This window comes from Phoenix dactylifera, chromosome 6 (assembly GCF_009389715.1).
Source record: "Phoenix dactylifera cultivar Barhee BC4 chromosome 6, palm_55x_up_171113_PBpolish2nd_filt_p, whole genome shotgun sequence".
Taxonomy (NCBI): domain Eukaryota; kingdom Viridiplantae; phylum Streptophyta; class Magnoliopsida; order Arecales; family Arecaceae; genus Phoenix; species Phoenix dactylifera.
In genome coordinates this window covers 2,622,806-2,688,968 of record NC_052397.1, presented here as the reverse complement: position 1 = coordinate 2,688,968, position 66,163 = coordinate 2,622,806, and the positions used below count along the sequence as shown (strand labels likewise).

General features: G+C 39.5%; 2 protein-coding genes across 2 annotated transcripts; both read right to left on the bottom strand.

Annotated features, from left to right (window-relative positions):
* Window positions 1–7,816: 7,816 nt before the first annotated feature.
* Window positions 7,817–51,627, bottom strand: LOC103713200 (putative 3,4-dihydroxy-2-butanone kinase). Its single transcript, XM_008800034.3, has 20 exons — window positions 51,389–51,627; window positions 50,131–50,204; window positions 49,974–50,037; window positions 40,520–40,632; window positions 40,396–40,443; window positions 40,036–40,107; window positions 39,863–39,952; window positions 36,893–37,066; window positions 36,578–36,661; window positions 25,661–25,716; window positions 20,468–20,598; window positions 20,304–20,396; window positions 19,767–19,831; window positions 10,392–10,535; window positions 10,256–10,299; window positions 9,267–9,350; window positions 9,027–9,094; window positions 8,818–8,930; window positions 8,628–8,723; window positions 7,817–8,202 (listed from the first exon to the last, which is right to left on the bottom strand). The coding sequence occupies exons 1-20, from the start codon at window positions 51,426–51,428 to the stop codon at window positions 8,071–8,073; spliced, it is 1,785 nt and encodes a 594-aa protein (XP_008798256.2). The 5' UTR covers window positions 51,429–51,627; the 3' UTR covers window positions 7,817–8,070.
* Window positions 51,628–57,873: 6,246 nt separating this feature from the next.
* LOC103713205 (type IV inositol polyphosphate 5-phosphatase 9-like) lies at window positions 57,874–61,577 on the bottom strand. Its single transcript, XM_008800046.4, has 8 exons — window positions 60,977–61,577; window positions 60,697–60,866; window positions 60,449–60,556; window positions 60,016–60,355; window positions 59,662–59,849; window positions 58,755–58,863; window positions 58,527–58,678; window positions 57,874–58,435 (listed from the first exon to the last, which is right to left on the bottom strand). The coding sequence occupies exons 1-8, from the start codon at window positions 61,148–61,150 to the stop codon at window positions 58,207–58,209; spliced, it is 1,470 nt and encodes a 489-aa protein (XP_008798268.2). The 5' UTR covers window positions 61,151–61,577; the 3' UTR covers window positions 57,874–58,206.
* Between the last annotated feature and the right edge of the window lie 4,586 nt (window positions 61,578–66,163).

Here is a 66,163-nt window from a genome sequence, read left to right as displayed (position 1 = left end):
ACTAAATGAAAATAAAAAAATCGGAAGTTAATCATGTAGATTGGCAAATAATTAGTTTAATTTTTTTTTTCTACCTCACTGTAACAGAGTGGCAAGGAGAGGAATAGGCCTTGAATATTGAAACAGGTTGAAAACTCGGAAAACAAGAAACAAACAAAAACAATAACTATATGGAGATTTAAAAAATATCCTCTCCTTTCAAGTAGGGAAAAGAAATCAATCCATGTAGCTGCATTAACAGGACATAGCCTTTCTTTTAACTGACATATTTTAACAAAATTTATGTAACTATTTCCATCATATACCAGCCACATGTAATATGGGACCTTTTTTTTTTTGAGAGAGAGAGACAAGCATGTAATATGGATGTGAATACTGCAATTCTGAAATATCCACCAAATTAGATACTCCAGTAGATGATAGAATTATTTATACACATTCTGTGCAAGTTGGACTATGGTATACTATCCATGTGTGTTATCTTAGATAATGCTGGACCAGATCACAGCAGAAAGCAAATTTGGTGAGAATAAAATAACCAAAATTCGGTGTCTAATGTCCTTGATGTCTTGCTGCAAACTTTCATACTCTAGGTTCCATAAAATTTAATAGTTAGCACCAATATTATGTTGACATTTCTCTTCAAACATTCAAGTCATCAATTTTAAAAGACTCTCTACATGTTCAGCAAAAGATAGGCATTCCTTATTAATGTATCCTTATCCACCAGCAAATGATTCCTGAACCTGGTCGGCTGTCACCTGCTCCTAGACATTCAACTATCTCATCATTAAGGATCTTAGATGGTCGATGCATCAGAAAACCAAGACAGCATATTCCATCAGATAACATATTTTGGTGGCCCCAATGCCTCCAATTATTTCGGTCATTATTTGTAAGGTGGGAGGATTCCCATCAGGACCATATTAAGTGTGGGTAATACATAGATACAGATATACATACATCCATATATACAAATTGTATGTGCATAGAGATTTATGTTTCAGTCTATAAAAGAAAAGCATGCTTCTTGCTAGCACTAAACTGATGTACCGCCCTTTGAAGGAACAAAACGAAAAAGAGACCAAAAGATTATGCATCCCTCTATTTCAATGATGCATAATTCATATATATCAAAAATCTAACTAATAAATCACCCAAGAATGGTATCTGATGAAATTTAAGAAGAAAGTTATGGTCATGATGTGCTCAATTATCAATGTGATGCCTGCTCATAAGCAGAGGATTACTAGTCAATAAGATGCAGTAAGACTAGAGAAGAAAATAGTGCACAAGAAATTTAGATAGTCCTTCATCCAGACCATGACTCTCAGTGCAAAGGATTTGTTACGCCGGCCTTTTATCTATGATTTACCAATCACCAAGGGAAGAGACAAATTTCCAACTACAAAATAAATGCATTCAAAAGACAATCAACAATGATCAAATTTCATCATACCATCTAATATCCAGCACTTTTGAGTAGAAAATTACTTGCTCCTTAAGAATAGCATTACCATCTTTTGGAACTCCATACAAATTCATTTTAAGAATTTCTATGGGTAGATAGCGTTCCAATTCTTTAGATAGAGAACATCAGGAGGTTCCTCCAACATTAGATGGATGCTCGAAAAACCAAGACAAAAGATGATGGTTCATTTATACTCTATGATCTATAGAATAACAGGTACATGCAAATGATAACCTGACGCTCACATTTTCTGCTAACCTTGTCTCCTGAGGTCATGTGCAAATTATAAGATTGAAAGCTAACAAAAAGTATAGCACTTAAGATTCGATGGAATAGTACTCTTGGCATCACAATGTTAATTTTACCTATATTCATCCTTACCTCAATATTTTAAATTTCAAAAATACATATAACTTACAAAAAAGAAACAACTTTAAAAGTGTCTTTTTCTATCACAACAGTCATGTTCAAATAAATGTTAGAATTTTTATTTATATTCTTTGGGAGAAATTTATTCTTATTAGTAAAGTTCAAAATGGCAACGAAGTGTTTAGTAGCCAATTTCTGCTAAATTGTGGTTTCAAAGAAAACTGATGCATAAAAACCAAGGAGAGAAGCCCAAGTAACCATTACATTATGGTCTCCTAATTTCTAGCAAGGATCAAGGCTGCATTAAGCAAATCATTTAGCATAAGAAAGGCACGCCAGCTAAATATTTGAAGTAGAACTTGCTATTAAATATGGAAGGTTGAAAAGACTAGGCATAATAATTAAAACAAACTTCATGAAGGACAGCTATGAAAGTTATCCTTCATGAAGGATAGATGCTTCAAGATAATAGGGGGAGGTGAAAAGCATTGAAATGTCTTCAAGATGGCTTCACCCGAGGACAACACTCTTTTTATGGAAGGTGATATGGGACCGCCTTCCGACGAGAGCAGTGCTGAGTGGACGTGGCTTGAAAATTCCCTCCAAGTGCGGGATGTGTGGTGCTGATGAGACGGTGGACCACGTGCTATTTTAGTGCACATGGGCGAGGTTGACGTGGCAGTGGGCAGGAATTCAGCAAGAGGCCTGGAGTCAAAGGGTGCAGTGCCTACAGGTGATTCGCCAGTAGTTGGGCAATCTGCTGACACGTCAGGAGGCTGTTAGCGCGACTTGCACAGCGCTTCAGATTTGGCTAGCAAGAAACGTTCGTACTTTTGAAGAGCACAGGATGTCACCGAGGTTTATGGCGAAGTACGCCCGAGTGCAGGCAGTGGAGATTAGTCTCACCTCTTTTTCAGATGGACCTTTGATGGGGTTTTCCCACTGCTCAGGACATCTAGGGTTTCCCCTCTGCTCGGGCAGCCCCTCAGATGGTGTTCTTCACCTGAGAGCCGCCACCCCCAAGTTTGCTCAAGGCCAACTTCGACGGATCCATCTAAAGTCATGAAAGAACTTTGTTTTTTTCAATCAAAAATAATCATATATATCTCCATGAAGACCAATTCCTTCATAAGGACCAAAATTTGTCGATCCTACATGATCAGAAGAAATCTAAATTGGATTAAAAACTACAATTTTTGGACCTGAAAAATTGTAAGGTTCAGAATTTCAGCGTAAAAGTCATGAAATGCTGAATGCTGATGAGCTTGTCTGCTAAAGCCTGGTACTCTGGATAGGAGTCGGTATCTTTCGCGAGAAAGAAGGTTCACCTTCCTACACGCGAATCCACCGTTGGATCACGCGCCGCACAAACCTCAAAGCGCTCCGAACTCCGTGGTTCATAACGGTGGGTTCTCGCGAAGGTGAATCCTTCTTTCCGCGCGAAGGATACAACATACTCTTCAAAGACAGGGGACGAGAATCATGAATCTGACAAGGAGCATAAGAATAAAAAGAAATCGACGCCAGCGGCAGCGAATAAAAAGGGGAGGAAAGAGACATACGTTACAAGAAATCCATAAGGAGATGAGGGGGCAAAGAGCTTCAAATTGCTCTCTCTTGGTTGCTTCAAGACCATCCCTCTCGCTAAGCAACCACGCCTTCCTCTCACCGCCGAATAAATTGTATATGGAAATCAAGAAACAAAGAAAGAATCAATTAAGATCAAAAGCCAAAGTCGATGTTTTTTTGTGTTTTTATTTTTATTTTATTTTTTATTTTTTATTTTTGCTAAAGAAAAGGGGAAGGGGGAGGAAGGGACAAGCCCACCCCGCGTAGCAGCCCCAACCACTGGGCCCCCACCCCGCCAGGAGAATGTTCGATGCGGGTAGACCGAGTCGTATGTTGGGCATCCCGACCTATTTTACTCATACCCTCCCCACCCGTGGGCCGGCTCAGTTACCCGACCCGACCCTCCGTATGAGTACATCACATCTGGCACCACCCAGGCTACCAGCCGACCAGTAGTGCTTCCAGACCCCGTATCCAGGCGTGGGGCATCTGTGTTTTTATTTGCTGAGATTCTATGGTGAGAGTAGGGAGGAATGTGTCCACGAAGAAGGAGAGAACGATGGGGGGACGTTGGAGTTGCTTTTTCGGGAATTGGAACGGAAGAATTCCGGGATTTAGCATTCAGGGCTTACTCGAAAGGCGTGGACAAGGAATTCCAGCAACCATGGCGCAGGGCAGAAGGTATGGTGACGAAGGACAAAGACGACGACGTCTCCATCTCCATATCTCTCTGTGCGTCTTTTCTTCCATCTTGTTGGCAGAAAAGGTTGGGATGCACGGCCGTGGTAATTGGCAGGCCGATACGGCGAGCAAAACGTGAGCTTGCCTCTGTTCTCTCTTCCATGCCTGTTTACGTTATGGCCCATACTGTTGTGCCGAAGACGATTTTGGTGGGGATAGAGCGGCTTATGCGTGGCTTCCTGTGGGGCTCCTTGGGGAGAGGCCACGGGGTACATCTGGTGGCCTGGGAGAGAGTTTGTTTGCCCCTGGGCGAGGGTGGCTTGGGGGTGTAGTCACTTCTGGCGAGGCGAGAGGCGCTTCTGGCGCGGCGAGCAGTGCAGATTGTTCTGGAGCCCCAGGGACTCTGGAGTCAGGTCATGATAGCGAGATATGGCCGGGCAGGCCCTGCTGGCCTGGCGGTGGGGAGACGAAGGACCTCCTTCATGTGGCGGGAGGTTGGGAGGTATTTGCCTATGGCCCTAGCGCACGCTAGATGGTTGATTGGTGACGGTCGAAGCATTGACGTGATGGAGGACCCATGGGTGGATGCACTTCTGTTGAGTTTGTGGCCGACGATGATCAGCGGTGAGGGGGCGGAGGGGCTACGGGTGTGTGACCTCATTATGCCGGGGGAGGCAGGGTGGGATGAGAACAGACTGGACCAGTTATTTGGGGAGCACTTAGCCAAGCGAGTACGGGCTCTTCCTGTCCCGGGATCAGCAGGGCCAGATGTCAGAGTATGGAGCACCACTTGCAGAGCCAGAGTTAGAGTGGGTGATGTCTCTCGGGTCCTCCAGCAGGGGTCAGAGCTGGGCAGGGAATGTGGCTAGGTCTGGAGATTCGGGCTACACCAGAGGGTTGCACTTTTCCTCTGAAAAGTGGTCTGGGACCGTTTGCCGACAAGCTGGGCACTGAGCCGACGTGGTGTTAGCATCCCCTCTGTGTGCCTGTCTTGTGAGGTGGACGAGTCAGTAGATCATGCACTATTCCAGTGTGTTTGGGCGAGGTGGACTTGAAGGCTGTCCGGGATCCTGGAGAATGCCTGGAGCCGAAGGGACTGCTTTTGGAGGAGGTTCGGCGGTGGTCTAGATCCCCTCATATGCGCTTTGTGGCTATTCGAGCGTCTTGCACAGCGTACCAGGTATGGCTAGCCAGAAACGCCCGAGTTTTTGGCGAGCTCCGTCCATCCCCACGGTTTGTGATGGAGCAGGCACGAACACAAGCAGCAGAGCTCCTTCATGTAGGGTTGGATGATAGATCTTTGATAGCTCGGGACACCTGGGGCCCCCATGCTGCTTTGGCAGCTTCTCACACGGTGTTTTTCACCTGGGAGCCCCCACCCCCGAGTTTCCTCAAGGTCAATTTTGATGGTTCGGTCCTGGATAGAGGCAGGAGAGGAGGGGCAGGTTTTGTTATCAGGGAACCGAGCTCTACCATGGTGGCAGGGGGGGTGTCAGATCTTCGATACCTCGACCCCAGAGGCATAATTGCAAGCGACTTGGCTGGGATTCCGACATGCACGATGAGTGCTTCAGGCGAGCTCTATCCTCCTGGAGGGCGACTCATCCACGGTGATCAGCTGGGCCAGGAGTGCATCCTTTGCTCCGTGATATAGGGTCGATGGTGGGGGAGGGGATCACCTTTCGGGCTATGCATATATATCGGGAGGCCAACGGGGCCGCGGTCTGGGTGGCGGCATATGTTGCTAGCCACTCGGGAGACACCCTATGGGTTGGTGAGGATGACTTGCCCGGTGCATTCCGGGACATTTTGTTTGCAGATTCGTCTGGGTGTATTCGTACCCGCCTTGTATGAAACACCTGTTTTAGCAAAAAAAAAAAAAAACGCGAGCTTGCCAAAGCTAAAGAAACCGCATCCTATCTTATTTATTTATTTAAGAATACCTCAATTTCTTTATTTCACGGCCATTTAGTTTAGTGTTTATATAGTTGGTTTTTAAAACAAATTATATATTTAGTATTTTATTGTTCAGTTCTGCTCCTTGTATAATTCTCCATTGATTTTCATGTATATAAATATATATGTATTTGTGTGTGTGTGTACACACACAAACATATACGTATAAATATATATGTATATATATGCATATACATACGTATAAATATATATGTATAAATGTGCATATACATACGTGTATATATATATACATATTATAATAGTATAATATGTTATATTATTGTGGTAATTATTAATTATAAGATAATATATTGTTATATTTTATTATAAGCATAATATAACATAATATTATGATCATAATTTTATATCATCATCATCATCATCATCATCATAATAATAATAATAATAATAATAATAATAATGATAATAATAATAGTTATATTATGATAATATAAGATATGATTATACTAATAATATTATAATATGCAATTGAAAATATAAAAGATAATATATGAGATTATATTATATTATATTATATTATATGGTTAGATTATTTGATTAGATTATAATATAATAATTATAACATAACATAATAATATAATATAATATTTAATAATAATATAATATAATCTATTATTTGATTAGATTCTAATCCATTATATTATATTATATTATATTATTATGTTATGTTACAATATTATTATATTATATATTATGTTATAATTATAATAATATTATATTTATTATAGTAATATAGTATTATTAATAATTTATTACTATATCATATCATACTATGTTATATTACTATACTATAGTATTCAATATTCTATTGCGCTATATTATAATAATATTATACAAAATAATAATTTTTAATATATAATAATATGTAATATTATATTGTATTATACTTCACTATACAATACTATGCAATATACTTTATTGTCATTTTATTATACTAAAAATATTTTTTTATTTTGATTACCAGAGATATGTTAAAACTTCATGGCACTTTACAAATGTAGTTACCAAACAGCAAATAATTTTTTATAAAAGCTTTTCCCAGAAGTTTTATTTCCAAAAGCTTTTAAAAGCTCTATTACCAACAACAATTTTAAATAAAATCTTATTTGGCTAAACTTGGCAAATATAAGATATTGTTTTACTACTATACCGAGGTTACCGATATATTTGGATGCTACCCAGTCCTGACTTGGAGTGAAAAAGGATGTCTTCCAATCACCATACCAGGACCGTAGATGATTAGACCTCAATCACTACAAGAGAAAAGGGTGCCAACAGATTTGAGTCCGCTCCAATCCCGACTTGGACTAGAGAGAGAGAGAGAGAGAGAGCCTGTCTTCCAATCACAACCACCTACGTTCAAAGGTGCCAACAGACTTGGATGCTCGCTGGTTCCATCATCATTTCCGCAACCATCAAAGAAAGTCCCAACAGATTCGAATCCTCTCCATTCCCAACTTGGACCAGAGAGAACCTGTCCTCCAATTACAAACGCACATCTGCCATGTGAATAGAACCCACAAGATGCTGTCTCACGTGCAACAACAAGCCTTAATCTAAACATGACCACCGTACAAGCCCTTCCAAGTCCAGTCCAAGTCGATAATCGAAACGATCCCAATCCGGCTGAGTTGGCATAGTCTTCAAGGTTATCACCAAGGACCAATGCAATTGGCCAAGTCTTAAAGGTTATCTTAGTTCTCAAAAGAATAAAAAATCCCACCAGGGAAAAAAAATACAACAGTATCATAGTTTTAACAGGATCCTAACAACAATATATTTAATTGCAAACCCCAAATTTAAATCTTTATTATCATATTGGACTATCATAATGGCATCTCACAGTATATTACACTAGCCAGCCACCGGACAAGACAAAAACTCAGCTTTCTCAGCTCATGCATGCACAAGCGGAAAACAAATGATCTGAAAATGGAAAATTTGTGAAGAACCGCACTGTAAGGTATGATATTGATATTCTGAAGTAATGCCCGTAGTTACTGTTAGCTCGGTGACGGCTGCAATTTATCCTTGACAGCAAGCGCTGCTGCTGTATACCATGTTGCTGCAGCCATTGCTCCAGGGTCAGGAACCAAAGCTTGAAGATCAGCAGCTACGTAAGTGGATCGACCAGCCTGCAGTTAACATGTAAGATGAAATGCTTGCGGATGCTCATATAATTCATAGCAAGCACTGTGAGTTTGTAGACTGCCACATGAAGAACTAATTTCATAAACCATTGTTATCTTTGAGTGATGCTTTTGATGAAATGATCTTTAAACTTTGATGGATGCTTCATGTGGTGCACCAAAATCATAGTTCTCACCTCATTATTAAATGCAATGGCCAAATGACTAAAAGCATGGGATCAAAATTCAACGAGAATATGGACCCTTTTTTTCTGTACAAGTATATGGGCCTTGTCATAAAGAGTCTTGATAGATGCTAGCAGAGGTCAAGTTTGCTGGTGTATTCAGTGCATACTGATGTTCGTTCATGATGCACGTTAGTCATGCATAAAATTCAACAAAATCCAAAAACATAAAGAAACTTGAATTACTTGTGCATGCATGTCTTTTGTTGACTCTGCCCCATTCATAGCTGCTTCAGATGACAGGAGAAAAGCTGTCAATGGATCATCCCCTGCATCCAGCTTCTGTTCATGAAAAAGAAAAAAAAGCATTACTTATGTTAGAGAAGAAAGCTAGGGAAAAAAAGAGGAGGGGGGGTTGAAGCGAACTTTTGCTTACCTCCTTTAGAACTGTTAATGCTGGAATTAGAGCATCCAACATTGTGCGGTAGCCTGCACTGGCACCACCATATTTGCTGACTGCGGCAATTGATGCCTCCAGAGCACTGGCCCCTAGAATGAAAGGAAGGATGACAATTCCAACCAGTTACAAAGAAGAATATTTCCCATGATTCCCATCATAAGTATAAACAAAGAGCATCACCATACATTGTTTTGATGTGACAATTGGGCTTCCCTTCAAGCTTGTGTATGCAGCCTTGCAGAATATGTCATATCTGTTGACCCATAAATCAAAGCATTACTCCTACAAGAATATTGAAATCATGATGCTGATGAAACAAGCAGGAAACCGCAAAATTATTTATTTCGACATCATAAATTACTGGGGCTAATAGTAAGCCTATATTTCAAGGTAAGACTGAAAAGGAGATAAGATGGATGAAGTACAAAATCCCACTAGTTCCACCCATCACCCTTCGGATTGAGGCCCCAATCTCATTTACAGTTTCCGCAGCATCATTCAGAGGGTAACTGCAAAGCAGAAACCTCTGCTTAGTGATCAAAAGAAGATTGAAAACTCCGTCGGAGTTATTAGATAATCTAGAAATTAAATCATTTTTACAACCAAATCACCATCATAAATAAGTGGGTTTCACATTACTGTCTCAAGTAGGAATTACAAATGCTTATTAAAGCATGAACCTTTATAATGTGCTCTTTCTGCTGATGACACCAATTTTAAAAAAAAAACCCGATTGATTAAGATCAATAGCTTGACTGCAAGACAGATATCCATATATTTGATGTAATACTCAGACTTGATTGAGAAAGATATTCATTAAAAAATGGTAACTCAGCCAACAGGTTAGGCGGCTGGAGACTGATGTCCTCAGCTTTGTTCGTACAGTGGTTAAAATTGATATCTGAATCTTCGCTTATCATAAAATTTTCAGAAAACAGAATTACCAGCTCAAAAGTCATGCTGCTTATCCAACTTATATTTAACTCAGAATGTCAATGGCTAGGATTATCCTCCTAGGCTTGCCTTCCTCTGGCTGTATGTGTTTTCTCACCTAACAGTTCGGGAAGCCATCTAAATGCATCATATGCTAGTTCAAGTATAAATCTTCCAGAAGTAGATGCTGAAGTTAAATCTACAATTGGAATGAAAAGTTAGTATCATATGATAAAGTTAAATCTTCCAAAACTAAACAATGGATGGCTCAAGAATTAACATATTATCATCAGAACTTGACATCAAAACAAGTTTGCGGGAAAAAAGAGACAACACCATGAAATTTGTGTCGTGGTTGTGACAGGGCTTTGAAATCAACAGAACGAAGCACATGTATTGCACCAGACATGAGTGCATGCATAAAATGAAATTTGGTAAAACCCTACTGTTCATATGAAAATTAATTAGAAGTGATCTTTACCATTTCTTCATGTCTTCAAGAACAGCTGTAGCACCTCTATACATCTGTAAAAGACATACATAGCATAATCACGAGCGATAAGAGACGAACCATAGTTATATGAACTTCAGTGATGTGATTTGAGAAATGAACTCACAGTAGTTCCACAATCACCATCACCCACTTTACTATCCCACTCATTTAACTCGTCCCGAAGATTGATGATTTCATTTGCAGCTGCTTGAATAGCAGCCTCCAGTATGCAGCCTTGTTCATTTAGCTCTTGTGGTCGAGTGAATGCCTGCCGAAGAATAGATAAGTAGGTATAACCAAAAAGGAGCTGTCTGAGCAACATGAAATGGATAATATGACCATAATATGCATAACACAAATATACCTTGATGCGGAAAAGTTTTCTAGTAATGAAAGAAAAGGTTAAGGTTACTTATCAAACAAAGTAGTCACATCAGCGGTATACAAGAACAATAAAAAACAAAGTTTCAGTTTCATAATCTTCATCCTAATCAAAAAAATTTATTAATTTTATAAGTAGGCATTTCTTGGCTACCATTACAATCCTGAAACTATGTGTCTCTGTGTCTGTGTGAGTGAATGAGAGAGAGAGAGAGAGAGAGAGAGAGAGATGAATTTTAATTGTTGATCACTTGATCTTCCTAAGACAAATTTTGGATCCTTTGTTCTTTGCAAGAGCTAATTGCAAGTTCAATTCTAAGAATCTTGAGAATCCCTTATCATCCCACTTAAAGAGTTCAACAAATAATTTGCACTTGATGCAAGAGCAGATCATTTGTTCTTTCTGCATGAGTCCCACCTCGTCACACACAAAAAAAATCAGGTTTGTATATTTAATATGTTTTTAAGAAAATGCTGCCTTGTGATATTATAAGATAAAATCTGAAGTCATATTATATGCAGAGACACCTTCACCACCAACAACAGAATCACTCATCATCTCAGTTTTCATTTAAGAAATTGCCAACTCATTTTCAATGAGAAAGCAATACCACCCACAAAGGAAACTCCTGATTACAAGTCACTGACATCAAGAGTCTAAGCTTCAACTACAAACACAGTATCCCATCTAAAACACAGCCATCACTCTGACTGAAGTTCTTGGTGAATGCTGAAGAAACTTTCCAGAGACCTAAAAACAACTACTCTTATATATGAAAAACATTTACATCTTATGGAGCCACACTACATTTCATGAACTTTTTAACATCTCATTTTTCATTTAGGACTGAGTTCAGTATTACTTAACATATGATAAAGTTGAACCACAGATAGAGGATATCACTCTATGGTTTTCCTCAGTAGACCATTATCAAATGTAATTTTCATACCTTGCTTCAATTTTGAACAGAGTCTCATCCAAAACTTTCCCATTTCCCTGACTGAAGTTTTTGGTGCACACAGCAAGAAATTTACGGACTTGAAAATATATAAATGGGAAAAAAAAAATCTGCATATTCTCGATTTCTTGCACCAGCCTGTCACTGTTAAGCAACATAAAAGACAAAAATACACTATATATCAAGGATTCAAATACTGCAATGCGGGGCTATCCTAGTTTTCTCATTAAACAGTATGCCCCACATGCATTCCTGACACTCGAGATTGAGTGGCATCCCACGCGAGTTCATGGACTGCAAGGGGGTAAAAATGGGCATCAAATCCCTGGATAAACCACATAACCTCATATATGGTGCACAAATGCTAGTTTATATTAGGGGTGGCAATCGGGTCGGGTCAGGCATAAACAGGTCGGGTCAGATACAAATCGGGTCAAAAAATTATAAACCTGAACCCGACCTGTTTATTAAACAGGTCCGGAATTACAACCTGAATCCGACCTGTTTAATAAACAGGTCACTTGATCCGACCCGTTTAAGACCCGTTTAAGGAAAAAAAAAAGAAGATGGGGGCCGGCGGGATGGGAGGGGAAGAGACAAGAGAGAGAGAGATAGAGAGAGAGAGAGAGGAGGAGGAGGAGGAGAGACCGAGAGAGAGAGAGAGAGGAGGAGAGACCGAGAGAGAGAGAGAGGCAGAAGGGTAAGGGAAAAAAAAATATTAATTGCTCATCTTCTTCCCTGATCGGCCTCCCTCGCCACACCGCACCGCCCGAGCCGCCACACCGCACCGCCCGCAGCCTCCGCCTTGCCGCGTCGCCGCCGGAGCTTCACCAGTCGAACCACTGCCTCAAGATCTACTGTGATCGTCGCTGTGCCGCCGTTGCAGCGCCGCACCGAGCCACCACCGTTGAGCACCGCTGCCTCCATCGAGCGCCGCCGCTTCCGTCGAGCGCCGCACTTCTACCGCTCCGCAGCTCAGATCCAACGCCCCCTCGCCTTCCCGATCGGACGATCCACCGCCTTATCCGAGCCGCTCGCCTTTCCGATCGGGATTCGTGATTTCTTTCGACAAGAGAGGGAGAGCCGAAGAGGTGGGAGGCGAGGGGGATTCGACGGAGAGAGAGAGAGAGAGCCAGGTCCATGGAGGGTTCAACGCGACAAAGGGAGAGATGAGGAGGTTCCCTGACGGCCTGACGAAGGGAGAGATGAGGGTTCAACGCGACGAAGAGAGAGATGAGGGTTCAACGCGATGGCCTGACGCCCTGACCCCGTCCCATCTCATTAAATCACGCTGGACCTATGGGCTAAGCAACCTGTGGGCTGTGGAGATAGGTAGTAAACAACAGCTATTGCTTTTCTTTGGGCCGGGGCTTGGGCTGGCCCTGTTTGATCCAATCCAACCCATATATTAAACGGGTTAAACAGGTTAAACGGGTCAGACATTTAAAATATGTATCCGACCCAATTAATAAACAAGTTAAACGGATCAACCTGTTTATGATCCGAACCTGTTTAGGCCAAACCCGACCCTGTTTATGGCGGGTCGGGTTGGCGGGTCGGGTCATATTTTGCCACCCCTAGTTTATATTGGGCTGGGTATTCAAGGGCAAAACCCCAAATCTCCCTCTCCTCCTTTAGCCATTGCCGCTCCCTAGCCCTTCTCTCTCTCTCTCTCTCTCTCTCCCCCCCCCTCTCTCCTCCTTTAGCCATTGCCACTCCCCATCCCTTCTCTCTCTCCCTCGCCCCCTAAAAAAACAAAAGAAAACTCCCCCTCTCCTCATGCACCAATTGCCTGCCCCTTCTTGGCCCGAAGGAGGAAGGCAATGGCAAAGTGGCGCATGTAGCTCCTTAGCCTTTTCCCCCGCAAACGCTACGAATCGGTGCACTAGAGGCCATTACCCCTCCGCCTCCTTCGGCACTGCCCCGCCGCCAACTCCAAAAACTGCCCTCCGCCTATGCTGCATCATTTCAGCATCCAAGTGCCCATACTAGTGCCAATATTTTGTTGTAATGGTATGGTAGCGATAATACTATCTCATTTCAACGATATGTCAACACTTGCAATATATGTTATTAAGTTCCACTACTTATTATGCAACTGGAAGCTTTCTATTGTGGATGACCCAAAATATTTCACTTGGCTTACAAACATCCGTGCAAGACATGCAATGTCTAACAACATACACATGTATTTTTCTTTATCAAGAGTTTGCACAGCAAAGAAAGAACTAAATGGCATATTCCAATCTCCTGGTGCATTCATCATGTATGAAAGGTTCAAAACCTTGGAGGCCCCATTTATATTCCCTGTCAAGCTGCATCCTATATCATACAACATGTCTAACAATTTTCTTATAGTCTTATATTCTAGAATCTGTATAGCCCATTATCAGATCTAGGTGCTAATATGAAAAACATAATCCGGTAGAAGTTTCCATTAGAGTTCGAACCTTGACGTCATTTCACTTGCTGACCAAATCGATGATCAGCGCACCAAGTTCAACCACAAATTTATTTTGCCTATCTTTATGCCAGGTTCTCCAACCATCCAAACTCTAACTGTAAACTGTTATTTTGGGTTTTTTCATGTCTCCAATTGCTTAACAGAATGAGAATAACTTCGGACCAAGGTACGCCATCTCGGTATTGGGCCCCATACTAGTGCTATACCATCACTGTGTCAGTACCATATGGTATGCCCTATACCACCCGGTTCGATACAGTATTGGGCCCCATACTAGTGCTATACTGTCATATACCTATGATCTTCTAGGCATCATCTGGTCCTGATCTGACATCTCCACATGCTTTGACCAATTTGTACTTTGCGACTTGTATGGCAATATACATGCATTACTAATAGGGCAAGTTTTATAAAATTTGAGATACCGGACATCTAAGTGGGTTTAGATATTGAATTTGAAATATTTTAGTTAAAAAATCTATTTGAGGAAATACAAAGGTGATTGAAAATTATCAGTTGATATGTTTGTATTGTATCAGCCCATATCTCAGGATTTTTCAGTTTATATCAACTAAGATAATCGGAGCCAAGATTTTCTATATATTGTATGAAGGGTTGTGAGATACCAATAGAAATCAAGATCTTGGGCAAGATGAAAACTTTGACAGGGTGCAATAGGGCATAAAGTTTTGAACCACAAGCTCCTGGTCCTTCCTATCTATACTTGGTCCAAAAAGGTGCCCTAGGCTGTGATAAAAGGAGTGACTAAAAATTTCCAAACCAAGACTTTTGTAACTTTTACAGACTAGATAATAGATGTAAAAGTGTAATATACATGATATGGAGGATGAAACAAAGCAAGATGACTTCGAATATAAATTTATTTAGTCAATCAGAGATGTTCCAGCACTAAAAGGAATGCTTTTAAAAGATCCACCTAAACTTATCGTAGATCCATGGAACATCATAACACAACGACTTAAATACTCAGGTTACAGTACCAAAATGTATTACAACAGGATAAGATGACCTCCCATTAATCAACAGAACAATAGGCTATAAAAAATAAAGTGAGCTAACTGGAAAAAGGAAAAGGATATAATTATTCCTTCATCAAGGAAGAATCATATATTTTCTTTTTTTCATCTTGAAGGAAATGCAAGATAGCCTAAGCGGAATAGTTAACTTCATATCAGGGGCGGCCCAATACATTTGGGGGCCTTAGGCGAACTCATTAGAAGGGGCCTTTTTTATTATTATTTAAATAATAATTTTTTTAATAAGTATAAAAATATTTTAAAATTTTTATTTAAAAATAATTCGCCTAGCTTTTTGAGAAGCAAAATTACTAATTAAACTTTTATACTCAAGATCCATTAAAATACTATTTTCAATCGATAATATAGCTAATCCATTTAATCTTTCATGTGACATAGTTGATCGCAAATAAGATTTTATCAACTTTAATTTTGAAAAACTTCTTTCAGCAGAAGCAACTGTTACAGGTATTGTTAATAATATCCTATATGCAATGCATGCATTTGGAAAAGAATCTGTTTTTTTTATAAAACTTAAAATATCAATAGGGGTACTAGTTTCTGTTTGTAAAAATTCTTTTAAAATTTTTAACTCTGAAAACAGATCAATACCATCAATATCAGAATATTCACCATGCTTTAAAAAGTTTTCAAGATTAAGACAACACTTTTTCAAATCATCTTCATTCAAAGATTTTAACTTTCTAAAATTAAACAAAAAACCAAAAACATTTTCATATACGGTAAATTGTTCAAACCTATTTTGAATTGAAAAAATAGCTTGATCTACTATATATAAAAAGTAATCAATTCTAAAAGATTCTTCAGCTGATCTTGTTATCTCATCATCATTATTTTCATCAAAATATTTTTTTCTACGGATCACACGTTTTTCACGAAATATAGGTTCTATTTCCATTTCATTTGCAATTTCTTTAGATGAATTCAAAGCATTCATGAATCCATTTTCCCTATAACTTTTCAAATAAGAAAGAAGACCTTTTAATTGATCTATAGCAACATCAATATGCATGTCTTCAGATTGTAAAATCTTACTAACTGAGTTAACAGCAAACAATATATCATACCAAATATTCATGCCCAATAAAAATTCAAAATTTTCAATCTCATATGTAGCTAAACATGTGGCTTCACTCTTTATTTTAGGATCTTCACTAGTTTCCGCTAATTGAACTAAAGCATCTCTTATTTTAGGAGCTTGGTTTTTAATTGCTTTGACACTTTCAATACGACTTTCCCAACGTGTTTGTGATAAGGGTTTAAGAGTTAATGTGGATATATTATCTTGTAAAATTTTCCATCGTTTTGTAGAAGAAGAAAATAAGGTATAAATTCGTTGTATCACTCCAAAAAAAGATATAGCTTTAGGACACGAGTTAGCAGTATCACATAATACTAAATTCAAGTTATGACATCCACATGGTGTGTAAAATGCTCTAGGATTTATATCTAATAATCTTCTTTGTACACCTTGATGTTTTCCTTTCATATTAGATCCATTATCATACCCTTGTCCTCTTATATCATTAACCTCAAGTTTATGTTTTTCTATTATATTTATAAGTTCATTAAAAAGGCCCTTTCCAGAGGTATCATCTATTTCTAAAAATTCTAAAAAATATTCTTCTACTTTTACTGAACTTGTTGAAGTATCTACACATCTTAAAACTAGGGTCATTTGTTCCTGATGGCTTGCATCAGGAGTGCAATCAAGTATTACAGAAAAATATTTTGCTTCTTTAATCTTTTTAAGTATTATAGCTTTAATTTCAGATGCTAACATTTGAATCAATTCATTTTGAATATTATGACCTAAATAATGATTGTAAATTTCACCATGTTGAATGCGTCGAATATGTTCTTGCATTATTGGATCAAATTCTGCAATCGTTTCAATAAAACTTAGAAAATTTCCGTTATTGCTTTGATAGATCTTTTCATTCTTTCCTCGAAATGCTAAATTATTTTTTGCAAGATTTTTTACGACAGCAATAATTCTAAATAGAACTTTTTTCCAATGATCCTTCTCTTGGTTTATTTGTTCTTGGAGATTTTTATCAATTGTATTATTTTTTAGCAATCTCACTTCTAACTCAATCCACCTATTCATGCTAATGATATGTTCATTAGTTGTTTCATGACTTTTAAGCTTGATACCTAGATTTTTCCAATCCCTACTTCCTTCATTGACTAATTGACTCGTGCTAGACTTTGAATCAAATAATTTACAGCAAAAACAATATACTCTATCCAAATCTTTCGAATACACTAACCATTTTCTATCATGTTTTTCACCATTAGGTAACTTACGAATATAATATATCGTAGAAAAGTGTCTATTGTTTTCATCCTTAGGAAAATGAAAATCATAATCCCTAATTGGACCTCTTTCCACTATTAGATCTCTAAATTTTGTATCAATTATTTTCCATTGACCAGGATCATATAAATTTGTAGGAATAGAACTAGTTTCACAATCTTTTTCCTTGTTTATCCTATCTCCATCTGATTCTTCATTGTGTTCTTCACTAGATATTGTTTCACTGGCAATCTCATTTTTTAGCTCTATTTCGGGTGCCTGTTCTATTGCTAATTCTTGAGTTGAATTTGATGTAGTGTTATGTTTGTTTGTAACAACAAATCTATCTAGAGCTCCTTTTTGAGATTGAATGAGTTTATCGATTTTTCTTTTTTTTTTGAGTTTTTCATACCCACAGTCATATTTTCTATTAGACATTTTAATCTATAAATAATATTATCAAACTAAGCAATTAAAAAACCACCACAAACAAATCAAAATATAAATAAGTTAAAAATGATAAAATTTAATTGTGTCAAGAAAAACAAACTCGGGTCCCGACAAGTAGTGCCGAACTTAATTGTGTCGAGAAGAGGTGGAATAGTTCCGAACTCGACAGCGAGAAGAGGCCGAATAGTGCCGAACCGCTGAAGTAGTGAAGTCAGTAGACTCACAACCAATCTACAATTGAACCAAAAAATAACAAATTTTAAATTAATTACTTAACTAAATATAATTTAATTAAACCAAAAAATAATTAATAAAATCTCACCTCAGTGGGATTGGGGAATCGGGATCACTGGACTGTAGACAATGCCACAGTGGGAACCGGGATTTGGGAACAGCCGAACCTCGGGAGGTGGCCCGGTGGGACCGTGGGACTGGGAGCCTGGGGCTGGGAGGAGGTCGGGTGTCGCCTGTCGGGTCCGTCGGCCGTCGGGACTTGGGATTTGGGAACCGGGAACCCCGAGGCCCGAGGAGGCCGCCGGCCGGAGCGGCGGAGGAGCTGAGGTCTGACGAGAGGACGGGGCCACCGCCGGCGCCGGTCACAGCCTCACGGGAGGCCGAGGACGGCGAGTCGGCGACGTCGGCGAGAAGAGGATGGGACTGAGGCCTCACCGCCTCGGCCCTCGGTCGCTCGCCGCGGAGTCGGATGTCGGAGGAGCCGAGGACGGCGACTCGGAGACGGAGTCGGCGAGCCGGCGAGGACGCTGGACGCCGAGGAGAGGACGGAAGTCACGGGACTCTGCACGGACGCACAGTGGACCGGACGTCGGCGAGGAGAGCTAGAGAGGGTTTTGCAAGCCGAATAGCCGATCTGCCCTGCCGAGTGCCGAGACCGAGTGCCGAGAACCGGAGAAGGTTCCGGCATTAAAAAGGCAGAGAAGGGGAGACTGGAGAGTCGGACTGTCGGAGAGAAGGGGGGAGCCGGGGAGGAAGAAGCCGTTGCCCACTTGCCCGTTGCTTGTCGAGTGTCGACGACTCGACCGCTCGACCACCGACCACGCCATCGCCCGTCGCCCATCGCCAGTCGCCGCAGTCGGCCTCAGCCTTTCACCGTTTTACGTCGCGTCGCCGCCGCCCAAACCCGCTGCCCACTCCGCTAGTGATAGCCCATAGGCATAGCGCCATAGCCAGTCCCCTCCCAGTCTCCCAGATAGGCGATAGCCTTGAGCTGGAATAAAAAAAAAAAAAAAACAACTGGGCGGTGGGGGCCTTCCCTGGGCCGGGGGCCTTAGGCGACCGCCTCGGTCGCCTAAGGCTCGAGCCGGCACTGCTTCATATGCTCTATAAAAAAAATATCCATGCTATTCTCCACTAGTTTGAACCCTAATAGCACTTGCAGCAAAAAAATTGAAGAGCTATTAGAAACTGTTTATCTCAACAACTAATCATGACATGATACCAGTTCCTCAGTTTCAACAACCAATCATGACATGATACTAGTTCCTCAGTTTCAACAACCGATCAAGAAAATTCATCAATTGGACAAACATCCTTGGTCCATTTAGATTGAAAGTCCAGAGGTTGTCTGAGCCTACAGAAATTTCTAATTTCAGTATATTTAGTCTATGGAAAGTTCGACAAACTAAAACTTTTACGTTTCTTAATAATGTCAGGGATCAAAATCAGACAACTTCAACAGCATCTAATGCATTACACCATCAAGTTAAGTATCTTCCCCTGAAATTATTATAGAATACTCGATACAATTGTTATCGAATAATTAAAGACTTAAGGAAAATGTAGAAACCAAAGCAAGTACCATCCAATGACAGAAAATGTTACTCATTCTATGATGTGGAAATCAGCAGTGCAAAATGGATTTACTTCTAACCTCATTATTCCTTGATGAAGAAGATGGTGGCACTGGAACAGGAATTTTAGCTGGTGGGCGATCACCTACAGGTTAAAAAGTACATGAATCATCAACAACTCTTACAAAAAAACAAAAAACCAAATTAATATATTTCAGGTTTCGAAATTCGTATGAGCGGGTAGAATGATTTAATGCAAAAGAACTGAATGTTTTATGGTTATGATGTCTCAATCACATTTATCTCAAAGCAAGGATTTTGTAAAAATAAAATTATATCGATCAAGATAGTTAGGACAACTTGACCATACCACCAAGCTAAAAGCACAAATAAAACATGCAAGGGCTAAAAGCACTATAAAAGCATGCAAAACAAAGCGTATCCAAGCATAATTTAAGCCCTTTATCTAAAAGAACAACATGCCATGCATTGTACAAACACGTACGCATAGAGACATACACAGACATACAGACACACAGAAAGAGAGAGAGAGAGAGAAAGAGAGATAGAGATATATATATAGAGAGAGAGAGAGTTTCCTTATTGATATTTGTTACCTTCAGCAGCAACAGGCCAGTATGGAGCTTTAGTTGGGGCATCCAGACGCTGCAAAATTGCTGGTTCTGCCTTCATAACAGTTATGGAGAAACCTGCATAAACAGTTTATGATTCAGCCAGCATGACTAATGTAAGTGCACCAAAGCCTCTTGCATGAACCGACCAGCCATATCTAGAGAAGTCATGAAAGATCCAGTATAAACTCTGTCAACAGCCAGTCCATACTCCAGTTGTAGCTCTGGAACTGCCTTTCTTGCTGCAATCATCAGCTCCATTATCGGAGTGGCACCCAATCTGTATTATAACAAATTAAATCAAGCAATATTTTCATGGGGTTAATCAAAGATGTTAAGATGCCCACCTAGTCAATAAGCAATAGATAAGGTCAAGGAATGAGTTATTACTTTTTATACTTGTTAGAGAGTGTCCTTACTCCTTGAAGCATGAAGGAGTGAGAATTGAAAGAGATTCATTTTTATTATATAGAAAGGGTTTGCATGATGCACTGATACTCTATTTCATCACTACCATGAAAAATTTTATTTCAACTTTTCAAATGCCATTGTTTTATCAACAAACTTTGAGAAAATATAAATAACTTGACAAGGTTTAGTAGATTTATAAATGAAATACATATTTTTAAACAAGCATCTTCACACTGTGCATATTATACTTATTCAAACAAAATCGTGAATAAAGATAACAATGCAAGGATGCGTCAACATATTAATCAAGTATCCAAAAAGCTGGACCAAGATCTGCCGAACCAGGCCAAACCACCCAGTTCAGGCAATACCGAACCGACCCGGTTGTAAACCAAGTCGGTTCGCTAATAGAAAACGGTTCTGGCCCATACGGGTCGGAACCGTAATGAGACCGACCGAAACCGGTCTTTTTCAAGCCGAAACCAGATGGTTCCGACCGGTTCGACGCCGATGCTAGTAAAATTCGCACCGAGTCAAGTATATTGCCACAGTGCGAATGTTGTGGCAATCATGCCACAGTGGCCTACTGGGGGTTTTAAAAGCTCCTTCAACAACATTGGAAGGGCCCGAGAAGGCCTTCCCAACGGTGAGTTGCCATAGTGCCAGAGCTTCCTCTGTCCAAAAAATTCATAAACAACACCGATTCAGGCTATTAGAAGGAAGAACCGAGACTAAATAATGTGTGCTTTCTCTCTCCTATCTCCTTACTTTTTCGGGAGCTTAAAAAAATAGATCAAATATTGCAAAATAAAATAAGATCATGCCAATTTTTTGAATTTGGGCTTGATTTTTTATATGTTGTAAATCTATGGACGATGTACCCACTGACATAAAAATTTTATTTTTTAAATTTTATATAATTTTTAAAAATTAAAATTATATTTTTGGATTAAAAAAATAAAATTTTTAAAATAAAAAAGGTAAAATCAAAAACGTATTTAGGAGCATGCAAGCTACTCTATATAAAAACTTGGTACCCATTCATTCAAGTTTTGATGTGATCATGCGCATAGTAGTCTAGGCCTAAATTTGGAACAAATTGATAAATAAGTAGCCTTTTATGTATGCCCGAGGGCCTAAAAAATTATATGTAGCATCCATTGTTAGATTCTACATGAATATGAGCTAAAATTATTTTTAAAAATATCAATATTTAAAAATTTTACATATAAAAATAATTTAAAATATAAATTTAATACAAAAAATTATGAAAAATTAGTAGTACATATTACATAATTCAAAAGTAATTTCTAAGGTAGAAATCATAATTTTTTAAATTTATGATATATATAAATATTTTTTTAAATAAAAATTATTAAAAATATATAAATAAATAAATAAATTAGGGTTATATATTAGATAAATCAGATGTATTTTCTAAGATAAAAAAAATTATCATCGTTGTATTAATATTTTGCTAATTTTAAATAATTAATAAACTGACGTACTTAATCGATCCGGTGTAGGAATGGAACCATTAAGAAAAAAGGATCCAAAGCGTGATATTGGCTGGGAGCATGGGCAAATGCTCTCGAGCCGCCACTATTGGTAGTGCAACTGGTGCAACATAGAGTTCAGGAAATGAGCCTGATCCGAAAGTTACGGCCCTATATCTAGAAAAGGTAACTTAACTTAAGTGACGTGTAAGTTAACTGGTATTTTCTATTACTAACATGGTACATTACGGTTCTTTTTCATAGACCAAATTATTTAGAGAAGGCAGTGACAGCTTTGGACAGTGAACAACTGTCGTGAGTAAAACGAGTATGAATCCAGATATGTTACACATCAGGTGGACATTCATATGGCGTTAGATGGTTACTAATATAGTACTATCTTATGTCTATATTTCTTCAATGTTTTTGCACCTGAATGGTATATTTATTTTGAGCTGTTCACGAAAAATCTTAAGAGGGTAGCTATCCGGATCCTTTCTTAGACGGTCTCCTCGAGTGGCAAGTAAAGAAACTATTTGACACAAAAATGCCTCAACGACATTGTATATGTCCATTACAATCTGAGGTTAAGGCTAAAATATTCAGAAGAAAGTGGAGCTCAAGTATACAGATCTGATCCATAATGCTTTCGTTAATGATGAGGATGATCCTATGATCGAATGGCTTATGGGCAGGCAATAGGAGCCGGAGCTTGACGAGCCCAGATCGCCTCCACGACCAGCCAGCTTCGTAGCTCGCGAGGCTAAGGTCGATGCAGGGCAATGGGTTAAGCGCAATATTCCACGCATTCATACAACTGATCAGCCATAACCATAGGGGAGCCAGTCACCACATGACTCGTCCGAAACATTCTCTCAGAGATATTATCGAGAGATGCTCAAACAAGGCCACTACACTACTCGATCGACTTGGTCAGAAGGGCGAGGCCAGGTAGAGGGGCACGAAGGATAAGCACCAAAAAGAAAAACAAAAGGCACCTGCACCCCCAATGAAAAGTGTCGAGTCCTCGAGCAGCAGTGATGATGACAATTTTGGTGGTCATGGATCTAATGGCCATGGAGAAAGTGGAGAACAGAAGATCCCTATTTATAAGACAGTCGGGTGGTCTTCGACATACTGTTGAGTTCTAATTTACACATTACATAGGATAGGGACCACGATGCACGATCTAGTAGAGCCCGCGAGGATACGATTGTATATAGGAGACGAGCTCCTCGAGATCATTCAAGAGCACAATACAACTGCAGATGACCTCACATATGGAGTACAATCCATAGACGTATTATGTTCGAAGTTGTATACTGGATTCTATTATCCACAGCCACATGCAGCCTATGACCTATACGGATATGGATATGAATATGGTGCGTTTAAGGCATTTTTCGATGACTACTACGCAGCCGTATAATCAGCCGTCTTGCAGCCCGGAGCATCTCACGGATCGTATTTTGTTACCGGCATATTCGGATGGACCCCTCCACAGCTGTATAATCAGCCGTCTTGGAGCCAGAGCTTCAGCAAAAAATCCGAGTGCTTATAACCCGACGCATGTTCCTTATGGGATGAACGTACAAGACTACAACACCACTTGGTTAGAGAAGTGGATTGATGTGCCTCCTAACTATACTTATGATTCGGATATCTACGAAAGCCATCGCCACTCAACCCGATTTTAGATATCGCCATGTATATTGTACTTTAAATGTATATAACTGATTGTATTATTTTATATTTTTCACGTCACTACTTAAATTGAGAATATTTTATGTTGTTCATTTTATGATTTGCATCATTTTAAAGCAATAAAATGCATCATGCAGGTTAAACCAAAATCATAAAAATATTAAAAAATATTAAAAAAATAAAAAACAAATAATTTAGACTTAAATTCATAAAAAAAGTTTGAAAAGAGCGATTATCAATTAATTTTTTTGAGAACTGCAAAAAAATAGAGCATGCCAGCTCACGTGCCGGTCCGTGAACCAGCACGCCCTACTAGTTCGATTCGATACCGAACCGGTACCGAACCATACTGGGCGCCGACCGGTACGGATTTCAGTAAAATTGATGTTACTAGAGATGCTATTGATTAGTCTTATGCATGACTATGTTTTTAACTGCAATAATAGGTTATCAACAATTATCAAAGCACTGGTCACGTAACCTCTTTCTGTAACTAGATGTTATAATCATTACATCATGGCTGTCGTTGGTTAACATAATGATGACAACCTATTATTGCAGGTCAAGGGAGTCGATTACGACAAAGTGTTTGTCATTATACATTTGCTTGCCCAGTTAGAAGATTCCAGCTACTACGTTTCCACCTAATGCTCTTGAAATTTCTTTTTAGTTATAAAAAGGGAACATTACTTAAACACTCCCTCCCCTTAAGTTTAAAAACTTTCAAAGTGGTCACTGAAGTTAGTTAAATGGTTCAATATAGTCCCAAAACCTATCCAACATCCAACACCATTAAGACGCCATTTTAAAGAACAATTTTGCCCTTAGAAGAATGGTTTCTTTACCAAAAGATACCCTCTCTTATCCTCTTCTCATCTCTCCTTGCTCCCACCACCTTCTCTTCTGACACTTCTCTCTAAACTCCACTGTCCTCACCCCTCCTCTCTAACATGGTGCTACCCGAGCCCCATCCACTCCCACCACCTCCTCTTCCACCACGCCCTCCTCTTTAAATCCCATAGTCATCCTCATCCCTCCTCTCCATCAAACCTGGTCTCGAGCCCCTCCCATCACCTCCTCCTCTCCATCTAACGATTCTAACCTAGTCCCGAGCCCCTTCCATCACCTCCTCTTCCAACACCTCCTCCCCCACCTCTCAAAATCTTGATGGCGTCCTTATCCCTCCTCTCCATCTAACCAAGTCCCAAGCCTCACCCAGTCCCACCACCTCCTCTTTCACGACCTCCACCTCCTCCTCTCTGTCCCTCCTCATCCCTCTCCATCTAAACCATTCCTCACAAAGGTATTTTAGTCCTAAAAATCTCACATGACCATCACATGATGGAATCCTGTGAGCCCAGGTAAATAAATATGGATGGCAGGACCACATTGAACCGCTTAACTAACTTGAATGACCACTCTGAAACTTTTAAACTCAAAGGATACTAAAACTGGCCCTAAGTTGAGGGGGTGTCTGATTATTTTTTTCTCAGACCATGCTCTCCTTGTAGCAATAAGAATTTATATTACAAAACTTGATATTAGTAAAAACATGTCTCACTTTGTAAGGTGCTAGGCAAAGTAGTAGTAAAGTTTCATGGTGGCTGCACCAAAGAATCTTGCCCTAAGTAGCCCAATTTTTTTTTAAAAAAAGAAATAAAAAGTTGACCAAGGCATAAAACTAATCAAAAAGTAAATCTAGAAAGATAAGAGTCATAAAACAGTACTTACCCATTAATCATGAGAACCACTCTGCTCCCCCGTGTGATAGGAACATATTGAGTTTCCTGCAAGCAATTGAACAATTGCATGTAGAAGATGATATAGTTTTTGTGAATGTAGAAAAATCATTTCTATTAATGCATAGCATTCTGATAATAGGAATTGTAGACATATGTTGCCACTCTCTATTTGAACATATAAATTAAATATGCAGTGTGACTATAAAGAAACTCTACTGTTCATAATAACAAGTAGAGCAATCCAATTTTCGATAGAAATTTCCTGCCTAGAAGTTCCCACGAGCCGTGGTAATTGCCATAGAAGCACATTTCATTGACGTTGTGGCTGCAGGACAGCATCTTGAAACAGTGCTTTGATCCTGATGCCGGAAGGTGTCAAATTTCGCTAACAATTTGGAGGAAGGGCATGCTGATGCAACCGACTGTGACGAGAGAGATCCCACTACGACACGTACAACACATGGTGCTACAACGGGCAGGTGGTTGTTAGAAAAGGAGCATGATGGGTTACTCTCTTCCAAGGTTAAAAACACTACCTTAACCTATCACCCAAAGGATACAACTCTCACATGCTAGCTCGCAAAACAGAAATCCACTAGAAAGAGAGAGAATAGAGAGAAGGGAATAATAATTCCCATAATAAAATTTTCACTAATCAATAATTCAAGTATCTCAAGTATGATTATAACAGGAGCCCTGAAAGCGTATTTATAAGTAATACAAGAGAAACCTATTTTTTCTACTTTTCAATGTGAGATTTCAAATCCTATTCTAACTCGAAGAATTCTAACAATTAACTTTTCTAATAACATCAAAAGTTCTCAAAAAAATAAAATAAATCAAAACTCCTTAGAATTAACTAACATCAAACTTTCCAAACGAGACAAAACTAGCTTGGGTTCCGAGACCCATGCATTCCAGTCTCGCGCATCAGTATTGGCTCAAACCCACTTGCCTAGCAAGCCCTAAGCGCGCCGGCATCATACTCCCCTGGTTGGAGAAGACTCGCCATCGAATCTAGGTCTTCCTGGCCTTCCTGATCTTCATACTAAGGCGATCGGTTAGCTATGTTGAATGTTGCAGATACTCCATAGTCTCCAAAAAGTTTAATTTTATTATAAGCATTGTCATTAATACACTTCAAAATCTTGAAAAGACCATCTACATGACGAGATGACATTCTTAAAAGAGAATTGCTCTTGCCTCAAGTGCATCCAAACAAGATCACTTTCTTTGAAGACACAGGCTTCCCATGCTTGTTAGCATAACACTGCTATTTCACTATTTGTCAAAGAATTCTATCGCGTACCTCTTCATGTAGCTCCATGATCTCCTTTACTTGTGCCCAAGAGGGTAGATTGCTAATAAATGTCGGGCATAAATGATGCTTCAGCCTTGAACCGGCAGACCTTTCTGCAAAACAAGCTTGGTGAGAGTAATTGTGTGTATAAGGATCACTGCTGAGTGTCGCGGCATGCTACATTTTCAAAATGCTTTATTTTCTTCAGCTAACACGTACTTGGACCTAAACTGTGGCCAACCATTATTGCCCTTCTGGCTGCTGGTATCGAAAGATCGTTGAAAAAATCGCATGTTCTGTTTTCCCCTTTGTGATGGTTCAGATCCCTGATCTCTCAAGTCAGGCATACCAAGAAATGTATCAAGCTGATTACTTATATGTGGAGAACTAGAGTTCAATAAGGGAGACTGCAAGCGAGAAAGTTGGGGCAGAGATGGCTACAACTATTGCAGTATGCTGTTGCGAAAGTAGCTGATGTAGAACATTGTGTGTCATGTTACGTGAAATATTTTGTGATTGAGGATTGATTATCCATTGTTCACATGCTTGCTGGATGATTTGCTGCTGCAATAATGGGCTGGTACTGTAGAACTACTGAGGTAATATATAAGGATGCTGGAGGTGAAATTATTGCTTTAGATAATCACTACCTTTGACATCTACCAGCAGCGTAGAATGCATTCCCTGTTGAACCCATGGGCCCATGCTAGGTCACTAAAAGTTTAAAGACTGAAGGCTTCGAACACCAGTACCTTCTGGGATAACAAGACCACCATTGATATCTTTTTGATGCTACAATAGATCATCATTTTGTGAAGAATGCTGAATATGCTTTTGGCTCCTGCTTGAATATTCAAATGATACATAAGAAGTCTATGTCAAGAATTCTTCTAGCTGAGGGCTCTACATCATCATATAATCAATGGCTGAGGATGAAATTATAACAAAGGTCGAGAGATGTAGGAGTGCAGTAGAACGTTTATTGTAACTCTCAACAGATACTGGAGGAGGGATTGGAGGAAACAGTGCCAATGCTTCATCACATGTATTGTCAATCCATCGCCATAGCAGTTTATGTCCATCGTCAGGCTTTAAGCTGAATACTTCAGCAGCTCTTTCAACTTGTTGCGGTGTCCAAGAAGATGAAATAGAAAAAGAAGTCATATTCCACATACTTCACCTTGATATATTAACTCCTCTGTGCTTGGGCCTTCCTCGTCCTACTTGTTTGACTGGTCTTCTTCCTCCTCTTCTGTGCATGATTCTTCCTCCACCAAAGAGATTAGGTTTAGATTTGGGCTATCGGCAGCAATATGCCCAAACCCTTTATACTTGAAACACTTGCGGAGATTGGAGGCGATAGAACCTAAAAATGGGCGATTTATCTCTCTTCCTTTCCACTCTTAGCAAGCTGGGGTATATCCCGTCTGAAACCCACACTTGCAACGTTGTCATCTGGGGCGATTCATCAACAGGATCAGTCGGCTAGAGAGCGGCACTATTCTTCTTCCGGGGAGGCAAAGTCGTCCCCTCTACTGACCAAACCCTTAGTTCGGAGGTCTTGGCGTCCATACAAGATCAGCGGTTGATTGGCACTGGGAAACATTCGACTTCGTCTAGGAGGGATCCCATTCACTCCATCTTTCTTCCCAACGAGCCTATGTTTCTTGATTTGGAAGATGGGCGGGTTTGAAAGGAAGTCAGACATAAAGTTTTGGTCTCCTGTCTCGGCTACAAGCTCAGGATTTCAGTCTTCAGCTACGACGGCTATGGATCGGCCGGCTAAAGAACAAAGACCAGGAGCATAAAAGAGAAGGTACTCGTGTACGGGAATCGAAGTGATTAGAACAAAACCGAGCTTGCCGGCCAAGAATGAAGAAGCAACGGACGCTATTTGTGGACATCTAAAGTCTTATGGCCGAGGCTAGCAAAAGGTGGCTTGTTCATACCCTCCATGATGGAGACATCAGAGCCCTTCATTCAGATGATCCTGAGCCCCCAGATTGAGTCAGACTTGGATTGGGTCCATCTGAGTCCGAGTCATTTTCTTTTATTGCATTATTTACTTTTGAGTCATTTTCTTTTATTGCATTATTTACTTTTGTCTTAGTCAAGTTAATTTGGTCCGTTATTTTATTATTAGACTGATTGATTGGGTTATGTAATTAGGTCAATGTGTAAGGTCTATATAAAGACCACCCCTCTAATGTATGAGGAACTGATGATGGAATGAAAAAACCCTAGCTTCTTTCTTGTTCTTCTTCCTCCTCCTCCCCTTCTATTCTTCCTGCGTCCCTATAACATCTTCTTCCGTCTCCCTCTCTTGTTCTTCCTTCTTCTCCTCTTTCCCCGCAGTTGTGCTACATCAACTTGGTATCAGAGCCTCGGCTTTGCCCCTGTGCCAAAGCCCTGAATCCCTACACAGCATCTTTCTCCGATGCTGCCACTTGAATCGTCACCCCACGCCCGCTGCACAACCTCACCCCACCGCCTCCACCTCCGTCTTTCTCCTTTGACTTCCCACTGCCCGCTACCACACGCCTCCTTTATCAGGCCTTCCCCCCCTCCAAAAAAAAAGAAATCCTTTCTTCCTTCTCTCGATTCTCACATATGGAACAGGGGAAAGCACCTTTGCCAGGTCCACCCCACCTGTCGTCACACCCGTGCCCACCGCCGCCACCAATCACCGCCAGCAGTGCCGAGCCACTGTCGGGCATCCTCGCCGCCGCCGCCGCCCAGTGAAGGCCCGAGCCTGCCATTGGAGGAGCCATATCCCCCCGGGTTCCCGTGCCTGTCGACGCCGCCCGTGGCTGCTGTGGTCGGCCGCCTCCTGTCGCCGCAAGCTCCGTCGCCGCCGCCAAGACCTCCACCCCGCCCCGCAAGCGCCGCCGCGAAGAGCAGCATGCCCTCCCGAATCCGTCGGGAGGTTGAAGAAAACCAACCTAACGGGTAAGATCCAAACCCGTTACCCGTTTCTCTGTTAGCCCGGATCCATCCAAAAAAAACAAAGAAGCTACGCATGTGACTTGCACGTGATGGACCCTTAATGGGTTTTCGGAGCGGGTCACGCCTGATAACCTGGATCCTAACGGGTCTAAGTTGAAAAAAAAAGACAAAAAAACTTACCTCTGTTCATCTTCCCCAACCGCATACTGCGCCGCCGCCCTCATAGCGCCACTCCGTCCTCCGCCGCCGTCTTCGCCGAACCGTCGAGGTGCCGCCGCTCCCTCATGGTGCCTCCCCGTCGCCGAGCGCTATCGCCTCCGAGCCCCTCCTCCGTCGTCCGAGCCCGCGCCGTTCCGCCACGCCGTCCCCCATTGTCGCCGAGCCGCACCTCCTGCGTCGACCACGTCCATACGCCGTTGCCGAACCACGACGCCACCGATCGAGGCGCCTCCTCCCCGCGGCCAACCACAGCGCCGCCCGAACCAGCCGCGACGCCGCCGAGCAGCAGGCAGACCACCCGAGCGCTGCCCGCTTCCTCCGAGCATCGCCTTCTCGTTCCCCCGAGCACACCGCCCCTGCCCCCGCCATCTCCTTTTCCATCTCTTCTCCCCTGTTCTCCCTTCCTTCGGCCGCATCTTCCCCATTCACCCCATCGGAACCCCCTTCCCCCTCTTTGACCCGCAGACAAAGGCCCTCGGGACCATCAGGCAGCAGGCCCCTTCGGGCCCAACCCCAATCCCCTCTACCCGCGGGCCGCAACAGGCTTCAAAGCCCTTCCCCACATCAAACCCCAGCAGGCTCTTCATCAACCTGTGCGCCAGTAGCATCTCCTCTCCACAGCTTCAATCTCCAGCCAGTCATCTCTCCTCGGCGTCCACTTCAATCGTGCAACAGTTCGAGTTTAGCAATCTACACTACTGAGTTTTTGCGCTGCGTCCGACGACGTCTCCACTACTTGAGAAGCCATGAGCGAACGACTCTAGCCGACTACTTCACGACAGGTGATAGGTTTCTACTTTTTCTGGCTTGTTCATTTAATTATGTTCTAGTTCTCTTGCATGATAGCCACATTTTGAAAACTTATATTGCTGTCACAATTCAGAACATTGAACCTTTCACTTCCGAACCCGCCCTATTACCCATTAAATCTTGATATTAAATTAGCACACCTTAGTAACAGGACGTTTATCAATATTATTCGATCAGATTACTTTAGGATCAGAACAACTGTACTACTTGATTGCAATCTAATTTCTTAAATTGAATAATCTTAATCCTTAATTTTGAATAACCGAAGTAAAAATCAGCAACATTTAAACTTTAAGTTATTCTTGTGAAGACTTGCTGATCTCTAAAATCATAATAGATTGCATTACTAGGTTGTCCTGCATCAAATCTGGTCCTGCATCATATTTATTAGGGTTTCATTAGTGACACTGCATTTCACATCATTACCCAGTGTCATCATTGCATGCCAACCTGTAGTGATATGGAGTGCTATCTCAATCAACTGAAAACCCTTATAGCTACCATGAATTCCGATATTTTGAGGTCTCTCATAGAACAGATCGATGCCATGCGGGCTGGATACAAGAAATTCAAACAAGAGATCCGTGAGCTCATGCAAAATTCTAGGACCCCTACACCGCCAACCCCTATTGCAGCCCAACCTAAAATCGGTTTGGTTGCATCACCTGTAATCCTTCCCTATTTTCTTGGGCACCAAACTCAATGCTCAAGGTGTCAACAATTCGACCCCATAGCATCCCAATGTTCCATTAAAACCTACCTGATTACTGAACCAGAAGTTAGGAGCCAAGAGGTCGAATATGTCGAAGAAGTCTATGAACCAAATGTAGAAGACTATGAAGAAGACTTTGAAGACGAACCTACAGAATTAGACTTTGTCCAAAATGATTCCCAAAGGAAGACTATTGATCTAAGTACAACCAAGCCACTTCACATCACTATTGTGGAAGAGATAGTGACAGATATTGAGAGCCAGTCACCTGAATTGGCACTTGTAGCTAAAGATACCCATGTGGCGTCCAATCTTGAACATTTCCCTATAGTAGTTTTTCTTCTAGAGAAATTTCATGATGTAGTCCCTGATGATCTTCCGGATGCACTTTCTCCAATGCGTGATATCCAACACGCAATTGATCTAGTTTTCGGAGCATCTCTGCCCAACCTTCCATATCATAGGCTCAGACCGAATGCATATGCTAGGACCTGGAATTTAATGTTACCGACAGTTGAGTTTGCATGTAATAGTTCGGTTAACAAGTCCATAGGTATGAGTCCATTCGAAATGGTGCATGATTACAAACCTAAGCAACCCATAGACCTGTTTTTCATGTCTCATCAGTATAGAGTCTTTGAGTTGGCACAATCAATTGCATCACATCCACATTCATTGCATTAAGAAATCAGCAATTGTAGTCACTTTAATAACTTAAAATATAAATCCCTTGCTGATTTACACAGACGTTATAAAAAGTTAAGTGAACGAGATTACGTCATGATAAGAATTAGGCTTGAACGACTTTCTTCGGAAACGTTTACTAAATTGCAAACTTGTAGTGCAGAATCGTTCAAAATCTTAAAGAAAATCAGTTCGAATGCATATGTTGTGGATCTTCCTGATGACTATGAGATTAGTGCGATATTTAATATTGAAGATTTAGTCCCATACAAAAAGACAATATTCATGCCTTCTGACCTCTTTATTGTATTCATGCCTGCTGTTGAGCCACCACTTCCCAAATTTCATGCACGTAGAGAACAAATAGAACATATATTGGATGAGCAGGTTATTTCAACCAGGAACGATGATTACCAACGTTACCTTGTTCGGTGGAAAGGTCGACCAAAGTCTGACGTGACATGAATTTCCAGAGTCCAGTTGCAGCGCCTTGACGCCGATCTTTTAGAGCAGTACAACAGCCGGCCAGACCTGTACTCGACAGGATCGAGTTTTTCTGATCCGGGAGGAGTTGATGGGGACATCAGAGCCCTTCATCCAGATGATCCTGAGCCCCCAGATTGAGTCAGACTTGGATTGGGTCCATATGAGTCAGAGTCATTTTTTTTAATTGCATTATTTACTTTTGAGTCATTTTCTTTTATTGCATTATTTACTTTTGTCTTAGTCAAGTTAATTTGGTCCGCTATTTTATTATTAAACTGATCGATTGGGTTATGTAATTGGGTCAATGTGTAAGGTCTATATAAAGACCACCCCTCTAATGTATGAGGAACTGATGATGGAATGAAAAAATCCTAGCTTCTTTCTTGTTCTTCTTCTTCCTCCTCCTCCCCTTCTCTTCTTCCTACGTCCCTATAACCTCTTCCTCCTCCCTCTCTTGTTCTTCCTTCTCCTCTTTCCCCGCAGTTGTGCTACATCACTCCAGTAGCAGAGATGCAAGTTGCCTTTGGAACTTGCCTACCGAGGTGGGAGATCCATCATATCAAATTCACAAAGCAGCATAGGTAACAGTGGTTGACATTTTTTATTGGCTCAACTGGTGTGTGTATACCAGTATATAATAGTACATACTTTCTATCTATCTATGGATAGATAAGTATTTATCCGGGGAAGGCTCGGCAGGCCAAGACATGATCAACTTCTTGTTGTCCAATCAAAAAATTCAATGGTATTGGATGAGTCAAGAAAAGATATCGAACCATCTATTTAACCTCAAGACTTCTTTTCTCCAAGGAAAAATGGAACCGATCAAGCTATAATTATTCCTATTTTGTTTTTGAGAGATGATCTGGATTTGACCTTCTTCCTTATCTAAATCCAGTAGGTTCTTAAGTATTTGCATGCAAGAGAATGAGAAGTGGGTCCATGTAAATGATCGAGACCTCGCAAACAACAACATTGAGCAGCCATTCGAGCTTATCCAATGAAAAGGAAGAGACTTCCTCAGACTGAGTTGCAAGCAAGAGATTGTGATTGGCTAGATAGGAGGTTTCCATTTTCATTTTTTTTCTGGGTGCCCAAGAGAAGAGCGCCATGTGCTTTACAAGTGGTCTTTCGACATCAAATCTCCTCCAGCTTGGGTGCAGATACCAAAGCTTAAAAATAATGGCCTATACATTCTAAAGCTTGCCAACTAGCGTCTGAAATAGGTCTCTTCAAAATTTTGGATCAAAAACGGCAGGGGTTGCTGAGGCCGCCCTTATCCTTCTTCTGGGATGGCTAGGAGGCATCGACTTTGGAGTATGCCGATATCTTTGACATGAAACTCCCCAATTGGACGCTCCATCTCTATACCTTGAAAAGTACAAATTGCTTGTTCTTAGTTGCTACTTCTTAACTTTTGTTGTAAATCAAATCACAACATTCAACAGCCAATAGGTTTGGAGTTGCACAACTAGCTCAATTTCAGGCTTCAGTCCTTCAAGATATCGCGCTATAGTTTGCTCTTCAAGCTCCTTGATGTCACATATCATGGGGAGTTGCTCGAATTCTATCTTGTACTCTTTTATAGTTCGTGTTGCCGAATGTTGTGGAGCTTAAGAAACTTTTCTTGATGGTAATCTTCAAAGAGGAACTTTTGCTTGAGTTCATGGCACATCTTATCCCACGTTCGGATCTTGCCATGTCCTTCATGCTCACATCATTGCTTCAAATTTTCCTACCAAATTGATGCACACTTCTTGGGCTTGATGGCGACTAACTCGACACGTCGATCATCGGGAACTTCATTGAGCTCAAAGACTCGTTCAATAGTGTGGAGCCCAATCAATAAATTCATCGAGTTGCAGGCATCTTTCAAAATCGAGGATATCTATTTTGATGTTTAAGTCGCAATGGTAGCAATGTAGTCTTCATTTGCATTGGCGACAGGTCGATGAAGATGCTCTCTTATTGTAGAGTGGATTGAAATCTTCTACTTCTTCATCGAAGTGTTCACTTTCATCATCAAAGAGCTTTCTGTCGGAGTAGTGATTGGAACCCTAATGATGTCAATGTTCACATTGCCTTGCCATTGACGAAGCCACTAATTTTCTTCTTGAAGTTGTTCAAGTTGGCGATGCAATTCATCTAATTCAATGTCTCACAGATCTTGCTCACTTTAAACATGCTCTTCGACATTGTGGCTGCATGACATCCTGAAACCATTCTCAGATATGGTATGTGTCAAACTTGGGCAAAAAATTTGAAGGGCATGTCGACGCGACTATGGCGTAGTAGAAACCCCACAAGGGTACATACAACGCATAGTGCTAGAATGGGCAGACAGTTGATGGAAGAGGAGAAAGGATGGGCTACTCTCTTCCAAGGCCAAAAACACTATCTTGACCAGCCACTCCAAGGATACAGTTCTCACACACTTACAACCCTAGAAATCCACCAAAAGGAAGGAGAGAAAACAGAAAGAAGGCAAAGGAAGAATACTTCCCACAATAGAGTTTTCATTAACCAATAACTCGAGTATCTCAAGTATGACTATAATAGGAGCCCCAAGGGGTATTTATAAGTAATACAAAAGAAGCATATTTCTCCTACTTTTTATTCTGAGATTCCAAATCCTATTTTAACTCGAAGAACTCTAACTATTAACTTTTCTATTAACATCAAAATTTGTCAAAAAGAAAAGTTTAAAAAAAATCAAAACTTCCTAAAATTACCTAACATCAAACAATCCTAAAGAGACAAAAGTAGCTTAGGTTCCGAGACTCGTGCGTTCCAGTTTCGCGTCCAATGTTGGCTCAAACCCACTCGCCTAGCAAGTGAACCTTAGGCGCTCCAGCATCAAAAAGTCTAGGGTTTTAGTAACACACTGCTAGGTGGCTAGGCTCACCTAGCAACCTAGATGGCCACCCATTACAATGCGCTATCAAACACCACTAATAATCTTCTCCTTGATTCAAATTTTTCAGCATCATGGTGTCCAATAATGTTAGTTGTGGATGATATCATGAGAAACTTGTCAAACTCCACAGATTCGTAGGCTCCTCAAATTCAGATATGCCATAACAAATCATGAGATGATCAAAATATTTGTACACTCCTTGAAATAAGCACCTAGTTGAAGATGGATTTTAAGGAAACAATCTCAATTATAGTTTGCGTAGACCAAATAAATATACAGCCCTGCCAATCTTCAAAGTACTCAACAAATAAATAAAAAAAGAAATTCTAAATTGTGAAAGTAAAATCAAGGTATTAAATCATAAAGATTTTCCAACATATTGGTTCAGATTTTATGCAAACAAAACCATTTTTATACTACTCTAGGCACCCTAATTGATGTCTCATGCAATTCAATATCTCTAGCAATACAAGGATTCAGAATTTATACTTGAAATGAAAGGTGGCCTGAGTCTTTTACATTCTCCACATATGGACTAGAAAACTAACACCACCCTATACTCCTATGTTGTTCTGAAATGTCCCTTTCTGGGAACCATACCAATTTAGGATGATCTGATGAAAAAAGATCAAGAACACAACTTATGCTGGCAAGTAGTTGATGAAAATAAACTTGGTTAGTTTGCATCAACGGCTTTAGCAGGTAGGTAAGGACTTGCATTTGACTAATAAATAAAAGATCTTACCCAAAAAAAGGGGAAAAAAGAATCTGGCACATGAAGGAAAATAATGAACTGGAGAGTAAACTTAAATATTAGTCAAACAAAGTATACCGTTGACAAAATCTGCTTAAGAACATGAGATACTACTACATCAACAGGCTGGATGTCAGCAACAGCAGCCCCAGGCTCCCCATGCTGAAAAAATGAGCAGCAAACTAGGCCTTTTAGTTCTGGAATAAAAAAAAATACAAGGATGCCTATATAATTTTGATCCACATTTCCAGCTGACATGCAGTGCATTGACAAATAAAGTAATGCAACATCATATACCAAGTCAGAAAAACAAGATACGCATACAAGTGATGGTGTAATGAAGGCTTGTAATTGAAGTCAATTTGTCAACAAAATATGTTTAAGTTAACTTACTATTCCAAGACCAAGCTCCATCAGTCCTGGACCTAAACGATCAGATGTGACCTGGCCAGGCAGTGTACATATGGACAAGGCAACTCCCATTGTTCCCACCATTTCAGATGCACGCTTTGCTTCTGCAGCAACATCAGCTAGGGACAGACCAGCATCTGCAGCTGCCCCAGCAACCTATCAATTACAGAAGCATTATAAGTTTGAAAGTATACGCAAAAAAGACCAACAAAGTATACTCTTCAAAGGATTTCCAAAATATCTAACACTAAGCTCTGACACTAGAAATGTATATTTGTAACTGGGTTGAGAATGTGAAAATCACAACTTTAATCATAGACCTGGCTAAATAGTCCTCTAAGGGGTCACACTTTTTTCCAGTAGCAGATTCTGAACATCCTTACTCCTTGGACTCGATATTGTCCAAATGACAAAGCGTCAAACTAATGTACAGTCATGACCAGACTATCTCCATGTAGAATGGCACATCTTATCATCTATGTTGGGTAGAAGCAGGATGAATTGACTATGAATCTAACATCTAAAAAACAAAGATGCATCTGGTAGAACTGGTTCAATGCAGCCATAATGTTATTAGTATGTATTATGGCAGCTAGCAAGTTGCGAGGCCTTAACAGAATATAAAGGACACAATTATTAAGACCAACATAATTATTTTTTTCCAAGCAACCCCAAATGATTTCATCATTAACTAGTAGAGAATGATGGCTGGCAACAATAAAAGAAAATAAGGTGGTTCACTTATCCGGAGTGTCCATGCACTTCCCCATCACTTCTCCTTCTGTCTTGTCTTCTTTCCATTCTCTTGCTTAAGCATTTGTTTCAGCTATTCTATTTCTGTTTTCTCCAGATTTAAGGTTGAACTGCATCCATATACTAGTTCTAAGCCTTTAAGGCTGACATACAAGGAGTGTGATATTCAAATTTGAGTTTCATGAATCTTCATTACTCCTCCTTTTGTTCAAGATATGCTGCGAATGTGACTGCTGTCCCCTCTACCAAGGAATGTTAAAGAAAAATTCAAGATCTGTCATCTCTTTTGCCATCTTTCTCAACCTCAAAGAAAACAGCATTTATTGCTAACCCTACACCAAGCTCTACATAACCTAACCAAAAACCCATCACCTTCTCCATATAATCACAGCAAGTGAGAATGAGAATAAGAGAAATGGTTCTTATTCTTTTAGAACCAAAACTCCATCATATAACCTAACCAAAACCCCATCACATTCTCCATATAATCGCAGCAAGTGAGAATGAGAATAAGAGAAATGGTTCTTATTCTTTTAGAACCAAAACCCCATCACATTTTCCATATAATTGCGCTACCAAAAAGCAATGGTTCCTTCAGAAAATGATAAGTGGGAGAGCCCAGGATGTGTTCTCATGACATAGGATTATACCAACCGGTGGAAAAGTAGCTTTCCTATGTCCCTCATGGATTTTTCTTTCTCGTGAAACATGGAAATGCTACTTTCCTATCTCTCTCCTTTGAAAACTCCAACCAAATAAGAGGTCTTTCTTTATTTTCCCATTGACTACACTTTTCCCGTTCTTTTCCCATGAACCAAACGAGTCCTAAGATCTTTATTCAAAATTTGGAACATGTGCAATCTAAAATGTGCAAAAATATGCATTAAATCAGAGAAATGGCAGTGAGTATTCAAGAGGTGAGAAATGCCCAGTACTAAGAGCCACTACAACATTGCAGAATACAAAAGCTGAAACCAGACTTTTTTCATGCCTTTTGACTAGAGTGACTGATTCACACCAAATAGCAAATTGGCTTTGATATTTTCCCATCAGGATCACCATAGTCTAACTGGTGCTCCAAACTTCATGCCTAGGAACTTATAGACATGGAATAGGTATTCCATCACCATCTGCCTCTCTCACTTTTTATCACCCTAAATGCCATCATGCCGCTATTACACAATCTTGAATCAACAATTGTATTAGCTGATAAGGATGTGCTCATTAATCAACGTACTGGATCTCAACCGGTCCAGCGATAATAGGCATAAAGAAGAGCATTAGTTGCTTGATTTGGGGTTGGCTTATATTTTTCTTTTTCTATTTAATTGTTCAGGACTATGGCTTAGATCCGGGGTCAGAGGATCGTAATCTATGTGGAGACTTGATCTGTTTTAACCAAAAATAACCACTATTGATAATGTCCTCTATTTTCATCACGGCGCACGGCCTGCTGCTTGCATCAAAGGCAAAAGTGATGACACTTATTTCCAAGAGACGATCCAAACTACATCTTTATTCTTTGAATTCTTGCAACACTGAAACCAGAATTAATCATGTGTGGCTATATAAAAGAAGTGATTATCCATCATGATGGTGCAAACGAAGGCAGATTATTATTAGTTCTGCTTTCCAACTCAAGTCTGGACTGCATAGAAGCAGATCCTTAGAAAGCAAAACTTATTATGAACATGAGCCCCCCTAAGCACACATGCCTATACATAAAAACATACAAGTATGTCATTTCACAAGGAAATAGCTTAAAACCAATTTTTCTTTTCTTTTCTCACATCATTTCTGCATGTAAAATTGATAACATAAAGCATTCACTGATATAAAAAAAAAATACCATGATAAATTTAGGGAGAAATGCATATTAAAAAATTCTTATAATTACTCTAAAAAAATTGTCATGGTCGTGCAGCTGAGGCCAGCAAGCTGTATAAGATCTACATTGCCAGATGCACTATTTTAATCTCTTTATGTGATTGTCTGGTACACATATTTGAGCAAGCTTTCAGGCTTCCCGGATAGGAAATATAAAAATTTGGATAATATTTAAATAAGAACCAATTTTGGTGCCGGTAAGCAATAAGGATAGCATATATTTGTTTAGAATCAACACATGTTATTCAACATAAAACAACTGCCGTAGCTCATACACATGAGATGGGAAAAAAAGAACCTAAGGGAAACTACCTTGTTAACTAGAATGGTCCCCGCCAAACCTCTTCGCCCAGCTACGCCTCTAGGTGGTGGGAGTGCACAGTCATCTCCAACAATAACCATCTGCAGAAATAAAAACGTCTGGAATTTGCAAACCCATCCCTATGATTATGTAGGATTTCTGGAAATAGTAGATAGTTTAATACCTCTACTTTATAGCCTTCAGATTTAGCTTGCTCAGCTGCCAGACCAAAATTAAGTCGATCACCAGTATAATTCTGTCAATGTGCAAAACACTGTCCTCTCAGAAAAAACACCATGGCAAAGAAAAAGTACAATATTTACTAAGGCAGTGAAGATGAGAGTAATCACTTAGTATTCTTCTTTAATTCAAACAATTAATTAAAGAAATGTTGAAATTTCACATGATGTGCAGAAATCCAAATAAATGACAAATCAAACAACTGAGAGGTAACAAGATACAAAAGGATAAAAAGTTCTAATGTGCGGATATGTTACTATGGTAACATTTCTTGTGATTTATAATCAAGGAAATACTACAATACCGTGACTATTAGAAGGCATCCTTTAGGACCTGTGACAGCTCGAATGCCCTGTAAGATTAGATCAAGTAAGTCTGACTTACAGCAAAGAGTGAAAAAGAGGTAATTTATGCCAAAGAAATCATACAGCTAAGATAGAATTAACAGGTGGAGAAGTGAAAACATCTCCACAAATGGCAGCTGTCAGCATCCCTGCTCCAACATATCCAGACTGAGCAGGTTCATGGCCACTTCCACCCCCTGTACAGAAGGCAATAGCATTGAAAGAAATAGAAAGCTACCTATCAAATGATGTCACTAATCATCATTACACCAGAACTAGGTGAACTGACAACTAGATGGATTAAAATATTAGACTTGGAAGTATATGAAGTTCAATGGTATCATACATATATACTACAAAACATTGGTGCAGACATACACATTTTGAAACAAGGGCCAACATCAAGCTAATGGCTAAAAGACCCCTTGAAATTAATGTCATTCATTATCATCAATCTACAGCATAATATGAAATGCTCGACATCTTTTGTGGAGTTAAAGGTTTGAGGCAAGGTTGATGAGGTTGAGAAGCTTTTAGTGTGTTGAATGGTAATCACACTCCAGGTAGATTATACAGATAATTTCACTGAACAATACTAGGGGTGGCACTAAATTATATGTAGACACAGAAGACAGCTATTAGAGAGATGAAATATGGAAGCAGGGAATGCTATAACCAAGATAGGCAATAGTAGAACTTTTTTACAAATAATGCAGCCTAGACGCAACCAATTAAGATGATCTAGTCATGTGCAACAAATAGCAGAATAGATCAAGATTGCTAAATAATGGCATTAGACCAAGGATTTAGGCCCCGCCAAAACAAGCCAGTATCCCCAATGCAATATTGTTCAGTAGGAACGAGATCAGGATAGGTGTGGGATAGAAGTTCTCTCTTGGATTAGGACATCTCAACTATCCTGATCCATCCAAATCATCCCAGTTATGCTCCGACACTTCGAAAGCACCAAGACAATCGAGAGCTACCAGGATGCAATATTTTTTCATATTATTTTTATTGTTAGTCACAGTTTCATCATCCAATACCATCTTAGGAGCAAACCATGACATAGCTGACACCAAGATTTACACCCTTACATTAGATCATTTCAAGTGCAGAGATTCACCCTACAGCTCTTGTTCCTCATGCCACAGTAAACAATGTAAAACATGCCATTCATGCAACCCTTCTTGCTTTTACTGTTCATACCAGGACAGGACAGTATGGATGGGATAGATCAAAACAGTCATTAACAACAGCAAAAAAGAAAACTAAAAATTGTTGTGTTCGAACTATTCTGGCCATCCCGGTGCATTCCAAGTGTTGGGATGCAACCGGAACAATCAAGACGAACTAGGATGGTCAGGACATCCCAGTTCAAGAGAGAGCAGGTGTCCCGCACACATTTTGGTTTCTTTTTCCTGTCGAAATGGTATAATATCGAGGATCTTGATAGAATCAAATTCTTAAAGTTTCAAGTTGCTGGAATTTTATTTTATTTCTCAGTTTTTCCATCATTATTTTCTGTTTTATTGGGTCGATAACTTGTAAGGTATTCTTCACGGGTACTATTCATGCTACGATACCATAAACTGTAATTGTGTCTATTTTGGGGTGCTTTAAGCAGTTTTTAGTCTCTTTTCTCGGTTATGAGTCCTAATGGGAGTCAAATATGTCCATATTTAGTAGGATGTTTAAGATTATATTTCCTTTTATGGGCCTATTTGGATATTCCTACAAGACTAGGCTAAAAATCTTGCAGAAATCAGGCCTGTTGGTCCATCCAGCTCACATTTTCTAAGGACCTACCCAAATCCTAGCTTTTGGAGTGCAGAAAGAAAAAGAGATCCATGAAGGTCTTTTTTTCTTCCCACAGGATATGGACCGAGAGGTGTTTGGTTGATAGAGCCATGCTTAAATGGGTGGAGGACTTTAAGCTCAATTATGTAGGAATATCCAGACAAGCCCTAAAAGAGTCCAACTAGAGTTGGGTAAGTTGGCTTCTTGAGGCTACTAAAATGGTATATACGATGATTTCAAAAAAAAAAACATGTGGATTTATTTTGAGATTAAGAAGTGAAGGCCTTCTTCCCCCGTCTTCTTCTTTTTTGTTATTTCTGTTCTTCTTACACTACTTTCCTACTCTCTTTCATACTCTACTCCCTGGTTTCTGTTCTTTCTTTATAAAAAGAATCCAAGAGATTGCTTCTCTTTTTAGAGCCTTCAGATCTGAATCTATATAATTTGTTGTTAGTCTTTTGATCCCTAATTCCACCTGGGGGTTACTCAAATAATATTCCATTCCGGTAGGACCTAAGTCCTTGCTCTAAAACTTTTTTTGGTCCTTCATGTTTCCCTTTTTGTCAATTTATATATAAGATGTGCTTTTTTGTAAATTTACAACACCCATGCTTAAGTGACATATATCATCACAAACAGCTCAATGCCTTTAGTAAGAATGAATAGCTGAATTGGAACAAAACATGGATAAAGGCATGTTATATACTGTCACAATTATAGTCATATACTCTAATAACTTTAGAAGATTTTAGTCAAGATGCTCAACATGATTTAACATAATTCTAGATCTCATAGTTCATTAATTAGATCACATCTATGATCAATTATGACCTTTTGGAAGAATCAAAAGAAAAAAGAGAACTAGAGGAAAAGGAGAAAAAAAATATGCCCCAGCAATATATTTTGAAAAGTTAACTCCAACATAGTTGATCTCTTTTGGACTCTAAAATCCAACACAGCCAAGGCTCGTCCCAATCCTAAATAAGAAAAGTGGAGATTTGATATTAGGTTGATAGCCAATTGTAGAAAACTACTATGGGATCTGTTGCATAAAATAATGAAGAGATAGATGAAGATCTAAGTAATAGAATTAGAGTTGGTTGGATGAAGTGGAGAGGTGCCTCTGGGGTGAGATCAATGCATACTTTGGAGACTTAAGGAAAAATTATATAAAACTATAAGAATTGCAATGTTGTATAGCATAGAATCTTGGGCAATTAAGAGGGTTCAAGGAATCGAGGTAGGTATGGAAGAATTAATAATATTAAGATGGATGTGCGGTACCACCAGAAAGGATAAATTGCGAAATGAATAAACCAAAGATGCAGGAGTTGCACAAATTAAGGACAAAAAGATAGAAATTTGAGTGAGATGATATGGGAATATGCAACGAATAGCCAAGGGTACTGCAACAAAGATGTACTAATCTGTGCGAAAAGGTTACAAGGAAAATGAAGGAAAAACATAAGTTACATTGATGGAGGTCCTAAGTAAAAGGATGGAAAGCTTGGAATAATACTAGACATGGCCTTAAACAAGAATACATGGCAAACGAAGATACATAAAGCCAACCTAAATAGCTGGAAAAAGGCTGGATAGCTATGGTGATGCAGCACAAGGTGCAGCTAGCAAGTATTACGACCAACCGGACCATGCCAAGCTTCACAAGGGCCAACAGATTCATGGGCAAAGACTTCATATTGAGACAACATCTAATTTTAATAAAATTTCTATATTTGTGGTTGAATAATCCCAAATGTTTTCTTATTATTGAGTCCTATTTCGAGTATAATTTTGCCAGATTAGAGTCAATAGTCTTGTCCGATATATAATTCTAATATACTGTATGAAAGTGGCCTTTTGGCATATTAATAATTTTTTGTCAAAAAGAACTTCCTTTTCCAAATGAAGGGTTCTTCAATCCAATTTGTTTCAATTGTTTGTTGATCTTTGAAGTGTAATCCCGGCGATCAAATTGTTCTTCATCCGACACCCTGTCTCATATGGTTATGGTTGAACTGTAAACTCCCCTCGAAATCTCTCTATCTCTAATAGATCATGATTTTCCTAAGTTCCCTATAAAAGCAGAAGCAAGAAAAGAACAAATCCATCATACAACAAGCAAAAAGGAAGTTTGTCTTTGTCTATGTTCGGGAGTGGGAGGTCAACTTTTTGCACCTTCCAACAACTGATCCCCTTCTAAATATTATCAAACCCTCATGATTCTGATCTCACGTTGTCCTCCTCCTTTCTCTCTTGTAATCAAAATGTAGGGACCTCATTTATAGTGATCAAATATATTAGGTACCTCCCCAAGTTGCAGGCTCTCACAATTTACAAGGGGCTACAACGTAAGCCTAGGATTCACATAACTTGAACAATGAACTTTCAGACCCAGGTTAGAAAAGCTGACCTATTACGGAACTTCCACCAACTCATGAATCAAGCTTGTAAATGATCCCATAAACCACAAAACTTGACTTAGACCCCTCCATTGAAAAAAAAAACACAGCAAAATCTCAGACTAAGGCCTTCTTAACCCATTTTTGTCCTCTTGGCAAGACATTAGGTACGCATAAGATGTTTAATTCACATAGTGACTAGTGTTGGGCAACGGGCCGTGCCAGGCCGGCCCGGCCCAGGCCCACCGGGCCAAAGGACTAAACGGGCCGTGCCTGGCACGGCCCGTCCAGCACGGAACGCCAGCCCGGCCCGGCCCCAGGCCCGTCTATTGGCGGGCCGGGCCGGGCACGGCACGCCACGGGCCGTGCCAGGCACGGCCCGTAACGAGCGCAAACGGGCCGTGCCTGGCACGGCCCGCAACGGCTCCAGACGGGCCGTGCCGGCACGGCCCGTCTGGAGAGGGGGGAGGAAAATAGCCGTTTCCAACGGCTATTTTCGGGAAAAAGTCCATTTTACCCCTCCCAACAGTCCAATAACGGCTGAATTGAGGGGTATTTTGGGGAAAAAAATTTTGGGGCTTCTATAAATAGCCCATTCCTCCCTCATTCTCACCACACCAAACCTCTCATTCTCTCCTTCTCTACTGCTATTATTTCTCTCTTCTAAAGTGCTCTTCTAGCAATTTAATTTTTAGTTTGTTCAAGTGCTACACAAGAGGAGGTTCCTGTTGAGAAGAGAAGGTCGCTTCTGTTGAGAGCACAAGAGGAAGCTCGGAATCTCGGCTCTGCCTCTGCCCTCCGACCCTCTACTCAATTCCTCCTTGCGGTTAGTTTTTATTTTTTGAATTAATCATAGATATGTCATCTTTTGAGGAAAGTCAGTTTGGCATTCCTATTTCTGAGGGAGAAGAAACTAATCCCCAACCCCATGTTCCTAGTTCCTCTAGAACTGGTGAACCGAGTGAAGATCAAACCTCTTCTCGTAAGAGGACTAGTGCTGTATGGAATGAATTTGATAGAGTTATGGTTGATGGAGTCTGGAAAGCTAGATGTAAAAAATGTGCCAAACTTTATAGTTGTAGTAGTAGTGGGGAAACAGGACATTTAAAAAGACATCAAGAGAGTCATAGGATGCATGATTCTCATGCTCAAACTCAAAGTACCCTTAATATACAAGGGGGATTACTTGTAGGTAATTTTGCATAAAATCATGAAAATCAAAGAAAAGCACTTGTAAAATGGATAGTTAAGGATGAATTACCTTTTAGTTTATGTGAATCTTTTAATTTTGAAGAATATGTTCAATTAAACCTACAACCTGCTTACAAAAGAACTAGTAGGCGTACATTTAGAAGAGTAGCTATGACCAACTTTTTAGCAATGAAACAAAATTTAATTAAAACACTTTCTACTTTAAATGTAAAAATTTCATTAACTTCTGATATTTGGTCAGCATCTGTAGGTAGTAATTGTTTTATTGCCATTACTGCTCATTATATTGATAATGATTGGTGTTACGGGGGAACTTAGCCACCATGCCCCACGTGACCGGCACGCGCGCCCAGGAAGACTACGGCTGCCCCTTGATCCAGCAATCCGACCTCGGGTCGGATATCTTCGGCTCCGCAGCCCGACCCCGAGTCGGCTGCCCCTTGATCCAGCAATCCGACCTCGGGTCGGATATCTTCGGCTCCGCAGTCCGACCCCGAGTCGGCTGCCCCTTGATCCAGCAATCCGACCTCGGGTCGGATATCTTCGGCTCCGCAGCCCGACCCCGAGTCGGCTGCCCCTTGATCCAGCAATCCGACCTCGGGTCGGATATCTTCGGCTCCGCAGCCCGACCCCGAGTCGGCTGCCCCTTGATCCAGCAATCCGACCTCGGGTCGGATATCTTCAGCTCCGCAGCCCGACCCCGAGTCGGTTGCCCCTTGATCCAGCAATCCGACCTCGGGTCGGCAATCTCTTGACAACAACAGACTGTTCCCCTGAGGCACGCCGCGGCCCCCTGCTCCACTACTTCCTGCAACGGCCGTACCCAGCGCTGCCCCACGACGCCCTGTAACGGCCACGTCAGTGGCAACCCCATCGTGCCACACGATGACCAATCCCCAGAAAAACCCCCCAGCCTGATATATATGGGGCGGGGGGGAGGGGGAGGGTAAGAAAGATTTTCCAGAGTATCATCTTACCTGCTACCTCTCCTTCTCCTTCTCCTTCGATCTCCCCTGACTTGATCGTCGGAGGGCCCCCACTACCCTGGTGGTGGTGCGAGGCTTGCTTGCAGGTTTCACGGCGGAGGGCGGAGCGCAACCAAAGCAACTCAAAGGGAACCCCGTTCACACCGCTGTGCCAATCGTTCTCGGTTTGGACCCCCAGCAACAATTGGCAATTAAATAAACGTATTCTTGCTTTTCGTGCTTTTGATTTTCCACATTCTGGACAACAAATTTCAAATATTATTTATCAAACTGCATGTTCATATAATATTAATGATAAAATTATGTCTATTACTTTTGATAATGCATCTAATAATAATTCTGCTGTTGCATTATTAAAAGACTCATTGCATCCCATATTAGATGAAAATTTACTGCATATTAGATGTGCATGTCATATCTTAAATCTTTCTGTTCAAGCTGGCATAGGCATGATTCAAGATGTGATTTCAAAAATTAGAAATGCAATTTCTTTTATTCATGCTTCAAGATCAAGACTTCAAGAATTTAAGGAATTATGCATAAATCATGGTAAACGTTTTAAAAAATTTAAACTTGATGTAATTACTCGTTGGAACTCCACATATAGCATGATACATGATGCATACCCATATAAAAACTTATTAAGTGCATATATTAATGATCGTGGATTAGGCTTTACATTGTCTGAAACTGATTGGAATAAAGAAAAAATTTTGGAAGATTTTTTGCTTAGTTTTTATAATGCTACCAATGTTCTTTCTGGTATTTATTACCCTACTTCATGTTCATTTTTACAACAAGCATATATAATTAGTCAAAAATTTGCAGAACATAGATATGATGATGTTTTAATGCCTATTATTGACCTAATGGAATCTAAATGGAATGAGTATTGGGACAAGATATGTCCTATGCATAACTTAGCTGCTGTATTTGATCCTAGAGTTAAATTAAATGGCGTGCTAATTTTACTTGATGCATATTCTGAAAATATGAATCAAGATTCTGAATCTGCTAAAGATGAGGTAAAACAACTTCTTTATGATATTTATGCTATATATGATGAAAAAATTCGTGGATCTAGAACACAAATACAAACCTCTATTTCTTCTTCTAGTAGTTCTCGTTCGTCATCTATTTTTTCATTCATTGCACAGAGAAGACACACACATGCTTCAAGTTCCTCTTCATCTTCTTCATCTTTAAGTAGTGAACTAGAATTTTATTTACGAAATGATCTTCAGTCTGCATATGATGAAAATCAAATAGAGAATCTAGATGTATTATCTTGGTGAAAGAGTGTTAGAAATCAATATCCTGTTATGTCTGCAATTGCACGCGATATTTTAGCTGTGCCGATGTCCACGGTAGCATCGGAATCCGCTTTTAGTGCAGGTCGGCGTGTTCTTGACGAAAAGAGAAGTAGGATGACGGGCGAAACGGTGGAGATGCTTCTCTGCTTCAAGGATTGGTTGGATGCTGAGGCAAGACTTCAAGATAAAGGTGGACATAATACAACATCCTCTGATGATGATGATACAAACACTACTGAAGACTGAAGACTGAAGAGTGAATACTGATTCACTGAATCACTGATGATTAGTAAGATTTCTTAATTTTTTATAATTGTACATTTTTATTGTATTCTGGAGGTCAGACCAAGGTCCAAACCTCGGCCCTTTCTTAGTTTCTTATTGTATTCTAGAGGTCAGACCAAGGTCCAAACCTCCCTTCATGTACCATTTTGATTTAAATTAATAAACTGGTAGGGGTCTATGCCAAACCCCCCACCATTAAGGTGGCTTTATATTCATAAATCCTTAATTTTCAATATTTATTAATTTTTTTAGAAAATTTATGAAGCATTAATTTTTATCGGGCCGGGCCGGGCCCAGGCCCGGACCGTGCCAGGCCCGCAGGCCAGCCCGGCCCAGGCCCTTATGGGCCGTGCCGGGCTGGCCCGCGGGCCTAGAGCGGGCCGTGCCGGGCTTGGCCCGCGGGCCAGTACCCTGTGACCCAGCACGGCCCTCTCAAATGGGCCGTGCCAGGCACGGCCCGGCACTGTAGCAAGCGGACCGTGCCGGGCCGTGGGCGGCCCGGCCCAGTGCCCAACTCTAATAGTGACAAGAAGAATTCAATTATCCATATAAGAGTTGACAGGGACAAACTTCTTGGATGGATACATATCCTAAGGCATGACACACAAGGACCTATATCATTTTTCTATAAGAAATGGTGGTCTAAGAGTGATGCTTCTAGGAAACTGATGAAAGAATTAGGATGTGTCTTCTGATATTAAAGATAGCATTGATTAACAGCCAGCAAAGCTGCCTGTTGGGGCAAAGCTGACTGTTGGGGCAAACTGAAGTGTGTGTTTGTGTGTTGCAATGTGGACAAAGGGCAATATCTAAACTGGTAATCAATTATGTCTAGTCGGTGACTGTTAGTAAGTGTTGTATTTGATGCTTGGCAATAAGAACAAGAAAGTTGAGCCGCATTTAAAATTTTTAGGCTTGTTATACTACACATGAGATGTGTAAAGTAAGAAACAAAAACATACACTGCAAATTGGAAGTTTTCTTCTATTATAAAGATAGAAACAAGTGTTACTGCACAAGTTGCCACTTACATAGTCACTATATGCTGCCCTCTGCTAGGAAAGCATAAGATCAACGCATGTAGAGGTAAAGGAATAGGTTACAAGGATAAGGAAGTAAAAAGAGGCAAAGGGAACATTTCCAGAGGCATATATAGCATGGAAGAAATCATGTAATGGGGAATGACTATTATAATATATTTCTCAAGATTGTTTCTTGTGTTTTGTACCAATTATTTTATTCAAAGGTTATCCTTTTCCGTAGATTTTAAGGGTTATCATTTTGTTTATTCTTTGTAGTTAACAAAGGAAAGATGCCCATATCCGTACCACAAACGATAATAGATTTTAAGGAGTCCAATATCGTTACTCTTCTGCATGATAAAACATCTCAAAGCTTTCGAAAACATAAGTATGCAACTATGCTCAATATATATAAATATCAGGCATGAGATAAGCTTCATACAAAATCTATTATAGGAGATGAATAAAGAGGAGGGAATTGCCAGAAAGAAAGAAAGCCTGATTTCAAATCCACGCACCAGATATAACTGCAACCTTGTCGTTAGCTGTTCTCAAGACATCAGCACGCAATACAACCTTAATCTGCCACCAATACAAAAATTTCCCTTCAAAATCAAGACTATATGCTCATAAGATAATCACTCAAAATTAGCAAATATCTCATATAACTGTCACCTGCGGGAAGCCATCTAAGAATTGCAAACCAGGATAAGTTTCAACAAGGCCCTCAATGAACTCAGTCACCACATCTGCACCCACAGCAGTCAAAATTTTGCTCCTTCATCCCAACCAAAATTGTATATCTTATGAAAGATGTATGCAATTAAAATGGCAACAAAAAATAGAGAGAGATAGATCACCCAATCTCCACATGACATGCTCCTAAAATTTAATCCATCAGCATATTCAAATTAATCCACATTTAAGTAAGTATTTGACGGTAAGATAGGAAGCAACGAATGCATTAGAACAATAGATATAGGAAGCTAATCTTTGAAAAAAAAAAAGAGAGAGAGCCAAAATAAAGCAAAATTTCCAGAACAAAGAAAAGAAAAACAAATCTAAAGAACGTTTCAGAGATAAATACCAATGCAAAATCTCCAAAAAAAGAATCAAAATAAAAAAAAAAAAATCAGAAAGGGTTGAGGATAACCAATCTCCACTCAGTATTATCCATAATCTAACATCATAAGAAAGATTTCCAAGAAGAGTATACAGTAAAAGAAAAGCAAAATTAATGAGCATTTGAGAGCATGCAATAATCTTTACAAAATTATGATCACTCAGGTGATGGATGCTTTCAAGAAGAGGTTGGAGAATGACATATCTCCACACAGCACCATTCACAATATAGAGTTGTGGGAAAGACTTCCGAGAAAACATATGCAATAAAAGAAAGAAAATAGCAAAATCTTCGGAAAAGAATTATAGTTCGAGAGATGACTACAACATGCTTCCAGAAAATCAAAATAGAGCGAAATTTCAAGAAAATTGTTGGAGAACAACCAATCTCTACTCGATATCATCCGCAATCTAACATCATGGGAAAGAATTCCGAGAAACAATTATATAGCACGAGAAAAGAACATAAAAAATTCCACCGAGCATTTCATAGATGGACCCAGTACACAAAAATCTCCCAAAAAAAAAAAAATCAAATCCAAGAAAACATGGAGGGATAACGCATTTCCGGCCCAACATTATCCACAAAATGAAGACTTCCAAGAACCATTACATAACAAAGAAATGGAACGAACCTCCCTATAGTTGCATACTTCCAGAAAGAAATAACCACAAATCCAACCCTTACGGGCCCTAGAATCAGATCAGACACGCAACCAACGCAAGAAATCGCCAAGAACCATAAGAAGATACTGATCAAGATCGAAAAAATCAAGAAAGTAGGGTTGATCAAGAAAGAATCGGGACAGACCGTTGGGATCGTTGATGAGCTTCTTCCCCTGGTACGACATGGTGGAGAATCCGATGCGAATCGCGGCGCTCCACTTCGATCAGGCGAGGCCTCCGACCACTCCACCGCGGCGTATTGGAGAATCCGAGGGATTTCTCCACTTCGATCGCTCGGCGAGAAGAAACCCTAGACTTCGAGAAAGAGCGAGAGGAAGAAGATGAGGAGAAGGAGAGAGAGAGAGAGAGAGAGAGAGAGAGAGAGAGAGAGAGAGAGAGAGAGGTGGGTGGTTGCCTTCCGGCCTTCGGTCCTCTACCGCTGAGCTCCGCTTCCCTATTTAAACGATATTCTTATCTATTTAGAAGATATTTAAGAGAAAGAGCGCTGTTAGCCACCTTCCTTGTCCGAAGTAACAAAATAAAGTTACGGAAATACCCGTCGTTTCTTCTGAATCTACGTTTCTGCTCGTACTTGGCGGCAACCAACACTGTAAATAACGCCGTCCTACGAACATAACGGCAGCCATTATAGTGCCGTATATGGCGGATAAATTGTAAATATTATATTTTCTAATAAGATGACAATTTAAATTTTATTTTTTTCTCCTCTCCTTGCACTAATAGTCGTTCGTAATGGGTTTTCGGCTATGGCATAACTGCCGTTAAGCTACCGTCAGATGGAAGATTAGATATTTAGTGGCATCCTACGTAATTAAGTTTGAAATTAGTGGTTAACAATATTGGATGGTAGCTTTCTCCCTTCCGGAAACGAGCGGCATTTATGGGGAGAGGATTTTGCTGTTCCACTTAGGACAGGGAAATTCCGTGATGGACAGATCTTGGCCGTTCACCATGCGATATGTGGCTAGGGCCTCGCCCAGCTAGTGGATATATATATATATATATATATATATATATATATATATATATATATTTGTTTTGAAAGAGCCAGCTGGTGGATAAGTGACGAGAGACTAATGCATGATCGATGGAAACAGCGGACGGTGCTCGAGCCAGTGGGCTGCGAATAGAAACCCGCAGGCCCCGCTGTACTTATACTCTTGGATGTTGCCGGGTATGCCGAGTTTTTTTTTTGTTTTTTTTTTTTGCTGAAAAGCGGATGCCGAGTTTCGTCAAACTAGTTTTGATGTGGGACCTGCTTCAACGTGCAACTCCAGTCGGTGACTGAACGGCAAAAGGGAGGAGCTTTCGAAGTCCTGTGCATTTGGCGTGACATAGTTGTTAGCCATGCGGCATGCGAATGTCTTAACGGATCCGGGTCGCGGGGAAGAAAGACTGGCTTTCCTTCGCACGAATCCACCATTGGCACCCGCAACATGGCTTTTGAAGCCCTCCGAAACTCGTCATCCATCCACCTGCATAGTTCTTAAAATGACCAATTTAGAAGAGAGAACTCCAAACCCATCTTATATTTGGATTGCAGCTTAAAAGTAGTTGTTAGTTTAAGTTTCATTACTAGTTAAATGGTGAATAAGATGAGGTTATTAAAAAAAAAAAAAGGATGAAAAAGCCATTTAACTTTAGTAAGTTTATTTTATTAGAGATAGTAAAATAAAGTTAACCATCTAAATGCTTTTTTTAAAAAAAAACTTTTTATCTTTTTACAACAATGCCTCACTAATCGGAGAACAACCAAACAAGAATAGGTTATATAGCAAAAAAATAATAAATGATTTTAGTCGCTGGTAAAAAAAATGATTATTTTATTCAATCTTGATTATAGCTATTTAGCATGCAACTATTTTTTCAACTATGTGCGGGCTACATTAAGAGAATTTTGAAGTCCTAGCTTAAAGTGTATTGGTGACTAAACCAACAAATCAGGATGTTTGAAAATCTAATGGCTTTCAGAATTGTGATGCCATCTCCAATCCATGAGCCGATTTTGGATTAAGCAACATGGTTGTATCTTATTGTGTCTTCAAAGTTTTTTTTGCTAGTGGACTCTATGCGCCTTTGACATGCAATAAGTAGGGTTGCTGCCCCAACTCATGGCACATAGCTTTTTCCCTAGTTGTATGCTGAAGTCGGTGGGCTACACAAAAAAAAAAAAAAAAAAAAATCTTGGAGGCCATTTGAAAAATATCACAATCTACGCTTGCTGTGTGTCTCTAAGATTTATCATCCTGTGCATGGCATAGGATCCACTTGAAAGCAAGCCTTGAGTTGGCCAATGAGCAGCAAATCCAGACTATGGAAGTTGTTTTGGCTTGTAATTAATTATTTTTGGTTTATGATAATTGAGGAGCGTGCTTTAGTTTGGCAAGAAAATATAAAATATATAAATAAATCTAACTCATTCTATAAGCTTAAGCTTTTAGGACAAGTGGTGATTTCGACTTGGTATTAGAGCAAGGTCCTGAGTTCGAATACAAACAACCATAAAATCGACGTGAAATAGTGAGCAAAGCAACAAAGGTGGCATGGAATCTACCTTCTTCTTTTTTTATCTACTCCTGCACTATTTTCCTTTTGAGAGAGATTTGGCTTCCAGGGATCTCATGATGGCGAGCAATGTGAAGCAAGTGCCTTCCTTTTGCTCTCTTCTGGCCTTTATAATCCGGGATGTTGACTTTCCAATTCCTTGTGTGCATGGTAAGCAATTCAAGGATATCCCATCCATATAAATTTAGCCCTAGTACTATTTGTTATGTGAATATCCAAAATCTTGCCGTGGAATCCATTACCCATAGAACTTATTAACACACAGTATACAAAAAAAAAAAAAAAAGTTTTCCGTATCCAATCTATTTAGAGTGGTGGTTAGGTTAATTTTGAGCAGGACTTGGACATTCAAGATTTAATTTAATTTTAGTTATTTACATAAGCGTATCGGAGCTTGCAACTTTTATGTTACACGGGAAAACACCTTAAATTGCTGTTGCTCGTCTCAATTCACTAATCCAACCATTTATCAATGCATGATTAAAGATCAGGCTTGCAAGCAAAAAGATGTTATTGACCACGAGCATCGTGTGGGTCTCTTTCAATGTAAGCCTATATATTTGGGCCCCCATTTACCCAAAAAAAAAAGAAAAAGAAAAGGAAAACTGATTTTTAGATAAAGTTCATAATAAGTCTTCATGCTGGTGATAAATGATGGACTTAAGAGTTAATATGAGCATGACTTTCAAGCTAGGATAGTGCAAATGTCAAGCTTGGGTTGGGTCATCATATACGAACCCAAATGCCACATGCAGTGATATCCCATTCTGCAATCTATAGATGTATTCTAAGTATGATTCATTTAGTTTTCAGATATAATTTGTTAAAATCACCACTTGCCACAAAAGCTTAAGCTAATAGAATGATATAGATTTATTTATATATTTTATATTTTCTTACACTCTCTCTCACATATGGGCCAAACTTCTCTCCGTTCTAAGACTATGTTAAAATCATCATTTGTCCCAAAAACTTAAACTAATAGAATGAGGTAGACTTATTTATATATTTTATATTTTTTTACATAATTTAACTTTGGAAAAATTATTGGGATGGATTACCAGAGTAATGACATCCATGTCAAGCTCTAGTGCTGCCGGGGCCATCTATATCATCATCCCTTAATCTGGGTAAAGCCCAATGAAATTTGGTCAAGCTTAAAAGGCCATCCTTGCTCTTCAGCCCTCATTAGAACAACTGGAACACGAAAGATGCAAATAACCAACCTACTGGGATGAAAAAAATTGTGCATAAAATTTTATAATCTTGGATTTGTTCATTCTATTACAGTATGGCCTATGCCAACCCTATAAGATAATTTAATACCCAGTTTTCCTGAAAATAAATAATAAAAACAAGTTCATTCTATTACAGTATGCCCCCCCCCCCCCCCCCCCCTCCTCTCTCTCTCTCTCTCTCTCCGCTTTTTCTCTCTGTCTCTCATGTCATGTCCTCATTTCCACTCTCTTTCTATTGTTGCAATCTTATCTCCCTCGCCCTCTCAAGCCAAATGTCATGGTATCTGATATTATTTATTTTCTTGTGGGGCTGAAGATGATGAAATATGCTACCGTTTCCCATGCGTCCAGCTTCTGCATGCAGTTGGTTGGGGGCGTGACAGATGAGTGTTTTTCTCATATGTCTAGCTGCTGAAGTGTAAAAAGACACATCACCTTTATGAAATCACATTATAGTCTGTTTCCAGACTAGAATTTTTTTGACCACTGACATATATGCCTTGCACTTTAGTTCTAATAAAACATCATTCCGAGTTATTTCCTATGTACGTAGTTCTAAGGTGTGAATCCTACAAAGCTAAATGATTCTCCTTCCCTTATTTTGGCTTCAACAAATACCCTATGACCAAGACATCGAACAGACTCATTGTGGAGGATAACCAAACTTATCTCCCATTTTTTTTGGTACATAACATGAAGGGAGTTCAAATTATTTGGATTTGCTATCATGATACATATGTCAAGTGTCAACACCTCTTGATCTCCCTTTCATGTAGCTATAACTAGCAAAATAATCTGTTTCAACAAAAAAAGTCGCCGCTTCTGCTTCGTCTTGGCCCATATGAGTCCCAGCCACAAGTTGTGTCACTGGGTCCACCAAGTTGCTTCTTTTGGCCCCATATGATGGCTCGTCTGCTTTGTAATGTTTGACCAAGCAAAATATGGTGTCAATACTCTAACTAGTTGCAATCATTTGATAGAAGCTAATGTTTGTTAGTTTGTGGTTTCATTTGTTGATAAATTATGACAGCTTGTGTTGAGGGGAAGTTGTTGGGATAAACGTTCAAGCACTTCTATATATGTACAAATCACTATCTTAATTTCACCTAATCTAGAAACTAAGAGAGTGTTTGGTTGCAAAATAAATTTTAGAAGGGATATCCCTGGCATTGCTGTAGGACCTATTTCATGGAATAAAGCCTCTTTGGCACTTTGCTGGATGGATAAATAGAGGGAATATATATATATAAGTATAGGGAATAAGGGACATTTGGTGTATATTGAGTGTTCGTAAAGTGCAAAGGTCAAATTACCTTCTTATTTTTTTGAGTGTGCAGAGTGGATAAGGGCAAAATATATATACTAATCGAAGGGAATAGATGAAAACCTATTCCATAATATAAGTCTATTTTATTATTTTAGTGGAATAGATTTGTACTGTGTGGATTAGGCGTCCCACATGATATATATAAGCCCCTATTCCATAATCTTTTAGTGTTTTTTTTTTTTTTGTTACAATGACTATCTAGTGTTTAACGAATACATCCATCCTCCCTCCGTTCCACTTATTCTACATCCAAACACCCCTTAATTATCAAGTTCTTGAATATGCTTTACCAAAGATGAAGTTACTGTTATGAATGCAAGAAATATGACCACCATGTTTTCCTTAATTCCGTTAATAATCAAGTCAGCATGTATGGTTTGACGAGGTATAATAGGTAAAAGGAAAAAGAAAAAGAGAGGTTATAATTAAGCATTTTATAATGCCTAATATGTAGGGTGTGACTACTTCAGATTGATCAGAATAAATATGATTAAATTTCATACTATTCTACGTGGAACCACAATGAAAAACTAGGGGTTAAAAACATTCTTATGAGAGTTCTTTTGCGGATAAAATCTTTGGTGTAAAAATTTAAACATGGTATGCTATACTCAAGCCGGAATAGAGAGGCCAAATTTTGATCATCCGAGGCAATATAGAATGAAAAAAGTTATTAGGAACAAATGCATGTCAGGCAATCTTACATAATAATATACCATGCATCAAAACTAATAAAAATATGTTGAAATTTTTAAGAGATTAATATCATAGGATTGAAACCTTAAAACAAAATAAGATCTAATGATTCATGCAGCCCTTATCAAATTGGAGAGGTAAACTTGTATTCTTTATTATGCTGTATGAGAACTTCATGATCGTATGTTTGGATTTAAGTCTATCAAGATCTTAGTGGGCTATACTAAGAAGCAAACATTTGCAAAACTGGTCTTCCTAACATCCAATTAAAGCATACTCCTTCTTTGAACTTAATAATTAGCTCTTTGTGAAAAGATCAGATTTTTTCAAAAGACCATAGAGATGGTGTCAAAGAAAAGCAAACTATGAGACCAGAAGTTGCTTGAATTATATTTTGTTAAGCAGTAAAATAATTATGCCCAAATATATAATGAGATATTGCATTGATGTATATGCTTGGTCTAACAAGCATGGAACCACCACATAGGGGGAGAGAGTGATTGGCAACCAGTCCACCAAATTGGACAAGGACAACGGATGGGGACAAAAGTGCCTTCAAATAGAAAAAAAAGTAAGCCCTGCGAGTTGTAATTCTTTAAGGTCACATCCACCTCGAGTCCAATCCCCCCAACATCCAAATTCTGGAACATAATTAGCGTGCGTTGCGAGATAACTTGTCCTCTTCCCATCCACCCACCAACTTTCAAGGCCCACATCAAACATGCACACATACAACGCAAGGCTCTGAAATCCATGCAACATTTTCTCGAACGAACACCAATATTCTTTTATTCTTTAAGCAAACTTATCAGTAATAAACTTTCGATCTCTTTTTCTCGTCCATACAAAACGTACAGCATCACGACGCACTCTTATGTGATGCTTTTTCCCTCCCCTTTTTTTCTGAGTAAGAGATTAGACGGGCCTAATCACTAACACTATATAATCTCTGCTATAAACAAATTATAAAACCTGGATATAGGATTATTTACTGGGTTGTGGTCTCTCTCTCTAAATATATATGCGAGGAGAGACCAGAAAGTTAATTGCACTAAAAATAGCTTCCCAAGCTCTCTGGAGGCTTGACGAAAGGGTCGCCCATATGATAGCTAAAGCTCACAATGAACTCCAAAATACGGTCTCCATTGGATAACAATCAAAATCGCTAGCGATTTGATCCAATCTGTCCGATAAGAAAAAACTTCTTAAGGAGTTCTTAGTTCTCGGGACGTCAACCACTGCGGTGAAAATTGCTCTCACAGGCCGGTGATCGGATAATCTAGACTCGCATCGATCATATAGGTTTTGCTTCAAGCCCTTCCCACGCCACAGAATCCGGTCACACCTGTGGATCCATAGGTCACATATCTTAATCCCTGGTTATCAGCAATAAAAACTAATTGGTTCTAAGGAGACCGGGATGTTACTGAACCTACCATGCTGGAGCTCGTCTTTTCTCGCCTTTTTTGCGTTGAATGCACCCATGATATGCATCTGAGTTTGGGTAGTATTTGTACGTGGGAGAGAACGCGATCGCACCCTCATGCCAACCTTCAAATGCCCGACCCTCCGAGACCTCTCCCCTCAACTGCATGTTTCGGGAGTTTAGCGACTGGTTCTCAAAAAAAAAGTATAGGGTTTTGGAGAGTGATGTTGTTCATTACCTGATCTTTCTCTAACAGAATGTTCCACTCCTTTTGTTCCACCAGTGTTCGTGTTTTGTCCTCCGGCAAGGAGATTCGGTAGTTCAAGTCTCCAAGCATGATTATCCGACTGCACGGAATGGAAAAATAAATAATCTTGGTGACCAATTGTCTCTCTGAAAGAAGTTGTGCGTATTTCTTAAAGTATGCAGTAGGTAGAGGTCATTAGTATAAATGCAGGCTATAGTTTTTCTTAAAGAAGGAATACATTTGGTAAGTTATCTTTCTCAAATGAATATTAAAGTAGAGATCATAGTCGTAGTTAATGTTATAACTCATATCAAATGCTTTTGATATCATCATCGCTTGATAAATATATCCAAGTGGCACAATTCTACCCTCATAAGCAAGAGCTTGCGGTTCAATCTGAATCACTCGCGGTAGGGGGTTGATTTGGTCTACCTAAATGACCGACCATCCATTTTTTGGCGGTTTAACTTATCTCATGTCATGACGTGGGATCCATCTGTTTTCCTTAATTAAATCACGTACTTAAAATATCTTTTCGAAGAAATTCACGTACTCATAATAAGACCGTATTATAAGAGACATGATTAATTGTGAACATGGTTTTGGCTGTTCCAACTTTCCACTGCCAAATTTGATATTACAAGAAGCCTGCATACTGTGATCTTTTTTTCGAAATTTGGATTAACAGGCTGAGAGTAATTGAAAACAATAAATCAGCTTTGTATTACATCTGATGGAGAGATATCTAGAGAGAGAGTTTATGAAAATTAAAATAAGATAAACTCTCAGCTCAAACTGCCCCAAATTCTTTATGACCTTTTTTTTCTGCAAGAGAATAAACATGATATCGATTGCTATATATGTAGAATTAATATTCCAATTCATTCATTTTACTCACTCGTGATCCAGAATCTTTTGTGGCAAATCAAGAGAAGGGCGCCGACGAGGAAAGCTTGTCCTCGTGAATATCTGCATGGCGTCTGAATTCCTGTGCATCGCATCCTCTTCTTTTCCTCCTGAAGCCAAATGACAGCATACAAAGCAGAAGCTCGTCTCATGCAGGCAAAACCTAACCGACACTGCACCCTGCATGGCGAATGCACGAATATAAGTTTTTAAAGAAATAAAAGAATTATATATTCTGACACTTTTGATGGTCTATATATACAAAATTTGTCATATTATTTTGATTTAAAAATGCATACATATATCACTAATATTCTAAAGCCAATGAAGAAACAGCAGGAAATACCTTGTTCCCTAGCAAGCCCATAACGCCACAACCAGTAGAGGAGACGCTAGGGTGGCGAATGTATCGTCGGAGATCACCTCTCACCCACACGGAGACTAGAATACCTACCATCTGCTTGCTTATGATGCATCGAATGTCTTGCATAATGCTTTTCTCGGAAGTGCCTTGCTTGACTGGATGCAACTTCTGCTTCTCCCCTTGCTTGGATTCCCGGCCTCTTTGTGTGCTGGATTGGGAGTTGTTTAATGTTGCCGTAATGAGTGAGTTCCACTTCTTGGCTACTGTACTCTTTTCCGGGCCTAGGATGTTTCTGGCACTAAGCGGCACAATTTCCTGGAACCTGTGGTTAAGTTCCATTTTTATGGATATTTCCACTCATCTTAAATACCAAATCTAGCTAAATCTGAAATAAGAAATTAATTAATGAAAGTACCCAAGAACATAGATGTCATAGGAGTTATTCTTCGTGTCTAACCAATCTTCCAAATTTAGATCATCGGGCGGTGGGATACCACCAATATTCCATGTACTAACAAACAGCCTAAGGAGAAAACAAGAGAAAAAAGCACCCGTGCGTGTTAGGATAAATCCCAGCTAATATGATTCGTTGTCAATGAATGCTGTGGTGAAGGAAGGGCATACGGTGAAAAAGTGTTAAGAGGTAGCGGTTTTAGAGCTCACTTGTACTTTTGTGCGTCCATTTGATCATTAGATCGTCTGTTCAGGCTGATGGGATCATCTAAACTGGCTACTTCGAGCTGCATCTCGGTGCTCGGGAAGTCCGCGATGAAGGAATAGCTGCCCCGAGGCCGTCGAAGCAGCTTGTTGAACACCAATCTAGGCCACATGACCTGATAAGTTGAATTTTTCATCATTTAGATCTTACACAACACACACAGAGACACACACACACACAGAGAGAGAGGGAGAGAGAGAGAGAGAGAGAGAGAGAGGAGCTCACCTCTCCTTGGTTTTGGTTTTCAGGCATGGTGATGGTTAGGATAGGATTTAGGGTGCTAGGGGGAGGGGTTGCTTTTGGGGGTTGGAGGAGAAGAAAGCAAATGGAACAAAGGGGTGGAAAGAGGAGAATGAAGAGATAAAAAGGAGGTGGGATGGGGATGGTGGGCAGGGCCATGGCTGGGACTCCCTACAGGGCCTTTCTACGCACTAAAATATATTGAATATTGGCAAGTTGGAAGAGAGAAGGCAATAAGCTTCTTCTGACGACGAAGATGATGCATGTTAAAGCTTGCAATTGGTGGGAAATGGGAATATCTTCACGCTGGAAATTAGTCTTATAGAGAAGGACAAGAGAAAGGAGAAGTGAAACCGGGGACCAGGACTCAACAACCCAGATCGAGCGTTCCTACTTGGGTCTTCCTTTCCTTGCATCCGGAGGGTTTGTTATGAGGGACAATAGGGCGTATTTTAATCTGAACTCTGAAGTTAACGCGGAATGGAAGAATAGGGCGGCAGAAGGGATCAGGTCCGAAAAGCCCTCATCATGCTTGCCAACTTGCATTACCCACTTGCGTATTTAATTTGCTCACGTGAGCAAGACCTTCCCATTCCTGTCAATCTCGTGTTTCATGCAAGAACAGCTAGATTTGAGTTGGGTTCGAGTTGGTGATGATAAAAAGGCCAGAATCAGCGGAGACGGAAGCACTTGCAAGAACAAGACTAAATTCGTGTTGCTGCTTGTTCATTTCTGAATACCTTCAACACTATACATAATCAATTCAGTGATTTTTTTCTTTTAATCTGGCGTCGGTAGAACTTGTTTAGTTAGCGTTATGTACTCAACTGAGAAGATTTACAGATGACCAAGTTGCATGGAGGCGACCATGACCAATAATGCGAGGAGGCATTTACAAAGAAGAGGGTGATGAAGGTGGAGAGTGAAGTCCATGAACTTTGGACCCACACCAGGATATATATATATATATATATATATATATATATATATATATATATGCTATTTGATGTGCTTGTCTTATTCTTTGTATCACAACCGCCCAAAGGACGGAAAACTTTATGAATAGGCAACATCGATCCGTTCCAAACCATCACATTTTTATAGCCAATTATTGAATAAAAGCAGTTGCTAGTTATAGCTAAAGGATCAAATAATCTTTGTCACGGTTCAGTGGACTGCCAAACTCACAAGGGCCACGTTTCTTTTCTAATGATTAGTCTACTTTAGCTGGGTTAAGAGGGAGAAGCACTTCATACATTAATTGTCAGAGTGTAAATCTGGTTTAGTACCGGCCAGAGAGTAACAAAGAAATGTGTCGGCTCTGTAACTTACTTCCTCTTGAATTTTTCATGACTGCTGCATTTCATCTATCGGTAGGCTGTTATATATTCAGATGATGAAATTCTTATCATGGTTGCTATTAAGAAGCCAGAGTATTTAATGTCTAGGTAGAGATCTCATAGGTTTTTATTTCGTATAGTTCATTCATGACATTTTGGATTAACCAATAATTGGAATGCATAAAAATAGTTTTTATCTCTTAAACTAAGGGCTGTATTTACCTGATTTAGAAGGATAATTAGTTCTGAATCTCTCGTATAATTACATTACCATTTTCTTTTGGCTAATATGTCAGAAATCTTCCATTCAAGTAAGCTTCAATTTAACACCAAAATTTCGACCCGTGTATGTTTCCTTTCATATTTTTTTTTCATGCAACATTTAAAATTTCTCTGCATCCATAGATATTTGCCAACATCGTCACCAGATTCTTCATGATCCCTTCAAATCCGACATTGCATGTTGAATGCCTCAGACTCAACTGATGTACGTCATTTCTTGGAAGCTACCTTCTCCACAAGAGCGAACACCGTTCACCTCTATAGTAATACCATCCAATAGGAATTCTCATGTAACTCCAAAAAGGTCAAGGTGCAACATGATTATATTAGTGGTTATAAGTTAATCATTAAAAAAAAAAAAACTAGGATGACCAAAGACAGTCCAATACTTCCAACTTCGTTCTCATCTGCTGTAGTTATTAAAGAACTCAAAGATTTCTTTAATCTGAATTGCCAGTTAGTCAATCAACTTGTTTCATTAGGACCTCTAGTCTCTTACAATTCTTTTTCCCAATATTTTCCTCTTAAACTATGTAAGATATCAAATATTTCTTAAACAAGACAAAAAGAAGTATGGAATCATACAAATATTCATATGTTCTCTGGGACATCTCACATGTTAAGCATATGGAGAGCTCTCATGACCCAACATTTTTTCTTTTTCTTTTCTTTTCTAAATAAATGGAACGTCATAGAAGCCTATTTTTTGTGAGAACTCGCACATTGAGAAGATTTTGGATATTTATATAAGACTCAAGAATGCAAATAATACTTTCTATTCAGTTATTTTTGAGTGAGGCCCCGAGAGTCATCGTAAATGGTATCAGAAAGGACCCAATTCATAGACCATATGTAACTAGGATTCTAGAAAAAATTGCAGCATGTACCATTTTGGTTCTGACCATAAACTTATTGTGGAGTTTTTAATTGGATTTGACTAGATTTAGACCTTTAGCCCATTTGAGATGTTAGAGGTTTAAATGGGGGTTTATGTGAGAACATGTGTGGGAGTGTATTTAGTTCCATACTGGTTATGCACTAGAAATATCTTGGATATTTATATAGCAGGTTTAGTTCTAAATAACACTTTCTAATTAGTTATTTTTAAGTAAGATCTTGGATCATAACACTATCTAACTTCAAATATGGCTTGAGTAAGGCCATAGGTTATCATATTTTATGACTTCTAAATATCGCGGAAGCCAACCACTTGTAATACTACAACTATCACTATGGGTATTCATAAATATCTCATTGCACTGGGGATAATTCAAACTATTCCTAAAAAAAGAATTAGAAATAGTCAAATATTCAATATTTAATTACCTTGGTATTTTTAGGCATGATTTAGTCGTAAGCTGTAATTAAATCTTGTTGCTTCCTTTAATTAGTTGCTGCCCTTCCCTTGCTTATGCAAGAGCTTTCATTGGTATTCTATTTTCTTTTTTTTTTCTTCAATTTCTTTGATTTTTCCAGAACTGGCATTTTTTTTTTTTTTTTTTCTAACGTTTTTTCTTTTTATTTTTCTTTTTCTTTTTTAAGCAAGGAAGTTTTTGCATTCTTTTTCACCTGAAGTCTGAATTCCTCCCAATATGACTTTGGTGATTTAAGGACCCATTCTTCTGTCTATTGGCTCATAATATAATCTTGTTGCCTCCTGTCATGACACATCGGTCATTTGGAAATTATTCAGGATCATGACTGGTAATTCATCATGACAAAGACTGCATGCAGCCCCCATTGGGCATCCAGGCATTGTCAAGGTTCCTTTTTAATGGAAACCAGGAGAGGAGATTGAAGCCAAAGGCTACATGATTCATTAAACATAAAGTAGACTTTAAGAAAACCTGTGGCTTGAGGTTCTTTAAACTACATCAAACCGAACCTAGAAACTGTTCAAATCCACTCGAAAGTCTACAAAACAGACGAGCAATTTGACCTCTTCATAGTAATATTTTTTGAGGTAAGATGGAGGGAGTAAGATATATATATATACTTCCCCCATATTATATATTATTAATAAATAGTTATTAATACATTAAGTGGTACACAATTAGCAATCTTTATAGTAACATTTTATAGGACTTACAGAATATTACATGGTCACACATTCAAGCATAATTCTCCTGCTTGAAGGTATTACTGCAAAAAATGTCGTTCAAAATAACGAAGGTTTGTATATTGTGACAAGGATGGAAAAGAGCATGCATATATCTGAACAAATTATTGACATTAAAATATCTTTTAAAAAAGTCACTTCTTTGGAGCCCACCAGACAAGAAGATAAAATCAAGTGGCTCCTATGAGTGAGTTAAATTAGAAACTATGACAACTATTATCCATGCATTTCCTATGTCGGAACTAGTTGCTGAACGTAGCAAACATCAGCCATCTGCATATAGTTTATAGCTCTTGCTTTATAATCATATAGTCAGAAAGAACTAAACTAAATTTTTCTTGGAAGATAATCTATTGTTCTTTTGCTTCTTAATCTTTTTTCCCTCTCTTTTGCAGCAAAACTTTTATTAATTTTATAGATCAAGAGATATGTAGCAATAAATTGAACAAGAGAATGTAATAAACAAATATGATATCTAGCTTTGTCTGGAGCATTCACTTCAAGGACACAGATCTGTACATTTTTATATGCTAAGCATTTTCATTATCTGCTAAGCAAATTTGTGGAGAACTGATAATTCCATTGACGTACGGAAAATGTTAATATTCTTTGGCATGCTCTCTGAAAGTAGTTGGACGTAATATCCCAGAAAACCGAGTTCTATGATAAGTGTCTTGATTCTCATTTTCAATATTAGTTATAAAATTAGCAATCCGATAAATAGATTGGTGATGTATGGTGCAGCCCCAAAGGAAACATGATCCGGAAGAATTCATGCATGCCATGTAATCAAAGTTTTCTTATTATGTAAAGACTTCTATGACATACTCAACGCCTTCATTTTATTACATGATCCATGCAAATGGATTGGCAGATGAATGGCTGCCAGATATTTATTGAAAATGACCCTTTAGACATCTTAATAAATATTCAATCTAGATTAAAGTAAGCACTATGTAGATGGTGGTAACTACTTTTCCATATACATCGTTGTAATTTAATAACAAGTTGCAGATCTTCTAGCAAATACAGGTCATATTCTTCATTTTTTTTCATGAAAAAAGTTGTTCAATAACTTTCCTTCTGATATAATGTGGCTAAGAAAAGACCATGCATGCTGCTTTAATACTTGAATATTCTCAAAAAGAAGAAGAAGAAGTCTCTCCACAAGTGGCTTCCAATAAGAATAAGATTATGCATACGCGCAAGGCAGGGTGTTCTTTAAGTTTAAGTTGTTAGTGATAATGTGGATAAAAGCTCTCATCTGATCCCACTAGAAACTGCTAACAGTTGTATAATAAGTTTTATTGCATGATCCTTCGTTTTGCAGTAATACATTTTGTATTTAATCAAAAAAAAGAGAGAATGATCTACACTACTTTGATCTAATAATTACCACTCATTGGCGATTTCTTATCTCATCAAGCAAAA

Excerpts from the sequence above, each read along its gene's own strand:
- LOC103713200 (XM_008800034.3), bottom strand. The coding sequence starts at position 51,428 with ATGTCGTACCAGGGGAAGAAGCTCATCAACGATCCCAACG. Across the intron at positions 37,067-39,862 it reads GGACCATTCTAGTTAACAAG|GTTGCTGGGGCAGCTGCAGA; the intron begins GTAGTTTCCCTT and ends TGTAATTGATAG. Across the intron at positions 19,832-20,303 it reads CTGGCCTGTTGCTGCTGAAG|GTGATCGCCCACCAGCTAAA; the intron begins GTAACAAATATC and ends TTTAACCTGTAG.
- LOC103713205 (XM_008800046.4), bottom strand. The coding sequence starts at position 61,150 with ATGGCCCTGCCCACCATCCCCATCCCACCTCCTTTTTATCTCTTCATT. Across the intron at positions 60,356-60,448 it reads TATGACATCTATGTTCTTGG|GTTCCAGGAAATTGTGCCGC; the intron begins GTACTTTCATTA and ends ACTTAACCACAG. Across the intron at positions 59,850-60,015 it reads TGGGCTTGCTAGGGAACAAG|GGTGCAGTGTCGGTTAGGTT; the intron begins GTATTTCCTGCT and ends TTCGCCATGCAG.